Source organism: Strix uralensis, unplaced genomic scaffold (genome assembly GCF_047716275.1).
Source record: "Strix uralensis isolate ZFMK-TIS-50842 unplaced genomic scaffold, bStrUra1 scaffold_35, whole genome shotgun sequence".
NCBI lineage: Eukaryota > Metazoa > Chordata > Aves > Strigiformes > Strigidae > Strix > Strix uralensis.
Window position 1 is genome coordinate 2,627,500 of NW_027436710.1, and position 70,392 is coordinate 2,697,891.

General features: G+C 49.5%; 1 protein-coding gene and 2 pseudogenes across 1 annotated transcript; all 3 read right to left on the reverse strand.

The window, feature by feature from the left end:
- Window positions 1-10,266: 10,266 nt before the first annotated feature.
- LOC141938451 (hydrocephalus-inducing protein-like) lies at window positions 10,267-12,807 on the reverse strand (annotated as a pseudogene).
- Window positions 12,808-13,128: 321 nt separating this feature from the next.
- On the reverse strand, window positions 13,129-23,111 carry LOC141938452 (hydrocephalus-inducing protein-like; annotated as a pseudogene).
- Window position 23,112: 1 nt separating this feature from the next.
- Window positions 23,113-27,681, reverse strand: LOC141938450 (hydrocephalus-inducing protein homolog; the record flags this gene model as incomplete). Its single annotated transcript, XM_074857327.1, has 4 exons — window positions 27,431-27,681; window positions 24,584-24,830; window positions 23,846-24,058; window positions 23,113-23,164 (listed from the first exon to the last, which is right to left on the reverse strand). Coding segments are annotated over exons 2-4 (318 nt in total), but the record flags the coding sequence as incomplete, so codon positions are not given.
- Window positions 27,682-70,392: the final 42,711 nt, after the last annotated feature.

The window sequence follows — 70,392 nt, forward strand, 5'->3', positions numbered from 1 at the left end:
AGGGGTGACCTCATTGTTCTCTAGAGCTTCCTGAGGAGGGGGAAGGGGAGGGGGAGGTGCTGATCTCTTCTCCCTGGTATCCAGGGCGAGGGTGTGTGGGAAAGGTTCAAAGCTGCGCCAGGGGAGGTTTAGGGCGGACATTAGGAAGCATTTGTTTGCCAAGAGGGAGGTCAAACACTGGAACAAAATTCCTGCAGAGGTGGTTGATGCCCCAAGCCTGTCAGTGTTTAAGAGGGCTCTGGACAATGCCCTTAACAACAGGCTTTAACTTTTGGTCAGCACTGAAGTGGTCACGCAGTGGGACTGGACAATCCTAGTAGGTTTCTTCCAGCTGAACTATACATTCCCTTCCCCATTTCCCATTTCCCTTCCCCACTTCCACTTCCCTCCCAGTGAGACGAACAGCAAGGAGACTGTCGCTTGCCTGAAATGTCAGGGCTTTTTGAGCTCCAAAACCACTTTCAAGGACACGCATCACAAAGGTTACAAGGGCTAACAGGATTTTATTGTCTTTTTCTCAAGCTGTTTCAGAGCAGATGCTCACAAGCATTAACATGGTGCAGATGCGTAGCCAGGAGCAGGCTGATGCAATCCTCGGTTTAGCTTGAAAAAAACATCACTTGAAGCCTGGCAAAGGCAAGTGAGAGCCACAGAAAGTCACAAATGTCCTGCGTCGTGTGGAGGGACAGATGCGTGGATATTATGGTTAAGAAAATATTAATCTTTGCTGGAAAAAGGAAAGCAGATAACTGACTGATGCACAGAGAAGGTGCTCTTGAGAGCAAACTGAAAAGTTTTAAGAATGTGACCTTTCTCCCTTTTTTTGGGAATGAACTATTTTCACATGAATTTCCATCCTGGCATCCAAAAACCACCTAAACATTCCTGCACCTAGTTTATAATTATTTTTATATTTTTATAATTACATTTTAATAATATTTATATTTTTATAATTTTATTTTTTATTATTATATTTTTTTGCTCTTTACTTTTTATTCTTTTGATTGGGCTTTTAAAATTATTTTTATCCTTAGTTTTGCTCTCGCGTTTCTACATCCTTTCTTTCAGACTGTAAGAAAGGACGATCATCAATGCCACATTTGATTTATATAATTTTTAGAATTATATTTGTATAATTCGATGTTTTAACTGTTTATATTTGTTTTAAAAGCTATTCCTATAACTATTTTATAACTATTTGAATGGCTATTTTTATTATTAATTTTCCTCTTTACCTTTTATTCTTTTAATTGGGCTTTTTAAATTATTTTTATCCTTAGTTTTGCTCTCATGTTTCTAAATTCTTTGTTTCAGACTCTAAGAAAGGACTATCATCAATGCCACGTTTGATTTATATAATTTTTTAGAATTCTATTAAGGTAATTCGATTTTATAGCTTTTTACATTTGTTTTTATAGCTTTTCCTATAACTATTTTATAACTATTTGGCTATTTGTATTGTTAATTTTGCTCTTTAATTTTATTCTTGTAATTGGGCTTTTAAAATTATTTTTATCCTTAGTTTTGCTCTCATGTTTCTAAATCCTTTGTTGCAGACTCTAAGAAAGGACTATCATCAATGCCACGTTTGATTTATATAATTTTTAGAATTATATTTGTATAATTCGATGTTTTAACTGTTTATATTTGTTTTAAAAGCTATTCCTATAACTATTTTATAACTATTTGAATGGCTATTTTTATTATTAATTTTGCTATTTACTTTTTATTCTTTTAATTGGGCTTTTAAAAATTATTTTTATCCTTAGTTTTGCTGTCGTGTTTCTAAATCCTTTGTTGCAGACTCTAAGAAAGGACGATCATCAATGCCACATTTGACTTAAATAATTTCTAGAATTCTATTTTGATATTTCGATTTTATAGCTTTTTATATTTGTTTTTATAGCTATTCCTATAACTATTTTTATAACTATTTGAATGGCTATTTTTATTATCATTTTTGCTCTTTACTTTTTATTCTTTTAATTGGGCTTTTTAAATTATTTTTATCCTTAGTTTTGCTCTCGTGTTTCTAAATCCTTTGTTTCAGACTGTAAGAAAGGACGATCATCAATGCCACGTTTGATTTATATAATTTTTAGAATTCTATTTTTATAATTCGATTTCATAACTGTTTATATTTGTTTTTATAGGTATTCCTATAACGATTTTATAACTATTTGAATGGCTATTTTTATTATTAATTTTCCTCTTTACTTTTATTCTTTTAATTGGGCTTTTAAAATTATTTTTATCCTTAGTTTTGCTCTCATGTTTCTAAATCCTTTGTTTCAGACTGTAAGAAAGGACGATCATCAATGCCACGTTTGACTTAAATAATTTCTAGAATTCTATTGTGATAATTTGCTTTTATAGCTTTTTATATTTGTTTTTATAGCCATTCCTATAATTATTTTATAACTATTTGAATGGCTAATTTTATTATTAATTTTGCTCTTTACTTTTATTCTTTTAATTGGGCTTTTAAAATTATGTTTATCCTTAGTTTTGCTCTCATGTTTCTAAATCCTTTGTTTCAGTCAGTAAGAAAGGACTATCATCAATGCCACGTTTGACTTAAATAATTTCTAGAATTCTATTGTGATAATTTGATTTTATAACTGTTTATATTTGTTTTTATAGCTATTCCTATAATTGTGTTTATAACTATTTGAATGGCTATTTTTATTATTAATTTTGCTCTTTACTTTTATTCTTTTAATTGGGCTTTTAAAATTATTTTTATCCTTAGTTTTGCTCTTGTGTTTCTAAATTCTTTGTTTCAGACTGTAAGAAAGGACGATCATCAATGCCACGTTTGATTTATATAATTTTTAGAATTCTATTTTGATAATTCGATTTTATAGCTTTTTATATTTGTTTTTATAGGTATTCCTATAACTATTTTATAACTATTTGAATGACTATTTTTATTATTAATTTTCCTCTTTACTTTTATTCTTTCAATTGGGCTTTTAAAATTATTTTTATCCTTAGTTTTGCTCTTGTGTTTCTAAATTCTTTGTTTCAGACTCTAAGAAAGGTTGATCATCAATGCCACGTTTGATTTACATAATTTTTTAGAATTCTATTAAGGTAATTCGATTTTATAGCTTTTTACATTTGTTTTTATAGCTTTTCCTATAACTATTTTATAACTATTTGAATGGCTATTTTTATTATCATTTTTGCTCTTTACTTTTTATTCTTTTATTTGGGCTTTTTAAATTATTTTTAGCCTTTGTTTTGCTCTCGTGTTTCTAAATTCTGTTTCAGACTCTAAGAAAGGATGATCATCAATGCCACGTTTGATTTACATAATTTTTTAGAATTCTATTAAGGTAATTCTATTTTATAGCTTTTTAGATTTGTTTTTATAGCTTTTCCTATAACTATTTTATAACTATTTGGCTGTTTGTATTGTTAATTTTGCTCTTTACTTTTATTCTTTTAATTGGGCTTTTAAAATTATTTTTATCCTTAGTTTGGCTCTCGTGTTTCTAAATTCTTTGTTTCAGAATCTAAGAAAGGACTATCATCAATGCCACGTATGATTTATATAATTTTTAGAATTCTGATAATTCGAATTCATAACTGTTTATATTTGTTTTTATAGCTATTCCTATAATTATTTTTATAACTATTTGAATGGCTATTTTTATTATTAATTTTGGTCTATACTTTTTATTCTTTTAATTGGGCTTTTTAAATTATTTTTATGCTTGGTTTTGCTCTCATGTTTCTAAATTCTTTGTTTCAGACTGTAAGAAAGGACTATCATCAATGCCACGTTTGATTTACATAATTTTTTAGAATTCTATTAAGGTAATTCGATTTTATATCTTCTTATATTTGTTTCTATAGCTATTCCTATAACTATTTTTATAACTCTTTGAATGGTTATTTTTAATATTATTACTCTTTACTTTATATTCTTTTAATTGGGCTATTTTTATTATTTTTATCCTTAGTTTTGCTCTCGTGTTTCTAAATCCTTTGTTTCACACTCTAAGAAAGGACTATCATCGACATCTTTGACTTAAATAATTTCTAGAATTCTATTTTGATAATTCGATTTTATAGCTTTTTACATTTGTTTTTATAGCTTTTCCTATAACTATTTTATAACTATTTGAATGGCTATTTTTATTATTAATTTTGCTCTTTACTTTTATTCTTTAATTGGGCTTTTTTTTATTATTTTTAGCCTTAGTTTTGCTCTCGTGTTTCTAAATTCTTTGTTTCAGTCAGTAAGAAAGGACGATCATCAATGCCACGTTTGATTTATGTAATGTTTAGAATTCTATTTTGATAATTCGATTTTATAGCTTTTTAGATTTGCTTTTATAGCTATTCCTATAACTATTTTATAACTATTTGAATGGCTATTTTTATTATTAATTTTCCTCTTTACTTTTATTCTTTTAATTGGGCATTTAAAATTTTTAGCCTTAGTTTTGCTCTCATGTTTCTAAATCTTTGTTTCACACTCTAAGAAAGGACTATCATCAATGCCATCTTTGACTTAAATAATTTCTAGAATTCTATTTTGAAAATTCAATTTTATATCTTTTTATATTTGCTTTATAGCTATCCCTATAACTATTTTTATAACTATTTGAATGGTTATTTTTAATATTATTTTTACTCTACTTTATATTCTTTTAATTGGGCTTTTTTTATTATTTTTATCCTTAGTTTTGCTCTCGTGTTTCTAAATTCTTTGTTTCAGACTCTAAGAAAGGACGATCATCAATGCCACGTTTGATTTATATAATTTTGATATTTCGATTTTATAGCTTTTTACATTTGTTTTTATAGCTTTTCCTATAACTATTTTATAACTATTTGGCTGGCTATTTTTATTGTTAATTTTGCTCTTTACTTTTATTCTTGTAATTGGGCTTTTAAAATTATTTTTATCCTTAGTTTTGCTCTCATGTTTCTAAATCCTTTGTTGCAGACTCTAAGAAAGGTCTATCATCAATGCCACGTATGATTTATATAATTTTTAGAATTCTGATAATTAGAATTCATAACTGTTTATATTTGTTTTTATAGCTATTCCCATAACTATTTTATAACTATTTGAATGACTATTTTTATTATTAATTTTGCTCTTTACTTTTTATTCTTTTAATTGGGCTTTTAAAAATTATTTTTATCCTTAGTTTTGCTCTCATGTTTCTAAATCCTTTGTTTCAGACTGTAAGAAAGGACAATCATCAATGCCACGTTTGACTTAAATAATTTCTAGAATTCTATTTTGATATTTCGATTTTATAGCTTTTTATATTTGTTTTTATAGCTATTCCTATAACTATTTTATAACTATTTGAATGGCTATTTTTATTATTAATTTTCCTCTTTACTTTTATTCTTTCAATTGGGCTTTTAAAATTATTTTTATCCTTAGTTTTGCTCTCATGTTTCTAAATCCTTTGTTTCAGACTGTAAGAAAGGACGATCATCAATGCCACGTTTGATTTATATAATTTTTAGAATTCTATATTTATAATTCGATTTCATAACTGTTTATATTTGTTTTTATAGGTATTCCTATAACTATTTTATAACTATTTGAATGGCTATTTTTATTATTAATTTTGCTCTTTATTTTTTTTTAATTGGGCTTTTTTAATTATTTTTATCCTTAGTTTTGCTCTCGTGTTTCTAAATTCTTTGTTTCAGACTGTAAGAAAGGACGATCATCAATGCCACGTTTGACTTAAATAATTTCTAGAATTCTATTTTGATAATTCGATTTTATATCTTTTTATATTTGTTTCTATAGCTATTCCTATAACTATTTTTATAACTATTTGAATGGCTATTTTTATTATTAATTTTCCTCTTTATATTCTTTTAATTGGGCTATTTTTATTATTTTTATCCTTAGTTTTGCTCTCATGTTTCTAAATTCTTTGTTTCAGACTGTAAGAAAGGACTATCATCAATGCCACCTTTGATTTATATAATTTCTAGAATTCTATTTTGATAATTCGATTTTATAGCTTTTTAGATTTGTTTTTATAGCTATTCCTATAATTATTTTATAACTATTTGAATGGCTATTTTTATTATTAATTTTGCTCTTTACTTTTTATTCTTTAATTGGGCTTTTTTTAATTATTTTTATCCTTAGTTTTGCTCTCGTGTTTCTAAATTCTTTGTTTCAGACTTTAAGAAAGGACGATCATCAATGCCACGTTTGATTTATATAATTTTTAGAATTCTATTTTGAGATTTCGATTTTATAGCTTTTTAGGTTTTTATAGCTATTCCTATAACTATTTTATAACTATTTGAATGGCTATTTTTATTTAATTTTCCTCTTTAATTTTTATTCTTTTAATTGGGCTTTTAAAATTATGTTTATCCTTAGTTTTGCTCTCGTGTTTCTAAATCCTTTGTTTCAGACTGTAAGAAAGGATGATCATCAATGCCACGTTTGACTTAAATAATTTCTAGAATTCTATTTTGATAATTCGATTTTATAGATTTTTATATTTGTTTTTATAGCTATACCTATAACTATTTTATAACTATTTGAATGGCTATTTTTATTATTATTTTTGCTCTTTACTTTTTATTCTTTAATTGGGCTTTTTTTTATTATTTTTATCCTTAGTTTTGCTCTCGTGTTTCTAAATTCTTTGTTTCAGTCTGTAAGAAAGGACTATCATCAATGCTACCTTTGATTTATATAATTTCTAGAATTCTATTTTGATATTTCGATTTTATAGCTTTTTAGATTTGTTTTTATAGCTATTCCTATAACTATTTTATAACTATTTGAGTGGCTATTTTTTTATTAATTTTGCTCTTTACTTTTATTCTTTTAATTGGTCTTTTTAAATTATTTTTATCCGTAGTTTTGCTCTCGTGTTTCTAAATTCTTTGTTTCATTTTGATAATTCGATTTTATAGCTTTTTATATTTGTTTTTATAGCTATTCCTATAACTATTTTATAACTATTTGAATGGCTATTTTTATTATTAATTTTGCTCTTTTTATTCTTTTAATTGGGCTTTTTTTACTATTTTTATCCTTTGTTTTGCTCTCGTGTTTCTAAATCCTTTGTTTCAGACTGTAAGAAAGGGCTATCATCAATGCCACATTTGACTTAGGATGATAAAGTGGCAGCAAGAAAGCAGGCCAGGTATTCCCTGTTTCCTCAAGAGCGAGAATCTGCAGAATGAGGACCAGGACCAATGACACACTTTGAAAAGAGGAGGAGCGAGAAGGAGGTACGTGGTATTTTCCAAAGTATTACACTTGCCAACGCCAGTCGTACTTTCGGCCCTCCAAAACCTGCTCTGCTGTGCTTCTGGGCCAGGCATGGGAAGGAGAGCCAGGGCACGAGGGGTGTTTCTGGCTTGGTGGTGCCAGAGCCGCAGGCAAGGACGGAGCCAAAAGGACTCAGAGGAGCCCTGACAAGGGGCTGTGCTCAGTGCTACAGAGGACAAGCAGCAACCCCCGGGGGCCACCCTCGGGGCGCACCCTGGGAGTCTAGAAAGCTTCCTCCCCCCGGATGCGGGGCACGAGGGCCACCTTCATGGAGCAAGAGCAGCAGGCAACTGGCCAGCATGGCCCAAAGGACCCCTGGCCAGGGGCCGTGCTCAGCGCTGCAGAGGAAGGCAAAAAACCCCAGGGGACACCTGCTAGCGCACCGTGGGGGAAAAAAAGCCTTCCTCCCCCCAGCTGAAGGTCATGAGAGGCCATCTTCGTGGTGCACGAGCAGCAGGCAGTAAGCCAGCCAAAAGGGACCGGAGGACCCCTGGCAAGTGGTCCTGCTCAGTGCTGCAGAGGAAGGCAAAAAACCCCCGGGGACCAGTGCCAATGTGCCCTGGGGGAAAATTCCTTCCTGACCCCAGAGTGCTGGCGATCGGCTATTCCCTGAGCAGGTGAGCAAGACCTGCCTCCTCATCCCACAGGCTGGTCATGCCTCCCAGGAGATGCCCAAGCCCTGTTCTCCCTCACCTTGGAGCCATCTCAGGGGCTTCCGAGAGTGGCCAAATGCCCCTGGTCAGATTGACCTTGGGGGCAAGAATCTTTCCTGTGCCTGTCTAGCGGGTGCTTCAAAGCACTGGGACCCCTGACAACATCCCTGCATCCCATTTCTTACGGCTGCTGCCCCTGGCTCCGCAGGGGTGAGGACGGCGAGTTCTGCAGTGCTCCTCAAGAAGGCATTCATTCCCTTCGGCTGGCCACGGCTCTCCAGCAGAAACGGCCTGATAGCCTAGGGCACATCCAGCGCTTGGTGGCTCTTCTCATCTCCTGAGGGGTTTGCATCTGTTCCCGGAAGGCTTGAAGCAGGATTTCCATCCATCAGATGAGATTTGAAGGTGGCCCTGCCAGGAGCTGGCCTTGCAGCAGAGAACCTCCAGCATCCTCGAGCAGGTTCCAGCCTTCCTCCCTCAGCCCCCTCCCAGTAATCCCACCCTCTCCTCAAGGGCTTCCTCTCAGATGTCTTTGGGCTGCCCCTGGGGCAGCTCTGGCACAGCTGGACACTGGCAGGTGCCCCCTTTTATACTGCCCCGGGGCACTGCGACTGCTGCGTTGCCGGGGGTGACATTGTGACGTGGGGGCGGCATTGTGACGTGGGGGTGACTGACAGTGCCCCCCACGCGCAGCCCCGCCCGCCCCCTCCACCCAGCACCCTTCAGAGGAAGCCTTTGGGGTGCTGACCTCGAGGCAGTCGCTGTGCCCAGGAGGCCCAGGGGCTGTCCCTGCCCTTGGTGGCCATGCGCTGGGCACAGCTGAAACTGCCTGGATTGGTGGGGGGATGAAGTTACTGATGAGGTTATTCAGATGCAAAGGAGCTGCTTTTTTTGGTTTTCTTTTAAATTAATAAAAGCAACGATATAAACCAATCCTCTAGCACATGCCTGGTAATGAATCAGTCTGCAAAACTAGTGAAATGAGGGCGGAAAGCTGCCAGGCTATGTTGACTCAGTTAAAGAATCACAACATTTTGATGCCAGCCAGGTGTGAAGAGACAGGCCCTCGCCCCTGTCCAGACATGGCTCTGATGGAGCAGCAGGCAGAGTGAGGCTAGAGATGAGTTCCCTTGCCAGGAGTGCCCCCTCTGCAGAGGGCTGTTAGGAAGAAGACAGCCTGTCAGGAGCCAGGACTTCAAACCCGATCTACTTTATCAGCTAAAACCTGCACTTTGAGTCACACTTGGAAACGAACCAGTTTCCAAGGCAGTGCATCTTAAGAGCATGCTTTCCTCTTTGCAAGGGCCCTGCAAGGCCAGGAGGTGCTGAAATAGCACATCCTGAAAGAATTTAACTCTGGCAGTACTAACTGCATTCCCAGACAGTGCTCAGTATCAATCGATCACTGCACTGACTGCCACATCCAAAAACACAGGTCGTATCGTTTAGAACAGACTAGAATAGACTGTTTCATGTGGAAGGGACGTACAGCGACCATCCAGTCCAACTGCTTGATCAATTCAGGGCTGACCAAAAGTTAAAACCTGTTGTTAAGGGCGTTGTCCAGATGCCTCTTAAACACTGACAAGCTTGGGGCATCAACCACCTCTCCAGGAATTTTGTTCCAGTGTTTGACCTCCCTCTTGGCAAACAAATGCTTCCTAATAACAGGACGTCTTGGCTCAACCGTTCATCTCCATCGAGGAGGCTGGTCCTAGCAGGGACGAAGGTCCCAGGTGGAGCTCAGTGCCTGCCAAACGCTCTTTCTGCTGGTGAGAAGCCCAGAGGTTGGCTAGGGGTACTTGGAATATCCCAAAGCGCTATCCCTAAAATTTCAGATTCAAACTCCAATTCAGATAAAACTTCAGACCTACCTTACTCCATGTTTTAAGACCTTTTATTTTAATCTTTTTAGCACTTGTCATTTATTCCTTCTTTCCATCTGTCCTGAGAACTGCAGATGATGTGGAGGATGTAGCTGTCGCTGTATTCTTCCACTTTGACAAATGTTGCTTAGTATTGCTGCTGCGGAATGAGAATCCTGGCCGGCTCCTCTGGGTCCAGGCGTTGCGTATGTGGGAATGATTTCTGGCAAGAGCATTTTGAGCACTGGCGCAGTAGCAGCTTTCCTGGTGGGAAAGGTTTCTTCTGCCCCTCCTGAGAGGTGAGCCGTGATTACCAGCAGGGGCTTGAGTTGGTTGACGGGAGGCGTGTTGGTGTCAATGAGTTGTCAGTTTTGGAATAGAGAGGATGCCCATACGATTGACGGTGATCACACCACGCGCCGCCCGCCCCCCCCCCCCCCCCCCCCCCCCCCCCCCGCTAGGATTGACGCTGATCAAGCCACGCAACCAGAAGCCACCTGCAGTGACACAGGTCTGACTCCCTCCCCGCTGTCACACGAGGTCGTCTCGGCAGACACAAGGTCAGACGCTCCTGCGGGGAGCCAGGCTGCCTTGTTCGCAAAGCCCCGTCTCTCTCTCTCTCTGACTTGGTACTTAGAGAAAGACATATTTGACCTTTTTAATTATGCTGAAAACTGTGAATTACTAAACTCTTAGTTTAGACGCATTAAGCGTTCTTTTGGGGCTAGAATGTGGTTTTCTAGATGTGATGCATTCTCATTTTCTCAAATTCTTGCAGAAGCATTTAGCCATGAGTTTTTCAAAATGAATTTTGCAGTTGTTCCAGGCCTTCCTTCACTCGAAAGAATGTATTTATGCGTCACCATTTAAAACTGCATCAGACCATCCTAGTTAAATCTACGTTTTAATAACTTTATTTATTGAAATGTTTTACAGGGTCAAACCTAATTTCTAGTAAGGAGAATTAATGGGTTTCGTTCAGTGAATGATGTCAGCATGCACAATATTATCAGTGTTTTTGAAGAAGGGATTGGTGACATGGTAATGTTAAATCACGCTTGTGACAGCAGAAACTCTGATTTCACAGGGGTGATGCCAGCATCATCCAGCAACTCGAGTCGCTTTAAAGGATCACATACAAGTCATTTGGCAAATGTTCTCTAATTTAACTGTATGTGTTAAAAATATGTTTTACTTTGAAATCCTTAGCCATCATGTTAAAAAACCCCTTCTATATTATCGGCTTCACTGTGTTACACTGAACTCAGGAGGACTGGGAAGAAAGCTTATCACAAATATACTAATGTGGATTCTTATCTCAGAATTTTTTTTGTATTTCCTTCTTAGATGTTTTTGAGACTTGAGAAAGTTTCTAAGTTTTGACATTTCACCCACCTAGTGGTGAAGGGATGGCAGTGGATGTAGTTCTTCTGGATTCTAGTAAAGGTTTTTGATAGTGTCCCTCATAGCATTCTTCTGGACAAGTTGTCCGACTGTGGGATGAGCAGGTTGATGGTGCACTGGGTGAAGAACTGGCTGAAGGGCAGAGCTCAAAGCCTTGTAGTGACTGAGGCTACATCTGGTTGGAGACAAGCCACCATCGGCGTTCCTCAGGATTCAGTCCTAGGGCCAGCTCTGTTCAGTATTTTATCAATGATCTCACTGGAGGAGTTGAATGTACCACTGGCAAGTTTGCCAGTGATACCAAACTGGGAGGTGCTGATGACTCTCTTGAAGGACAGGAGGCCTTGCAGAGGGATCTAGATAGATTGGAGCACTGGGCAATCATTAATGGGGTGAAATTTAAGAAATGAAAATACCGGCTTCTGCACTTGGGAGGGCACTATGGCAGGCACAAGCATAATGGGGAGAGGAGTGGCTGGAGAGCATCCCTGCAGAAAGGGATGCAGGGGCGCTGGCTGACAGCAGGCTCAGTGTGAGCCAGCAGTGTGAGCCGAGCAGCACGGGCCGGCTCCCGCCACCCCCATCCATCTCCTCAGCCTTGTAGGCCACCGCCTTCCACCCCCTGCAGAGCTCATATTTCAGCACCCGACCGCTGCCTCCCGCTCAGCCACCACTGGACCCCTCCGCCATGCTGCAGAGCACCCCTGCGCAGTGTGGAGGACTCCTGCACTTGCCCCAGCCCCGGCGCCACCGGCCCCGCACCCTGGTCTGCTCTGGGTTTACTCCAAAGCAAGCAGGTTTAGTCCAAAACCAACGGTTTAGTCCAAAACTAGCGTGGTTATTGCAAAGGGAAGGGGGTTAGTCCAGAGCAACCGCTGTAGCAGTAACTGCGCCCTCAGGTCACGCCCCAACGGCTGCGGCCTTGAGCCCAAGGGGCTCCTGGGGGGGCACAGCTCACCTGTGAGGGGGAAGGCCCCGGAGGTAGTAGACCCAGGAGACACCCCCCGCCCCAGTGCAGGACACCACCATCTTGCGGGTGACGGGGGCTGTGCCAGGGGTCAGGCCACCCTCGAAGGAGATGGAGAGGGAGGTGGTCTGCTTGGAGCGCAAGCTCTCGGGGGCCCTGAGGGTGAAGGCCAGGTGCTCCACCCGGTACTGGAAGGCCATGGGCTGCAGGAAGATGTTCTTGAAGGGGATGGAGGTGCTGTCATCAGCCTGGATGGGGGAGGGGCCCTGGGACTTGGGGGGAGGGCCAGGCCCAAGAGGGGGATGCTGTATTCCCCACCAAGCAGGGAGGAGAGCTGCAGTGTGGCCCTGGCTTCACCCAGCTGGCAGGGCTCAAAGGTCACATCCATGCTCACCTCCGAGCCTCCCGGGTTGGCAGGGGACACGCCGATGGTTTTCTCCGTCAGGAAGCCGGCGCAGTTGGTCTGCACAGGGGAGAGAAGAGACCATGGAGGGGGCGGGTCACAAAAGCAGATCCAGCACCTCAGGAAGAAACAGAAGGTCCCCACCGTCACATTGTCTAGGGTCCCTGTCCCTTGCCTGTCACTGCGCCTGTCCCCCCCCCCACTTGCCAGTGAGGAATGGCCATCAGGAGTGTCCAAACGTGCCCAGCAGGGACAACCCTGCACCCAAGTTCTGGAGGACCTTAAACCCCAGCCCTGGCAGTAACGGGGAAGTCTTGCATGGGCCACGGAACCTGCAAGAGCAGCTCCAGAAAGGGCAGCAGAGAACATCTGCAAGTGAAGACAGGCCGGCTGGGGACAAGCCCAGCATTGGTGGGGAGACCCGCAGGCTCATGTGGCCACCCCAGCTCAGCCAGGCCAAGCTAGAGGGGTAGGATCCCTTGACAGAGAGGGCTGATGCTGGCCAGACAAGCTGCCTCCCAGCAAGGGCCCAGGGCAGGCTGGGGTCACCTGGAGTGGTAGTTGGTCTTCTGCTGGGCGTAATTCATCATTTTGGTGGTCATGGTCTGACTAGAGCCCAGTGTGGTGCAGAAGTAGAGGGGCTTCCCCGGCCCACTCATGGTGGCTTTCAGGTGCAGATTGTAATAGAAAGAGCCCAAGCTGCTGCTCCGGAGCACCAGGCACCCGGTGCTCTCGCCCACTTTCACAGGCTGATACTCAAAGACAAGATCATCCTGGGAGGAACCAAAGGAAAAGCCACTGAGTCAGGCAGAGATGGGGAAAGCAGGGCCTGCAACAGGGGAAATCGGTCCCTGGTGTGCTCCAGCAGTGCTGGAAGGCAGCCCAGCACCCTCCCTTGCTCCAGGTCCCTCTCTCTGGGGCAGAGCCTTGCTACATCTGGGGGACAGTTCACTCGGGGGACCGTCCCCAACAGCTCAGAGCCCTCCAGCACTATCCCAGAAGCTTCCCACCCTAAAATGCCCCTCTACTCCCCCAGGGCACAAAACACCTATCGATTGAGGCTGCAAACTCCCTGCCAGTGGGGTGAGGCATGCCCTGCAGCCACTCTAAACTGAAAATACCCACACTAAATACAGAGCCTGTGGCACAAGGACCCGCCCTGTGAGGCCTGATGGAAACATCTCAGAAGGGGTAGCATGGCAGACTCCACCAGCGCAGGGCGATTCCCACTAGGCATCTTCTTACACTCTGCTTCCCCTCCAGATTATTAGTAGGTGGGAGCTGTCACCCTTGGGAAGAAGCCCCAGATGGTTCATGCAGGGCGTCACCCCTCAGGACCACCCACTCCCAGAAAGGCTGCAGGAGAGGAGAGCACACTGCATGAGCTTTGCTCCTACCTCCGACTGCGCAGGAACAGTGAAATGTGGGGGAACACTGATGTCGGGCACTTTGCAACGTACAGCAAACGTCACCGGGACAGGCAGAGGGTTGTCCACCTTGACGGTGGCAGACACTCTCTGCCCAACAGCACCGGTCACTTCAAGAGTGCTGATGGGTCCTGAAGCAGTGGCCTTGAAAGTCACCATGTAGAACAAGTACTCCTTGGTCACCTTGTTGAGGAAGGTCACCTGAATCGGAGAAAAAGGGCAGCGCTGGTCATTCTGCACATAAAAATATACCAGCTGTGCTGAAGCCAGCCTCAAGAGCACCAAGCTCAGCACCCTGCTTCCAAGAACGGCTGTAAGCAGCCACCGAGGAAGAGTGCGAGGCTGGGGAAAGCGTGTGAGGTATTTCTACTTGATACTCTCCCGACTGCCCATTGATTCCAGCTCACCAGTGTCCTGGTCCACCTGTGCTTAGCAGCCCCCGGTGGGACCCTCACAGAGACTGACAGGTGAGTGGGGGGTGTGGAGAGATGCCTGCTGTTCAGTACCCACCCAGGACACCTACAGTCCCACCAGTGGGCACGGGGAGGTATGAGAGCAGGCGTGTAGCTTCTCAGGAAGTCAACAGCTCCTTGGAAGGCCCCACAGCCCCATGTCCACACTTACCATTGCGTTAAAGACTGCTTCCTTGTAGGAGAGGAAGGTGAGCTTGTAGTCCTTCTTGGCAGAGCCTGGCACATCAATGTATTCCAGCCCCTGCAGCACAGAACTGCTTTCCAGGTTTTCTGGTTTGAGCATGTCTACCACCACGAGGAACCTGTGGGTGAGAAGAATGCAGTGAAGGTCAACAGGAAGGACTCCCACAGGACACCCCTCATGGTGGGGTACAACCCAGCCCCTCTCTTCCTCAATGCCCCCGAGGGAGCCAGCTCTCATCCGCCTGGGAGGAAAGCCCTCCGGGACGGGTCTGCGTAGGCAGAACATGGCCAGTGTGATCCCAGACACCTACAGGCAGAAATAGCCAAGGAGAGTGAAAAGCTTGCAGGAAGGAGCTTCCAGGCAGTGGGAAGCTCTTCCTTGCACCGCTGCAGGGATTGCTGATGGGATGAGACTTCCTGGGCTAGAGTCACCACTGTGTGGCCTGTTCGGCCAGTTGGAGACAGGGATGAGCTCAGTGTAGGAAGTCCTACATGGCACCTGCTGGAAATGGTCTCTGAACACTTTGGGGTCTCAGCAGTCCCTTGAAGGAGATAGTACAAGCCTGTCCCATCTGGCAATGGGAAATAGAGGGAGCCCTAGAGACAAGAAATAGGGTAAGTGAGCTCGCCTGCTCTCTGCCTGGACCAGTTACTGGCTCTTCAGCACACCTGGACAGTCCCATGTCTCAGGCTGCCACCTGAGCAGCTTTGGGCAGGTCCAGCTGGCAGAGCTGTGACCGCAGCCCCGTGTCTTGCGCCGGTGGAGATGGCATCGTCGTACCCACTGGGGCTGGCGCAGTGACAGGACACGGGCAGCATGTCTGGGCAGAGCAAGCTCACAGCGGCCCTGCAGCAGAGCTGCTCTGACCATCCTAACACCCCTTTCCCTGGGCACATCAGCTGCCAGCCCTGTGCTCGTGCAGGGACAGCTGTGCTAAGGGGGTGGCAGTCCCTGCTAAGCTCAACTGCCCCAGCATTACTGCCTGTCAGCTGGCACGGCAGGGTCCCACCAGCCAGGGTGAGCCATGGAAAGTTCATATCCAGTCCTCATCTGGGGTGCCAGTGGATCACAGCCACCTACCCTGGGGCATCTCCTCTGCCTCCAGAGCAGCTGAAAACTGCGGGACTCTTCATGCAGGGCTGTATGTTAAAGAGATGCTGAGCATGTCCAACCCCACAGGGCACGGATCTGCTGAGCACCCTGGAGATTGTGCCCACAAGTCTCCAGCCTCCACTCAGGCCTAAATTCTGGTGTGGGAGAAGGTCAGCTGGAGTGGGACAAGGACCCCAGCAGCTCCAGCACCCCAGAGCCCTTCTGCACTGACCCCCTTGATTTAAGAGCTTGCCCCTGGTCTGCCCATGCGACCAGAGGGGCCAGTCACCCCCATCTGCCCAGTCCCAGACCTGCAGGAAGGGCTCTTTCCAAAGCTCCTGAAGGAGATGTCAAGAGAGATCTCAGTGTCATTTCCCACCTGGCTGCTCATGGCCGGGGGGGGCACTGAGAAATGGCAAGGCAGCTTCTCCCCTCTAGTTCCCTGTGTGCTGCAAAAGGGCCCCAGCAGGGCAGTGCAGGCAGAAGTGGTCATGCCCAGGGCGTGGGGAGCCTGTGCAGCCCATAGGGCTGAGCACAGGGGTCTCTGAGCCCCCCTGGGCTGCACAGGCAACGACCAGGAGCTGCACAAAACAAACTTCATTTCCTGGACCATCAGACAGCCTGGCTTTTTAGGTTAGCTGCTCCAGTACGTTTAGTGGTCAGTCCAGACCTCCCACCTGAACTTCCCTTACACCTGGCCTCTAGCCACCAAGAAACCCAGTTTCCAACATAGGATCGCAGGATAATTTCTGTTCATAGGGGACCTCTGAAGGTCATCTCGTCCAACCTCCTGCCCAAAGCAATGAGGGTCATGCTCTGAGGGTCAGCGTGGTGGCACAGCTCACATACCTGATGCTTCTTGTTCTCAGAGCTCATGGTTAGGGGTTTGTAAGTGATCGTGTAGGGCTTGTGGAAAAATTCAGGCCCCTTCCAGTGTTGCCCCTCAATGACGCCTTGCACAGTGCAAGTCCTTATTGTTCGGGTTGGACAGGAGGATGGTCTGACTGTGCTTCTCGCGCACGGCACACGTGAAAGTCAGCGTCTGCAACAGAGGAGCACAGAGGCTGCTTGGTCACAGCGAGGAACCCTTTCCACTCTGACTAGCTTTATGCACAGGGAGAGGCTTTTCCTTGTCGTATACCAAATTTCCATTTGAGCATAGATCTTGGCGTAAATCAAATTGTTGGTTCTTAGAGAAGGAAGAGGAATGAGTCTTTTGCATGCTGGGTGAAGGGGGCTGCTGCCTCCCTAGGAGGGGAGAAAGAAAACTGAAAGCCCTGGAAGGATCTCTCTCCTGTGCAAGGACAAGTCCTGCAGCCGCGCAGTCCCTTCGTGGGCAGGCTGACGAGCAGTTCCTGATTCTCTCTTGGGAGCAAGAGCCAACACCTCCCAGCTGCATGCTCCTGCAAGGCCTGTAAGGGCCAGGAGTCCTTCACGTGGCATCCCTGTTCCCCAGGAGCTGGATGCAGATGCCTTGTCCGCTCCTAGTGCTGAATGCCCTCCCCCACCCCGACAGGGAGGAAAAATGTGGGTGCCGGTGCCATATTGTGGCTATAGATGGGTGGCTCTGGGGGACGTGGGGGGGGTCTCAGAAAAGCCCTGCAGGGTGTCCCCACGGCAAAGGTGCTGCAGGGCAGAGCCAGGACAGCTGAGGTACTCGCTGGAGGAACAGCACCTTTAATAGGGGAGGAACGCAACTACAGGGCTCACAGATTTTGGGAACCCTGCCCAGGGGTTTTCTCAGCTCTCTGGGACACCCAGGCAGGATGACAGGCAGGAGTGACTCTATGCCTGTAAGATTCCTCTAGTTCCTGCCCTGGGAGAGATGTGGTGCAAATGGTGGGGTAAGGGGGCACCTGTCCTGTCTCTGTTCCAGTTACCTCTTTGGACACAGGGGTCTCCATGCAGCATCCTGCCAGCGTAAGCTGGAGCGGCTCACTGCCCTCGATGAAGCACTGCAGGCCCTCGCACTGGATAGCACAGCTCAGCTTAGAGGGGCAGAAGGTCACAACGAAGGGAACGTCCATTCCTGGGAAGATGTAACCCTTTGTGGCGCTGATGCAGAAATCTGGCTTGAAGCTCTTGATGTCCCACTTAAACCTTGCCAAGGAAAGCACAAGGACAGAAAGGAACGATTAACAACCGGGAGGCTGCGAACACAACGTGCCATTTCTAATTCTCTTGTGGGCTTTTCCACAGCATCTCAGGCAGGGTGCTGAGCCACCTGGCACTAAGGCTTCAGGTTGGGCAGGACTCAGCTGCACCCATCCGTAAACAAGCTTTTGGTTGTACCCCTTGCTAAGTTCCAGGGCCTGACTGCACAGCCTTGGCTGCACAACTCCCCACTGGAATGGAAAAGCAGATGACAACTCTCTGGGCAAGCTACAGCTCCATCCAACCCTCACCCAAGCTCTCGGCCACCAGAGAGGACAGGGTTTTGCATTACTTGACTCCTATGTCGCCCGTGTTCTGCATGGTGAGGTGCCAGGATGTGTAGCTCTGCTGCACCACCACTCCGAAGCTGAGGTGTTCCTGGTCCAAGCTCACGTGGGTGCCCTGGCAGGAGCCCCGCACCATGAAGAGGGAACGCACCAGGCCACTGCACTCCAACATCACTTCTTCGGTGAACGGCTGGATGCAGCACTTTGGGGAGAAGATCACTTCCACTTTACAGGTCTCTCCTTTGGGCTTCAGGCTTAGTTCATTGGTGGGCTTCAAGCAGAGAACCTGCCCAAAGAAATGAGTGGAGACTACTTCATCGGGCAACCGAGCTGTGAATCCTCCATAGAGTCTTCCCATTCCTGTTCTGTTCCCATCAACATTGCCCCAGTCCTACTCATTCCCAGGTACACATCCTCAGCTACCAAAGGAATTTTCCTGTGATGTGTGCATCCAGCCACGGTGAGCTGGACTACGTCTTCCAAAGTAATTTCACTTGAGCTCCAGGAGAGCCATAACTCTTGGTCTTTAAAGATTACATTTCCATACCTAATACATCCTAACATATGTGTCTGAAACAGGTGAGGAATGGTACCTTCTTCTCACTTCTGGCTATGAGGGGAGTCCTGACACCTGGCTCAGATGAGGCACTCACACTGCCCAGCAGGGAGGACAGGACAGCACACAACTGTAATTAGCTACTAGCTCCCCCCAGAGCAGCTCACAGCTACCTGCAGGCATCCCTGGAGGCACAGCAAAGCGCTCTCCAGTGAAGGAAGGGGCCTTCCTGCAGCTCTGGCATGGTTGACTTGAGACTGAGCTTAAAAGTGAGAGGAGCAGCACTGTTGTTGGCTATGATGACAATCTTCTTCACCGTCTGTCCGATGGAGAGGGCTCCCAGCTTCACCACCTTTCCTTGTGGTTCCACATGAAGTGCTAAGGCTTGGACCATAGGCCCAAGCCAGAGTTGACCTATAGATGAATCCTGTATATTTTATAACCATTGTGCTAACAGGTATTATACTAAGTTATAACAAACCACCTATTCTGATATAAAGGGTGGAAGTGTTGAAGCCTGAGCAACAGGCCCTGAACCAAAACTGTTAACTCAGTATGTAATCATTAATGAAATATGCATGGAGGATGGAGCTATCTTGGATGTATCTTTCCCTTCCTTTGTATATGAATAGAATAACAGAGTCATGGAGGCAGATGCCTGTCCTCGAGGCCTGATGTGAGACCTTGTGCATAATCCGATCCGATAAGCAGAGAAATTCCCTTAGTTTCTTCCTTGAGCCCTGGCCAGGCTCTGGGGGGAACCTAATGTGAAATTTAAACCAGATATTTCCACTTAAAACAAAGGTGCCAGCTATTCTGGCTTGCTGATTTTTAGGTATATAAGGCTGGACCCGCTCACAGTGACTTTGGGTCCCTCACCTATGGGTGGACGCACTGCGTAGGATTTCCCACTCGCCGGGACAGGCTCAACAAATCCTCGCTGCACCCGGGGCTGCCCAGCGCCTGCAGGTCTGGATGGTGGGAACGGGTACAAGTGGTGATGGATCTTTCTTAATCACTATTCTCTCTCTCAGGTAGTAATGATTTCATGCATTACCCTGTATTTTCCTATTTGTTTAAGTGCACTATTCTGTCTTTTCTTACTGTATGTTTTCTGTATTATTCTGTTATATTATTTAGTTATTTCTAGTAAAATATGCCTGCTCTTTTCACTCTGGTGTCTGAGTTTAATTGATATCCCTAATCAGCAAAACACCACAACGTCAACCTAAGGCAGGAGAAATTAATATAAAGCAAAAGGAAAGAAGGAGAAAAGGTTTTCTGACACCCTTGTGGCAGAAAACTAAAACATGGTAGGCTGGGGAAGAGACGAGGAAAATGAGCGAGAAAGCTGTGCCCGCGGCCTGTGCCACCTGGGGTTTTAAGATTTGGATTTCATCTCACCTTCATTTCCGTGCCCCTTCCTCGGACCTCAATAGTTTGCTGGCAAAGACCGTTGATTTCAAAAGGGATAAGCTCATGGTAAGACGCAATCTCTCTGGGATAGAAAGTGATGGGCACCGCCACTGTCCCTCCTGGGCGTAGGACGTACCCTGGGAAGTCCACATGGAGGTGTGAGGTGCTGGTGAACAAGCAGCTCAGACTGGCAGAAAGCACAGCTGAGAGGAGCAGAGGTGTCACAAGGCTGTGTGTGCAACATCAGGGCTACTTAGGGCTCTCCTGTCTCCTCTCCCTGCGTCCTCAGGATGTCACCCACAGTGCTCATGAGGACATGGAGCAGGCACATGCTAAGCAAGGGCCGAAGGAGTGTGTGGAGAAGGCCTACCTCACATCCTTATCTGGCTGGTTCGTGATGATGAGGCTCTGATGGGAAGGTGCCATTCCAGCATAGTAGATGAAGCAGGTTCCAAAGTTGAGTCTGGTAGTGGAGAAGTGGACAGTGGGCACTACCACAGTGGCCAGGAACACGCAGGTAAACCCTTGTTGATCTGGCGAGGAGAAAGACAGCATAAGCCCACTGAAGAGATGGGAACTACAACTGCAAACACCGAGGAAGAGGATGGGGGGCAGCTGGCTGCACTGACAATAAGGAAAAGCAAGTGCCAAAAGGCTCCAGAATGGCAATAGAAGGTAGAAGGCTTGGTCCAAGAGGGAATGGGTTTTTGGAGAGTCGTGGCCCTGCTTTGTGCAGCCACATGCTGAGCTGTGCGGCCACATGCTGGCAGGACCTTTCTGCACAGTGGGACCAGTGCAGCAGAGGCCTGGCAAGGAGAAACAGCTCCATCTCCACACACATCTAGGACCCCCCCAGATTAGGGGCAGAGGGGGCCTGGGGGATATGCCCTGCCACAAAAGTGCTTCCCAAAGTCATCCTGGGTAAGCACTTATTAAAATACTCCATTCAGAAGCTGTCAGGCTCTTTATTTCTGCAACAGGAGCCTCTTTGCCTCGTTCAGGCTCTTCAGTGACAGAGCTCACCCCTAGCTCTGGGCTCCTGCTGCCAAGCTGCTGCGTAGGAGGTGAAGGTCCCGTATTAAACCCTGGTGCCTCACCTGAAGCGTCAGCTCTACGTCTTTTAAAGAGCACATCCTCTGTGGGTGAAAAGCCAGCTGGGTCTCTGCTTTCCCCTTCGCCTGCAAGACTGTCTGAGGGGTGACAGTAAGGACCTGCTTACAGGCTGCGGGGCCACTCAGTTCCCACGAGAAGGTGAAGCTGAACTTGCTGTTATTGTGGATGCTAAAGAGATGCTGGACATTCTTGTTCAGCTGTACCTGCAGGGAAAAGCAGTGAGGACTGGGGGTTAGAGCACATGCAAAGTGTCAGCTGGCCCAGCAAGTGCTCCTCCCTAATGTGCTCCTGCATTTTTCATATTCAGCTAATGACCTGTATGAAAGATCAATCTCCCTCCCTCCAGAGACCCATAAATGAAGAAAAACATTCCCTTGTGTTCAAACATCTCTGTGAAGCTCCTGGTTCAGGCCCAACATTGCAGGCCTTTGTGGGGCAAATGGTTCAGGGAAGCAGTGCTGCTCACCTCCTTGAAATCAATGACGTTGATCTCCTGTGCACTGAGCTCCATGACACAGCCGTCGCTGTCCTCACACCTGACAGACGTGTGCACGCTATAGCCGGTGGCCTTGATATTCAAGGAGAGGGGCTGGGTCTTCCTCTTGACATCGCACTTGAGGCTGAAGACCGCCTCTCCTTCTAGTGTTGGTGTGAAGAAGACTGTAATGGGAAACCTGGCGAGAGAAGACCCTTTTTGCTCCATTTGCCATCTCTTGGCTTTCCTGGCCACACGTTGCCTGCTCTATGGGAGAGCAGCTGTGCAATGGCCCTGGTGAGGCCCCAGGCCTGGGAGAAAGCAGGAGCAGCACTCTGCCTTTCCAGGGCCTTCCACTATGGAGCAAGCCCTGGTCAGCCCTGCTTAGGGTACGATGATCCCATGCAATGAAATGCCAGAGGATACAACAACAAGGCATCAAACCCTGAGCTAACGCTGACCTTACTGCCCTGTCCACGTGCTACAGGGCACCACCGGGTCAAGACCCCGCTTCTGTCCCAGACACAAAGGAGGGCACTCGTGGAGACCCCCAGTCTCTCTGATCTATATGACAAGGGTAAGTAACATCCTCTTTGCCAAGAGGAGTCGTCCAGCTCCCGTGACAGCAGCACAACGTGGGTGCCACCAAACTGCCTCTTTGTAATTTTTGTGGGTAATTTCTGGGTATGTGATCAAAACCAAACAAACTACAGAGATTTAAGGAATTACCACTTCTCAGGTGAGCCACAGTAACTGATGCAGGATGCTTTCTTGCACTCTGTGGCAAGCCAAAATTCAGCATCTTTTAAGACACAGCAAAGCTGCCTGGAGCTAATGTGTTCTCCTTACACCCTGGCAGGCTGGGAGTGGGCACAGGGACATCCATGATGGATCAGCAAATGAGTTGGTGACTGCTTATACCGCTTGAACTCACGATCACGTCTGAGCACAAATCATGGCTGCAGTTTACAAGAAAAGAGCATCTGCTTTCTGACAGGTGATCCTGCAAAACACAGCTAGTCGCCTAAGCCTGTTGCTGTCCCCCATGACGGGCTCAAATGCTGCCTGCAGTGCTGCTTCTGTGCTTTGTTGCTTTTGGCCCTGCACCGACCACGCATGGTGGGCTTTCTTGCTAAAGGAACACAGGGAAGAGAGGAGACCTTGCCCACTTAGAGCTGCTGGCTCAGGGGTCACAGGGGTAATACCCCCAAACATGCTTTTGTCACCAAAACTAGAAGATCCAAAGCCTGAATTTCTGCACCCACCTCTGCTTGCTTCCCTGGCTGGATGCGACCTCTCTCTGTGTGGCAGAAGGCGGCCACCTGTTCTGGTGGGGCTTCAGGGTCTTGGCAAGTCCACTGGAAGGAATACGTGGAACTGGATGGGTTCATAACCATGAAGGTCCTGGGAACACAAAGCAAAAAGGACTACTAAGGTGGTGCTGGGACATTAGTGACTCTGTCCTGCAGCAGACATCAGGCACTGCCCGTCCTCGACACTACCCGGAAGGAGTTATTTGGTACAGTGGAACAAGATTGGGAGCACAAACATTTCATCTGCTTTATAAGGGCCCTGTCTGTTTCCCGGGTGGCTACAGATTAACGTCTATTGACAAAGAAATTCGCAAGGATATAGCCAAAGTCTTGCATGCTAAAACGATAAGATCAAGCGAAAATGGTAAAATCAAGTCCAGTCAGACTCCTTTGGAAGATGGTACTCTTGGTTGTGGTTGCAGCCTTCATTGACCATGTCTGACTGGTATCTCAAAAGAGCAAGAATGTCCCAAGGATGCTCTTCAAAGGGACGAAGGTTGTACTGGCCCTATTGCACAAGCTGGGGTTACGTGGTCGTCCCAGACTGACCCATACCTTATTGAAGAAAGGGACAAAGAGAACAAAAAATGGGCCAGTTGGACTTCAGTGACCACCTTGTGCCAGGTCCAAAACAGACTCGTGGCCAAGGGTCAGCAGATCAGAGACAAGGCACAAATGTGCCCTGAGGCTTGGAAGAGCAGCTGGAGAGGTCTCTGGTTAAGAAGGGTGACCAGGAGACGGTCATCAGGAGAAGCCATGTCCACACACTTACCTGCTGTGCCTGCCACGCACTCCAATTGCCTCAAACTCAATCACTCTTGTGTTGAGATCTAACGTTGCCCCCTTTGGTCCCTGCAACTCTGGTACACGCCTTTTTGCAGTGATGTAGTCAGAGTCTTCCAGCTCAAAGTGGCAAAGTGACATCAGGCTTCTCCCCTTCACAGCCACCTCTGGGCCCTTCTGATTTGGCCTCAGGTTAGGAATACTAGAAAGAAAGGGACCAGTATTAGCCAGACTAACATTTCCAGCCAGCCAGCTGCTTGTTTATCTCCTTGTGCAGCACAGTGTTGCATCCTCTCTCCATGCAAGCACCGATCAGCAAATCAAACAGAACTGCACTCCCCACCAGAGGCAGTGGAGGTGAAATGGCAGAAACACAGAGACTGACTGCAGCACACAGGTTTCTAGGTAGATAAGGTGGCCATGCTTGTCTGATAAGAAAGCATAGCTAGGGACTAGCTGGCCCCTTGACAGCCTTTCTGGATCTCTCGTTCCAGATTTTGGAACCCTCCAGAAGCTTAGTATTTCATAGTGTCTTGTCCCAGTGTCTCCATACCTGCTTCTACCAAGGCTGGATGATAATTTGCCTTTGCTCCTGTATGTTGGTTGTTTCTGCTGCCTCACTGGGGCTGGCTGTCCCCAGGTCTGCACTCCCACCCACCCCAATCACAGGCAATACCACAACTATCCAGCAGTAGCACGAGTTGAAAAGTGCCTGGATGCTTCCTACCTGCAGAGCATACGGCTCTCAAAGTCCCCCACGTACACCGGAGAGAACTTCATCTACAAGAGCTGCTCCTGTCCTGCAGGGATGGTGCTGCTGCGGGGCTTGACAGAGAACAGTGAGGAGGCACTGACGGTGTTCAGAGACGAGCTCAGGGAGGAAGAGACCTGCTCCAGAGCGCGGCCCAGCTGGCTCGAACAGCGGCTAGACTGGAGCTTCACAGAGGCACCAGAAGTGGAGGCGAGGAAACCCCCTGCAGTAAAGGAAGAGGTTATAGCATGACATCTTCTTTCAAGGAGAAAATCCTTTGTTCCCAGCAACTCTGCCTCCTGCTGCAGGTGGACAGAAGGGAGCTGGGATGCACTCGGAGCACCTCTGGCCAAGGGTTTTCAGCAGGACTCCCAGTGAAGCAAAGGGAAAGTGCACGGTTTGCTTTTTGCTTCTGTGTAACTGCTCACTAAATCATAATCCCAGAAAGTCCTGGGGACAGGTGGGAAAGTGAGGACAGGTGGAGAACAGGGTGCAGGGCAGCAAATACCATGACAAGGCCCAGCAGAGACCCAGAGAGCTGCCTGAATCAAAACACACCACTGAACATCACTCCATAAAGATACTGAGATGACGGACAGGAGACTATGTGTATGTTAGCAAATTCAACAGGCCCAGGACTGAAGCCAACTGCTTCACTCCAGTCTGTTAAACTCTCTCCATCTCCAGGACTGGGGACCTAAATGCGAACTTCTGCAGAATGGTTTCTGGCCAGCTTTCATTCCCAAATCATGTCCAGGAACTAACAGTAGAGATGTGTGTGTGTTACAGCACCTGGATAAATTTCTGGGCATCATTTCATGTCCCAGTACAGCCAGCCTCAGAATCACAGAATCATCTAGATTGGAAAAGACCTTGAAGATCATCCAGTCCAACCGTTAACCTAGCACTGACAGTTCCCAACTACATCATATTCCTAAGCGCTATGTCGACTCTACTCTTAAACACCTCCAGGGATGGGGACTCCACCACCTCCCTGGCAGCCCATTCCAACGCCCAACAACCCCTTCTGGAAAGAAATACTTCCTAATATCTAGTCTAAACCTTCCCTGGTGCAACTTGAGGCCATTCCCTCTTGTCCTATTGCCTATGACTTGGTTAAAGAGACTCATCCCCAGTTCTCTGCAACCTTCTTTCAGGGAGTTGTAGAGGGTGATGAGGTCTCCCCTCAGCCTCCTCTTCTCCAGACTAAACAACCCCAGTTCCCTCAGCCGCTCCTCGTACGACATGTGCCCCAGACCCTTCACCAGCTTCGTTGCCCTTCTCTGGACACACTCTGCTGACGTGGAAGTCCCGGACACAACTTATACGACCAATTTGATCAAGTTGATGCCACTTTATTACAGGATACACATCAATTTATACACTATCAGAAGCTTCACGCAGCACTATCTTCTTGTTAATAGGCTAAAGCTACTTGTTCACTCGCCCTTCTGCCCTCTATGATTGGTCCCGGTGTGGTGTCCATGCGCTGCTCTCCCCCCAGGTAGACCCCCTGTTTTCGACATTCCAACATCTTTATCTCTTGGCCAGGAATGTAGTTTCTCAGGCCATCTCGGCCTTGTTTATGTCCTTGAACACAGCTGCAGCTTGCTGTTACAGTGAGGCCCCTTGGTCTGGATCGCTCACAACATGTCCGTTGTTCTCCAGCAATGCCACAATGCTCGAGTAATTCAATGTCCTTTTTGTAGTGAGGGGCCCAAAACTGAACACAGTAATCGAGGTGCGGCCTCACAAGTGCCGAGCACAGGGGGAAGATCACTTCCCTGTCCCTGCTGGCCACGCTACTGCCGATACAAGCCTCAGTGCTTAGCATTAAGGATATGTTCATTAAGGACAGCATTAAGTCCTGCTCCCCTGTCGCCTGCAGAATTGAGTTTTGTTTGTTACATGTGGTGGAGAGAAGGCTTTGGGGAACAGCGCTGCTCTGACCTTCACACCCTTTCCTCCCTTCCTCTTTGTCGGGCTTTCATAACCAATGACCAGAGAGCTGATGGCACAGCCCAGCAGACTGGTTTCAGCACAAGTGTGCCCTGTGCCGGGGAAGAGCCAATGCCAGGACGCACAGAGGAGGGAGATAAGCATGTTCAGGGCATCAAGGACTTGGGCTGAGTTGTCCCATCTTGACCATCAGGCAAGCTGCCTGTGCTAGGAAACACATGGGTTGCCAGCTCTCCTCACTCCTGTTTCTGATGAGACCTCTTGGACACACAGCCCTGTTTCCCTGTAGAACCACGCTGCTCCCAAGCAGACTGTGCGCTCAGACACAACCGCGTTACTGCGGGTTGGTGAGTCACGGCCCCGCCATTGAGCTCCAATGGCTGCTGCGAGCAGGGGCTCTGCCTGCAGCAAACACTCCCCTGCCCGAGTTAAGAGGGTTAGTTTTCGACAGTGACGTCGCATTTTCCCTGGATCAGGGAATTGCACACGGACAGTGACTGCAGGTCAGCTAACTCGTCATTACACCATCAATTTTCCCCAGTCTCAGAGACTTCCCAAAGAGGTGCCCGAATCTCCCCCTTCCCAGACCTGACCCACCACGTGGCTCTCCCCCGAGCCAGGCTCAGCTCCCGTGCAGAGCACAAGTGTCAGAGCACTCACAGGAGGCTCTGAAAGGTAGAGAAGGGGCAGGGAAAAAGTCTCCAGCTGCAGCTGGGAAGATGCTGATGAAAGTGGACAACCAGACAGGGACAAAAAAGAAATTCATGTTTTGGGGGGAAGCGGCATGGTCATCTCCCCAAGCCCTCAGCTGCCAGCCAAAATGCCCTGGGCACCCTGAGCTGTCACACAGAGCCAGTCCCTTACCATCCAGACTGGGTGGGAGCGGCTCCCCAGCATGGCTCACTGCACTTTCATCCTCCACGGCCGCCATCCAGGTGTATTCCAGGGCCACATTCCCTGTATTGGACAGCTGGAAACTGGAAAGCAAGGAGGAGTTTAAAAAAGAAAAAAAAGAAAAAGCCTAATAAATACAAAGTGCGTAGAGAAGTAACACTGCGTGGTGGGCTCCTGACACCCCTTTCTTTATGCTGAGTAGCATCTTCTTTCCCAGACAACTCTGCCACATCTAGATTGCTGCCCTGGGCTGCCCCAGAAGTATTTCCGAGTTTGGAAGTTACAGAGGAAAGGGCAGACATGGTGCCCAGGAGACTTATTCTGGTCTTACGTCTCCGTTTCACATTATTTTGACTGCAAACCCGTCCTTGAGCAGATAAGGACAAGCACCATGCAATGAAAGCAAAACCACGGCTGTTCTCAGCAGAAAGGCACAGCAGAATTGAACCTCTGCTGGCACGCCTTGGTGCGATGGCAGCCACCATCTCCTGCTTGGCTTTCTGTGCATATATATGGGCCCCAGCACCCAGCCAGGACTTGGAAAGGATGAAACAATAAAGGATTTGTTTAAAAGGATGAACAGCAGGTGAGACTGAATGTAAAGCCCTAGAAGGGACTCAGGTCCACATGTGGGAGATCTCCAGGCCCTGGGATGTGCCAGATTATGTGTGGAAGCTGAAACCTCAGACTCAGCAGGCAGGAGCACCCCCCTCCAAGGCTGATCAGCCTGTTAGATATCAGAAGAGGTTTATTAAGTGGCCGAGCAATAAACATGTCAGTGTAACTTTAGCGGGCACAGGACCATGAGTAGAAGGAAAAGCAGTGGCCACCGGAGAGCACAGCGCAGCTCTGGGGAAGCAGACATGGGTCAGCCCTGGGCAAAGGCAGTCCCCACTTGTAGGTCCCTGTCTGGCACTCATGTGAACATCCTCGTCTGGAAGAGCAAGGTCTCCTTGAACTCAATCATGTCCGTCTTCAGCTTGAACTTGGCATAGTCAACGACAGCACTGAGGCGAAGTTCCACCTCACGGATGCTCTTCTCCAGGACAGTGTGAGCTGGTTCTGGGTCAGTCTCGATCACCTCCAAACAGGAGAGGGAAGAATCACTGACCAGAGCCCAGAAAGCCAGGCTGAGCAGGGAATCTTTTGGCCTCTAAAATCAGCCACATATAAGGGCTAGAAAGGACCATTCCCATTTATTTCCCTCGAAAGATAACCAAATTTGACCCTTCCGCTATAGTATTTGTTTCTACCTACTGATCACAGCAGTCACCACGACTGTGAATACACCCATGGGGACTATGACCGGGTATCAGCCTCTGTGTTTCAACCCTGTAGTGTCTGACCTTTTTCCTGGCCTCCTACAAGTCCAGCAGGCTTCCAAATCAGGATTAAGTTCCCCTGCTGGAGCTCTGTGGATGGAGAACCCCAAGACTGAACAAACCTAGAAAGCACCTTTTCCTTCTTGTCTCAGGAGAAAGTGCTTTCCAGATGTCATGTGCGGGGCAACAGCCACACTGGTGGTGGCTGGGGATGGGCATTTTGGGATGGGAGTGAACTCACTAGGAAAGTCTCCGACTGCTGATGCTCTGATGGGGAAGAAGTTCGGTTTACAGGTCTTAAAATGGTTCAGAAACTGGGGAAGAACCATCACCCAAGATAAATGTGTCTGGCAACAACAATAGTAAAAGCAAGAGTTTCTGGAGATGACACTTCTCCAGACTCCTGCGTGACTGCCATACAGTACCTGGGCTGCTCCATAATGAGACATCCTACACCATACAGAGACCACAACCAGAACCTCTGGTACCAGTGTAGGCAGAGCTCAGAGCTCGCCCACAGCGTGCTGGTGGGCTAGCCAGCACACACAGAAGAGCACTAGTGTTGCTCTCCACTTCAGAACAAGAGACAGAGCACAGTGGATTTAACTCCTTGTTGGTGAAAAGGTACTGAATCAGGTGAAGAGATTTTAACACCATAAAATGTATTATCATAAAATGTGGCATTCAACACAGGCTGCAACACTTCTGCTTTTGGCAGAGACCAATAGTTTGCAAGTGGCAAAATGTCTCTTGTCAAAAAGACTTCCCCATCTTGTGGGGGTGTATCAGGCCACCGTGCATCCACCTCTCCTGAAATGCACTGCTGGTTAACCGCACAGGTGGATTAAATGTCAGGAGGAGGCACGAGCTGCTTAGCCAGCAGAGATGGCAGCCTGCTGCCGTTGGCTGTTCTTCTTGTGGATGCTCAGTTAGCTTTTGCTATTGTGCTTCTTACCTTCTTCTTGACAGGCCATGTGGCTGCTGGGCCCCTCATGGCATCCACCCACTTGACGGTGTGCAGGCAGTCGTCCCAGTCGGGAACCTGCTCTGGCAGCAGCTGCAAAGCGATCCGAGCCACCTTACACCTCACAGGGTGCTTTTTGAAGGCGACTGCAATGTCCGGTCTCAGGGTCACTGTGATGTTCTTAGCACAGCCAGCATGGAGGTGTCCCACCTAGGCAGAACCAGAGACCGAAGACCAAACTGGAATCCTTGGCAAGGGCAGGACTGACAGCAAAGGGACTGACGTGCTGAGCAGCTGTGCCAGGAATCTGCGTCTTACTGTGTATCTATCTGAAGTTTGATAAAGTACAAACAAAAGATGCCACCTCCCGTAACATGGAGCCTTTTCTGTGGGGCAGACAGCCCTGCCCCAGCAAAGCCAGGGATCGCAGCTCCTACATGGCTCTGAGCCGGGCTCTCACCGGTCTGTGGGGACTCCCTGCGAGGTCCCGGGAACCCGCCGGGCACTGCTTGAGCAGCGGGGAAAGGCAGAGCTGTCCAAGCTCACCTGGGGGGAGAAGTGAAACAGGGCGCCTGCCAGCCACTCAAACCACATCGCCTCCGTCCTGCTGCGATTGGTGATTGTGAAGCTCACGGTGTAGGGTGTCCCGATGTGACAGTCCCCGAACTGGATGTGATCCACCTCTGGCAGCTGTTAACAATGAGAGCAAGGGATCTCAGTGTGTGGTGAGGTCCATCTGCCCCCCCCCATCTACAGACACGTTATGTCCAACTCTTCCTTGCTCCAAACCTTCCTCCCCCTGGGAGATGCAGCTGCTCCCCATCCTACCACTTTCAGGGAAACGCCCTGACACATCCCTAAACATGTGGTTGCAGCTGTGCAGAGACATGCAGTACAGCCTGCACTGCCTCTGTGCACACGGCTGGCACGCTCACAGACCGCCAGCTCCGCTGGGTGACAGCACAGGCCTGCTCATATAGAGGACACAGATTATCATACACGGTCTTCATCTCCACAGTATCCCACGGGCGAGCAGACCTCCTTTTAGAGATACTCAGCTGAATGCTGGTATCTCTGACCCCACCCTACTAGCCTGTAAGCTTCTCCCTTGACAGAGGATCTTCCCTTTGTTCTCAAGTGTGGCTGCTCTCCAGGCTACAAAAGGCAACAGGATCTGTCTCCTAAGGTTGGACCACACCTGCACCAGCACAAGGTGAGCAGAAATGTGGATTTTCCTATTCCTTGCTCCATCTTGTCAGTCTCTCCTCTCTTACCCTCAATTATGTCTTCCTCCATATTGCCCTCAGTGTTCTCCTCGCTGTTTGCCATTAGTTCATGGATGTTATCTAGCATGAAGTCATCCTCGTAGCCTTCACCCACCAGCTGAATGTTGGTTTCTTCGTAGGGGTTGTCCACCACTGATAGGTGGATCCTCCCTTCCACACATTGGGCCAGGGTGGGTTTGAAAAGCACATCAAACTCTGCTGATTCCCCGTGATGCAGGACCAAGGAAGCGGTGTGAGGCCTCCTCTCTGCACAACAATGGAAATCAGAGAAAAGTGATACAGCTGTAGAGAGAAAAATATTTCCATGGGGTATAGGAGGAATAAGAGGTTGAAACCCAGCTGTCTCTAAGCACAGGTTCTCCCACCGATGGTTCCAGACCCTCCTCCTATGGTCACAAGACTATGACACCACTGTGCATATCACTGCTAAAGTGTCTTAACCTCAGGGTAACACCCAGCTCTCACTCAAACTGCACCCAGCCAGCTCCTGCTATACATAAAGCTGAGTCAAAGGGTGGTTTTGATTTCTGTTGGCTGGCTGTGGGCTCAAGGGCTGCCTCCATTCAGGCTGGTAACTTCCCAAATGCAGCGAAGACCTCACTGAAGTGGTGATAGTCCCCCACAACTCAACCCCACCATGCCCAGAAGAACAGAAAAACTTCCTACAACTTGTTAGGAGGAAACCCTACAAAGCATCCACATGAAAAACTAGGGGTACAGAGAGCCCCAGGAAAGAAACTGTGTCTAACATCTGGCTGCTGCTTGGCCAAGCCAAGAGCAGGGCACACATCTTCCCAATAACTGACCACACTTGATGGTTATTGAATTTACCTTCTCCAGGAGCGTCCTCCTCCATGCCTGCAGCTTGGTAGATGCAGTGTGTGGCGGGCCTGGCTTTCAAGAAGAAAACTCCCCCTTCATCCAACAGGTCTATCATCAACTAAGAAAAGGGAACACAGAACACAACCCCACTGGTGTGGGTACAGGATGGCATGTGGATTGACACCGCACTGCTGCTGGTCCAGCATGGAGAATCCAGCATGCTACCCTGCTTCAAACACAGCTGTTAGCACAAAGTTTAAGTAAAATCAGACAGGAAAAAAAACTGTTCAGAGGCATTGGAATGTAATTAAAATACAACCAAACAGGACAGAAAATACTAAAAGGAGCAGAATGTAATTAAACTACAATAGAGTTTAATTCAAATGTAGTAAAATGGGAGTACTGGAGTACTTTGACCCCAGCTTTAAGGCAAGCCTAATCCTGGGTTGCAACCCCAGACTCCTCCAAGGAAGATACCCAGGATTTTTTTTCTCCTGTAAAGCAAGAGGTTTGCTCCAGAACCCACCCAAGACTCCTCTCAGGCATGTCCTGCAGTGCTTTGACCCCAGCTTTAAGGCAGGCCTAATCCTGGGTTGCAACCCCAGACTCCTCCAAGGAAGATACCCAGGATATTTTTTCTCCTGTAAAGCAAGAGTTTTGCTCCAGAACCCACCCAAGACTCCTCTCAGGCATGTCCTGAAGTGCTTTGACCCCAGCTTTAAGGCAGGCCTAATCCTGGGTTGCAACCCCAGACTCCTCCAAGGAAGATACCCAGGATTTTTTTTCTCCTGTAAAGCAAGAGTTTTGCTCCAGAACCCACCCAAGACTCCTCTCAGGCATGTCCTGCAGTGCTTTGACCCCAGCTTTAAGGCAGGCCTAATCCTGGGTTGCAACCCCAGACTCCTCCAAGGAAGATACCCAGGATTTTTTTTCTCCTGTAAAGCAAGAGGTTTGCTCCAGAACCCACCCAAGACTCCTCTCAGGCATGTCCTGCAGTGCTTTGACCCCAGCTTTAAGGCAGGCCTAATCCTGGGTTGCAACCCCAGACTCCTCCAAGGAAGATACCCAGGATATTTTTTCTCCTGTAAAGCAAGAGTTTTGCTCCAGAACCCACCCAAGACTCCTCTCAGGCATGTCCTGAAGTGCTTTGACCCCAGCTTTAAGGCAGGCCTAATCCTGGGTTGCAACCCCAGACTCCTCCAAGGAAGATACCCAGGATTTTTTTTCTCCTGTAAAGCAAGAGTTTTGCTCCAGAACCCACCCAAGACTCCTCTCAGGCATGTCCTGCAGTGCTTTGACCCCAGCTTTAAGGCAGGCCTAATCCTGGGTTGCAACCCCAGACTCCTCCAAGGAAGATACCCAGGATTTTTTTTCTCCTGTAAAGCAAGAGGTTTGCTCCAGAACCCACCCAAGACTCCTCTCAGGCATGTCCTGCAGTGCTTTGACCCCAGCTTTAAGGCAGGCCTAATCCTGGGTTGCAACCCCAGACTCCTCCAAGGAAGATACCCAGGATTTTTTTTCTCCTGTAAAGCAAGAGGTTTGCTCCAGAACCCACCCAAGACTCCTCTCAGGCATGTCCTGCAGTGCTTTGACCCCAGCTTTAAGGCAGGCCTAATCCTGGGTTGCAACCCCAGACTCCTCCAAGGAAGATACCCAGGATTTTTTTTCTCCTGTAAAGCAAGAGGTTTGCTCCAGAACCCACCCAAGACTCCTCTCAGGCATGTCCTGCAGTGCTTTGACCCCAGCTTTAAGGCAGGCCTAATCCTGGGTTGCAACCCCAGACTCCTCCAAGGAAGATACCCAGGATTTTTTTTCTCCTGTAAAGCAAGAGGTTTGCTCCAGAACCCACCCAAGACTCCTCTCAGGCATGTCCTGCAGTGCTTTGACCCCAGCTTTAAGGCAGGCCTAATCCTGGGTTGCAATCCCAGACTCCTCCAAGGAAGATACCCAGGATTTTTTTTCTCCTGTAAAGCAAGAGTTTTGCTCCAGAACCCACCCAAGACTCCTCTCAGGCATGTCCTGCAGTGCTTTGACCCCAGCTTTAAGGCAGGCCTAATCCTGGGTTGCAACCCCAGACTCCTCCAAGGAAGATACCCAGGATTTTTTTTCTCCTGTAAAGCAAGAGTTTTGCTCCAGAACCCACCCAAGACTCCTCTCAGGCATGTCCTGCAGTGCTTTGACCCCAGCTTTAAGGCAGGCCTAATCCTGGGTTGCAACCCCAGACTCCTCCAAGGAAGATACCCAGGATTTTTTTTCTCCTGTAAAGCAAGAGTTTTGCTCCAGAACCCACCCAAGACTCCTCTCAGGCATGTCCTGCAGTGCTTTGACCCCAGCTTTAAGGCAGGCCTAATCCTGGGTTGCAACCCCAGACTCCTCCAAGGAAGATACCCAGGATTTTTTTTCTCCTGTAAAGCAAGAGGTTTGCTCCAGAACCCACCCAAGACTCCTCTCAGGCATGTCCTGCAGTGCTTTGACCCCAGCTTTAAGGCAGGCCTAATCCTGGGTTGCAACCCCAGACTCCTCCAAGGAAGATACCCAGGATTTTTTTTCTCCTGTAAAGCAAGAGGTTTGCTCCAGAACCCACCCAAGACTCCTCTCAGGCATGTCCTGCAGTGCTTTGACCCCAGCTTTAAGGCAGGCCTAATCCTGGGTTGCAACCCCAGACTCCTCCAAGGAAGATACCCAGGATTTTTTTTCTCCTGTAAAGCAAGAGGTTTGCTCCAGAACCCACCCAAGACTCCTCTCAGGCATGTCCTGCAGTGCTTTGACCCCAGCTTTAAGGCAGGCCTAATCCTGGGTTGCAACCCCAGACTCCTCCAAGGAAGATACCCGGGATTTTTTTTCTCCTGTAAAGCAAGAGGTTTGCTCCAGAACCCACCCAACACTCCTCTCAGGCATGTCCTGCAGTGCTTTGACCCCAGCTTTAAGGCAGGCCTAATCCTGGGTTGCAACCCCAGACTCCTCCAAGGAAGATACCCGGGATTTTTTTTCTCCTGTAAAGCAAGAGTTTTGCTCCAGAACCCACCCAAGACTCCTCTCAGGCATGTCCTGCAGTGCTTTGACCCCAGCTTTAAGGCAGGCCCAATCCTGGGTTGCAACCCCAGACTCCTCCAAGGAAGATACCCGGGATTTTTTTTCTCCTGTCAAGCAAGAGGTTTGCTCCAGAACCCACCCAAGACTCCTCTCAGGCATGTCCTGCAGTGCTTTGACCCCAGCTTTAAGGCAGGCCTAATCCTGGGTTGCAACCCCAGACTCCTCCAAGGAAGATACCCAGGATTTTTTTTCTCCTGTAAAGCAAGAGGTTTGCTCCAGAACCCACCCAAGACTCCTCTCAGGCATGTCCTGCAGTGCTTTGACCCCAGCTTTAAGGCAGGCCTAATCCTGGGTTGCAACCCCAGACTCCTCCAAGGAAGATACCCAGGATTTTTTTTCTCCTGTAAAGCAAGAGGTTTGCTCCAGAACCCACCCAAGACTCCTCTCAGGCATGTCCTGCAGTGCTTTGACCCCAGCTTTAAGGCAGGCCTAATCCTGGGTTGCAATCCCAGACTCCTCCAAGGAAGATACCCAGGATTTTTTTTCTCCTGTAAAGCAAGAGTTTTGCTCCAGAACCCACCCAAGACTCCTCTCAGGCATGTCCTGCAGTGCTTTGACCCCAGCTTTAAGGCAGGCCTAATCCTGGGTTGCAACCCCAGACTCCTCCAAGGAAGATACCCAGGATTTTTTTTCTCCTGTAAAGCAAGAGTTTTGCTCCAGAACCCACCCAAGACTCCTCTCAGGCATGTCCTGCAGTGCTTTGACCCCAGCTTTAAGGCAGGCCTAATCCTGGGTTGCAACCCCAGACTCCTCCAAGGAAGATACCCAGGATTTTTTTTCTCCTGTAAAGCAAGAGTTTTGCTCCAGAACCCACCCAAGACTCCTCTCAGGCATGTCCTGCAGTGCTTTGACCCCAGCTTTAAGGCAGGCCTAATCCTGGGTTGCAACCCCAGACTCCTCCAAGGAAGATACCCAGGATTTTTTTTCTCCTGTAAAGCAAGAGGTTTGCTCCAGAACCCACCCAAGACTCCTCTCAGGCATGTCCTGCAGTGCTTTGACCCCAGCTTTAAGGCAGGCCTAATCCTGGGTTGCAACCCCAGACTCCTCCAAGGAAGATACCCAGGATTTTTTTTTTCCTGTAAAGCAAGAGGTTTGCTCCAGAACCCACCCAAGACTCCTCTCAGGCATGTCCTGCAGTGCTTTGACCCCAGCTTTAAGGCAGGCCTAATCCTGGGTTGCAACCCCAGACTCCTCCAAGGAAGATACCCAGGATTTTTTTTCTCCTGTAAAGCAAGAGGTTTGCTCCAGAACCCACCCAAGACTCCTCTCAGGCATGTCCTGCAGTGCTTTGACCCCAGCTTTAAGGCAGGCCTAATCCTGGGTTGCAACCCCAGACTCCTCCAAGGAAGATACCCGGGATTTTTTTTCTCCTGTAAAGCAAGAGTTTTGCTCCAGAACCCACCCAACACTCCTCTCAGGCATGTCCTGCAGTGCTTTGACCCCAGCTTTAAGGCAGGCCTAATCCTGGGTTGCAACCCCAGACTCCTCCAAGGAAGATACCCGGGATTTTTTTTCTCCTGTAAAGCAAGAGTTTTGCTCCAGAACCCACCCAAGACTCCTCTCAGGCATGTCCTGCAGTGCTTTGACCCCAGCTTTAAGGCAGGCCCAATCCTGGGTTGCAACCCCAGACTCCTCCAAGGAAGATACCCGGGATTTTTTTTCTCCTGTCAAGCAAGAGGTTTGCTCCAGAACCCACCCAAGACTCCTCTCAGGCATGTCCTGCAGTGCTTTGACCCCAGCTTTAAGGCAGGCCTAATCCTGGGTTGCAACCCCAGACTCCTCCAAGGAAGATACCCAGGATTTTTTTTCTCCTGTAAAGCAAGAGGTTTGCTCCAGAACCCACCCAAGACTCCTCTCAGGCATGTCCTGCAGTGCTTTGACCCCAGCTTTAAGGCAGGCCTAATCCTGGGTTGCAACCCCAGACTCCTCCAAGGAAGATACCCAGGATTTTTTTTCTCCTGTAAAGCAAGAGGTTTGCTCCAGAACCCACCCAAGACTCCTCTCAGGCATGTCCTGCAGTGCTTTGACCCCAGCTTTAAGGCAGGCCCAATCCTGGGTTGCAACCCCAGACTCCTCCAAGGAAGATACCCGGGATTTTTTTTCTCCTGTCAAGCAAGAGGTTTGCTCCAGAACCCACCCAAGACTCCTCTCAGGCATGTCCTGCAGTGCTTTGACCCCAGCTTTAAGGCAGGCCTAATCCTGGGTTGCAACCCCAGACTCCTCCAAGGAAGATACCCAGGATTTTTTTTCTCCTGTAAAGCAAGAGGTTTGCTCCAGAACCCACCCAAGACTCCTCTCAGGCATGTCCTGCAGTGCTTTGACCCCAGCTTTAAGGCAGGCCTAATCCTGGGTTGCAACCCCAGACTCCTCCAAGGAAGATACCCAGGATTTTTTTTCTCCTGTAAAGCAAGAGGTTTGCTCCAGAACCCACCCAAGACTCCTCTCAGGCATGTCCTGCAGTGCTTTGACCCCAGCTTTAAGGCAGGCCTAATCCTGGGTTGCAACCCCAGACTCCTCCAAGGAAGATACCCAGGATTTTTTTTCTCCTGTAAAGCAAGAGGTTTGCTCCAGAACCCACCCAAGACTCCTCTCAGGCATGTCCTGCAGTGCTTTGACCCCAGCTTTAAGGCAGGCCCAATCCTGGGTTGCAACCCCAGACTCCTCCAAGGAAGATACCCAGGATTTTTTTTCTCCTGTCAAGCAAGAGTTTTGCTCCAGAACCCACCCAAGACTCCTCTCAGGCATGTCCTGCAGTGCTTTGACCCCAGCTTTAAGGCAGGCCCAATCCTGGGTTGCAACCCCAGACTCCTCCAAGGAAGATACCCGGGATTTTTTTTCTCCTGTCAAGCAAGAGGTTTGCTCCAGAACCCACCCAAGACTCCTCTCAGGCATGTCCTGCAGTGCTTTGACCCCAGCTTTAAGGCAGGCCTAATCCTGGGTTGCAACCCCAGACTCCTCCAAGGAATATACCCAGGATTTTTTTTCTCCTGTAAAGCAAGAGGTTTGCTCCAGAACCCACCCAAGACTCCTCTCAGGCATGTCCTGCAGTGCTTTGACCCCAGCTTTAAGGCAGGCCTAATCCTGGGTTGCAACCCCAGACTCCTCCAAGGAAGATACCCAGGATTTTTTTTCTCCTGTAAAGCAAGAGGTTTGCTCCAGAACCCACCCAACACTCCTCTCAGGCATGTCCTGCAGTGCTTTGACCCCAGCTTTAAGGCAGGCCTAATCCTGGGTTGCAACCCCAGACTCCTCCAAGGAAGATACCCAGGATTTTTTTTCTCCTGTAAAGCAAGAGGTTTGCTCCAGAACCCACCCAAGACTCCTCTCAGGCATGTCCTGCAGTGCTTTGACCCCAGCTTTAAGGCAGGCCTAATCCTGGGTTGCAACCCCAGACTCCTCCAAGGAAGATACCCAGGATTTTTTTTCTCCTGTAAAGCAAGAGGTTTGCTCCAGAACCCACCCAAGACTCCTCTCAGGCATGTCCTGCAGTGCTTTGACCCCAGCTTTAAGGCAGGCCTAATCCTGGGTTGCAACCCCAGACTCCTCCAAGGAAGATACCCAGGATTTTTTTTCTCCTGTAAAGCAAGAGGTTTGCTCCAGAACCCACCCAAGACTCCTCTCAGGCATGTCCTGCAGTGCTTTGACCCCAGCTTTAAGGCAGGCCTAATCCTGGGCTGCAACCCCAGACTCCTCCAAGGAAGATACCCAGGATTTTTTTTCTCCTGTAAAGCAAGAGGTTTGCTCCAGAACCCACCCAAGACTCCTCTCAGGCATGTCCTGCAGTGCTTTGACCCCAGCTTTAAGGCAGGCCTAATCCTGGGTTGCAACCCCAGACTCCTCCAAGGAAGATACCCAGGATTTTTTTTCTCCTGTAAAGCAAGAGGTTTGCTCCAGAACCCACCCAAGACTCCTCTCAGGCATGTCCTGCAGTGCTTTGACCCCAGCTTTAAGGCAGGCCTAATCCTGGGTTGCAACCCCAGACTCCTCCAAGGAAGATACCCAGGATTTTTTTTCTCCTGTAAAGCAAGAGTTTTGCTCCAGAACCCACCCAAGACTCCTCTCAGGCATGTCCTGCAGTGCTTTGACCCCAGCTTTAAGGCAGGCCTAATCCTGGGTTGCAACCCCAGACTCCTCCAAGGAAGATACCCAGGATTTTTTTTCTCCTGTAAATCAAGAGGTTTGCTCCAGAACCCACCCAAGACTCCTCTCAGGCATGTCCTGCAGTGCTTTGACCCCAGCTTTAAGGCAGGCCTAATCCTGGGTTGCAACCCCAGACTCCTCCAAGGAAGATACCCAGGATTTTTTTTCTCCTGTAAAGCAAGAGGTTTGCTCCAGAACCCACCCAAGACTCCTCTCAGGCATGTCCTGCAGTGCTTTGACCCCAGCTTTAAGGCAGGCCTAATCCTGGGTTGCAACCCCAGACTCCTCCAAGGAAGATACCCAGGATTTTTTTTCTCCTGTAAAGCAAGAGGTTTGCTCCAGAACCCACCCAAGACTCCTCTCAGGCATGTCCTGCAGTGCTTTGACCCCAGCTTTAAGGCAGGCCTAATCCTGGGTTGCAACCCCAGACTCCTCCAAGGAAGATACCCAGGATTTTTTTTCTCCTGTAAAGCAAGAGTTTTGCTCCAGAACCCACCCAACACTCCTCTCAGGCATGTCCTGCAGTGCTTTGACCCCAGCTTTAAGGCAGGCCTAATCCTGGGTTGCAATCCCAGACTCCTCCAAGGAAGATACCCAGGATTTTTTTTCTCATGTAAAGCAAGAGTTTTGCTCCAGAACCCACCCAAGACTCCTCTCAGGCATGTCCTGCAGTGCTTTGACCCCAGCTTTAAGGCAGTCCTAATCCTGGGTTGCAACCCCAGACTCCTCCAAGGAAGATACCCAGGATTTTTTTTTTCCTGTAAAGCAAGAGGTTTGCTCCAGAACCCACCCAAGACTCCTCTCAGGCATGTCCTGCAGTGCTTTGACCCCAGCTTTAAGGCAGGCCTAATCCTGGGTTGCAACCCCAGACTCCTCCAAGGAAGATACCCAGGATTTTTTTTCTCCTGTAAAGCAAGAGGTTTGCTCCAGAACCCACCCAAGACTCCTCTCAGGCATGTCCTGCAGTGCTTTGACCCCAGCTTTAAGGCAGGCCTAATCCTGGGTTGCAACCCCAGACTCCTCCAAGGAAGATACCCAGGATTTTTTTTCTCCTGTAAAGCAAGAGGTTTGCTCCAGAACCCACCCAAGACTCCTCTCAGGCATGTCCTGCAGTGCTTTGACCCCAGCTTTAAGGCAGGCCTAATCCTGGGTTGCAACCCCAGACTCCTCCAAGGAAGATACCCAGGATTTTTTTTCTCCTGTAAAGCAAGAGGTTTGCTCCAGAACCCACCCAAGACTCCTCTCAGGCATGTCCTGCAGTGCTTTGACCCCAGCTTTAAGGCAGGCCTAATCCTGGGTTGCAACCCCAGACTCCTCCAAGGAAGATACCCAGGATTTTTTTTCTCCTGTAAAGCAAGAGGTTTGCTCCAGAACCCACCCAAGACTCCTCTCAGGCATGTCCTGCAGTGCTTTGACCCCAGCTTTAAGGCAGGCCTAATCCTGGGTTGCAACCCCAGACTCCTCCAAGGAAGATACCCAGGATTTTTTTTCTCCTGTAAAGCAAGAGTTTTGCTCCAGAACCCACCCAAGACTCCTCTCAGGCATGTCCTGCAGTGCTTTGACCCCAGCTTTAAGGCAGGCCCAATCCTGGGTTGCAACCCCAGACTCCTCCAAGGAAGATACCCAGGATTTTTTTTCTCCTGTAAAGCAAGAGGTTTGCTCCAGAACCCACCCAAGACTCCTCTCAGGCATGTCCTGCAGTGCTTTGACCCCAGCTTTAAGGCAGGCCCAATCCTGGGTTGCAACCCCAGACTCCTCCAAGGAAGATACCCAGGATTTTTTTTCTCCTGTAAAGCAAGAGGTTTGCTCCAGAACCCACCCAAGACTCCTCTCAGGCATGTCCTGCAGTGCTTTGACCCCAGCTTTAAGGCAGGCCTAATCCTGGGTTGCAACCCCAGTCTCCTCCAAGGAAGATACCCAGGACTTTTTTTTCTCCTGTAAAGCAAGAGGTTTGCTCCAGAACCCACCCAACACTCCTCTCAGGCATGTCCTGCAGTGCTTTGACCCCAGCTTTAAGGCAGGCCTAATCCTGGGTTGCAACCCCAGACTCCTCCAAGGAAGATACCCAGGATTTTTTTTCTCCTGTAAAGCAAGAGGTTTGCTCCAGAACCCACCCAAGACTCCTCTCAGGCATGTCCTGCAGTGCTTTGACCCCAGCTTTAAGGCAGGCCTAATCCTGGGTTGCAACCCCAGACTCCTCCAAGGAAGATACCCAGGATTTTTTTTCTCCTGTAAAGCAAGAGGTTTGCTCCAGAACCCACCCAAGACTCCTCTCAGGCATGTCCTGCAGTGCTTTGACCCCAGCTTTAAGGCAGGCCTAATCCTGGGTTGCAACCCCAGACTCCTCCAAGGAAGATACCCAGGATTTTTTTTCTCCTGTAAAGCAAGAGGTTTGCTCCAGAACCCACCCAAGACTCCTCTCAGGCATGTCCTGCAGTGCTTTGACCCCAGCTTTAAGGCAGGCCTAATCCTGGGTTGCAACCCCAGACTCCTCCAAGGAAGATACCCAGGATTTTTTTTCTCCTGTAAAGCAAGAGGTTTGCTCCAGAACCCACCCAAGACTCCTCTCAGGCATCTCCTGCAGTGCTTTGACCCCAGCTTTAAGGCAGGCCTAATCCTGGGTTGCAACCCCAGACTCCTCCAAGGAAGATACCCAGGATTTTTTTTCTCCTGTAAAGCAAGAGTTTTGCTCCAGAACCCACCCAAGACTCCTCTCAGGCATGTCCTGCAGTGCTTTGACCCCAGCTTTAAGGCAGGCCCAATCCTGGGTTGCAACCCCAGACTCCTCCAAGGAAGATACCCAGGATTTTTTTTCTCCTGTAAAGCAAGAGGTTTGCTCCAGAACCCACCCAAGACTCCTCTCAGGCATGTCCTGCAGTGCTTTGACCCCAGCTTTAAGGCAGGCCCAATCCTGGGTTGCAACCCCAGACTCCTCCAAGGAAGATACCCAGGATTTTTTTTCTCCTGTAAAGCAAGAGGTTTGCTCCAGAACCCACCCAAGACTCCTCTCAGGCTTGTCCTGCAGTGCTTTGACCCCAGCTTTAAGGCAGGCCTAATCCTGGGTTGCAACCCCAGACTCCTCCAAGGAAGATACCCAGGATTTTTTTTCTCCTGTAAAGCAAGAGGTTTGCTCCAGAACCCACCCAAGACTCCTCTCAGGCATGTCCTGCAGTGCTTTGACCCCAGCTTTAAGGCAGGCCTAATCCTGGGTTGCAACCCCAGACTCCTCCAAGGAAGATACCCAGGATTTTTTTTCTCCTGTAAAGCAAGAGGTTTGCTCCAGAACCCACCCAAGACTCCTCTCAGGCATGTCCTGCAGTGCTTTGACCCCAGCTTTAAGGCAGGCCTAATCCTGGGTTGCAACCCCAGACTCCTCCAAGGAAGATACCCAAAAGGATTTTTTCCCTCAAAGGACGCTCTCTTCTCTGGCATCTGCCCAAGATTCCTCACAGACATGTCCCACACTGTCTTGAGCCCTGCTTCAGGGACCTGAGATCCCAGGTAAAACTCTTAGACTCCTCCAAGGAAGACACATGGAATATTTTTTAGTATTGGGGAAAGCTCTTACCTCCAAGATCCACACCACACTCCTCCCAGGCAGCTCCCAGTATCTTCCGACTCTGCTTTAGGGACCTGAGATCTCAGGTAGCAGCACTAGACTCCCCCAAGGAAGCTTCCTGGGTTGTCTTTTCTCCTGTAAAGGAAAAGGTTTGCTCCAGGACTCACCCAAGACTCCTCTCAGGCATGTCCTGGAGTATTTTGACCCCAGCTTTAAGGCAGGCCTAATCCTGGGTTGCAACCCCAGACTCCTCCAAGGAAGATACCCAGGATTTTTTTTCTCCTGTAAAGCAAGAGGTTTGCTCCAGAACCCACCCAAGACTCCTCTCAGGCATGTCCTGCAGTGCTTTGACCCCAGCTTTAAGGCAGGCCTAATCCTGGGTTGCAACCCCAGACTCCTCCAAGGAAGATACCCAGGATTTTTTTTCTCCTGTAAAGCAAGAGGTTTGCTCCAGAACCCACCCAAGACTCCTCTCAGGCATGTCCTGCAGTGCTTTGACCCCAGCTTTAAGGCAGGCCTAATCCTGGGTTGCAACCCCAGACTCCTCCAAGGAAGATACCCGGGATTTTTTTTCTCCTGTAAAGCAAGAGTTTTGCTCCAGAACCCACCCAAGACTCCTCTCAGGCATGTCCTGCAGTGCTTTGACCCCAGCTTTAAGGCAGGCCCAATCCTGGGTTGCAACCCCAGACTCCTCCAAGGAAGATACCCAGGATTTTTTTTCTCCTGTAAAGCAAGAGGTTTGCTCCAGAACCCACCCAAGACTCCTCTCAGGCATGTCCTGCAGTGCTTTGACCCCAGCTTTAAGGCAGGCCTAATCCTGGGTTGCAACCCCAGACTCCTCCAAGGAAGATACCCAGGATTTTTTTTCTCCTGTAAAGCAAGGAGGTTTGCTCCAGAACCCACCCAACACTCCTCTCAGGCATGTCCTGCAGTGCTTTGACCCCAGCTTTAAGGCAGGCCTAATCCTGGGTTGCAACCCCAGACTCCTCCAAGGAAGATACCCAGGATTTTTTTTCTCCTGTAAAGCAAGAGTTTTGCTCCAGAACCCACCCAAGACTCCTCTCAGGCATGTCCTGCAGTGCTTTGACCCCAGCTTTAAGGCAGGCCTAATCCTGGGTTGCAACCCCAGACTCCTCCAAGGAAGATACCCAGGATTTTTTTTCTCCTGTAAAGCAAGGAGGTTTGCTCCAGAACCCACCCAAGACTCCTCTCAGGCATGTCCTGCAGTGCTTTGACCCCAGCTTTAAGGCAGGCCTAATCCTGGGTTGCAACCCCAGACTCCTCCAAGGAAGATACCCAGGATTTTTTTTCTCCTGTAAAGCAAGAGTTTTGCTCCAGAACCCACCCAAGACTCCTCTCAGGCATGTCCTGCAGTGCTTTGACCCCAGCTTTAAGGCAGGCCCAATCCTGGGTTGCAACCCCAGACTCCTCCAAGGAAGATACCCAGGATTTTTTTTCTCCTGTAAAGCAAGAGGTTTGCTCCAGAACCCACCCAACACTCCTCTCAGGCATGTCCTGCAGTGCTTTGACCCCAGCTTTAAGGCAGGCCTAATCCTGGGTTGCAACCCCAGACTCCTCCAAGGAAGATACCCAGGATTTTTTTTCTCCTGTAAAGCAAGAGGTTTGCTCCAGAACCCACCCAAGACTCCTCTCAGGCATGTCCTGCAGTGCTTTGACCCCAGCTTTAAGGCAGGCCTAATCCTGGGTTGCAACCCCAGACTCCTCCAAGGAAGATACCCAGGATTTTTTTTCTCCTGTAAAGCAAGAGGTTTGCTCCAGAACCCACCCAAGACTCCTCTCAGGCATGTCCTGCAGTGCTTTGACCCCAGCTTTAAGGCAGGCCTAATCCTGGGTTGCAACCCCAGACTCCTCCAAGGAAGATACCCAGGATTTTTTTTCTCCTGTAAAGCAAGAGGTTTGCTCCAGAACCCACCCAAGACTCCTCTCAGGCATGTCCTGCAGTGCTTTGACCCCAGCTTTAAGGCAGGCCCAATCCTGGGTTGCAACCCCAGACTCCTCCAAGGAAGATACCCAGGATTTTTTTTCTCCTGTAAAGCAAGAGGTTTGCTCCAGAACCCACCCAAGACTCCTCTCAGGCATGTCCTGCAGTGCTTTGACCCCAGCTTTAAGGCAGGCCTAATCCTGGGTTGCAACCCCAGACTCCTCCAAGGAAGATACCCAGGATTTTTTTTCTCCTGTAAAGCAAGAGGTTTGCTCCAGAACCCACCCAAGACTCCTCTCAGGCATGTCCTGCAGTGCTTTGACCCCAGCTTTAAGGCAGGCCTAATCCTGGGTTGCAACCCCAGACTCCTCCAAGGAAGATACCCAGGATTTTTTTTCTCCTGTAAAGCAAGAGGTTTGCTCCAGAACCCACCCAAGACTCCTCTCAGGCATGTCCTGCAGTGCTTTGACCCCAGCTTTAAGGCAGGCCTAATCCTGGGTTGCAACCCCAGACTCCTCCAAGGAAGATACCCAGGATTTTTTTTCTCCTGTAAAGCAAGAGTTTTGCTCCAGAACCCACCCAAGACTCCTCTCAGGCATGTCCTGCAGTGCTTTGACCCCAGCTTTAAGGCAGGCCTAATCCTGGGTTGCAACCCCAGACTCCTCCAAGGAAGATACCCAGGATTTTTTTTCTCCTGTAAAGCAAGAGGTTTGCTCCAGAACCCACCCAAGACTCCTCTCAGGCATGTCCTGCAGTGCTTTGACCCCAGCTTTAAGGCAGGCCCAATCCTGGGTTGCAACCCCAGACTCCTCCAAGGAAGATACCCAGGATTTTTTTTCTCCTGTAAAGCAAGAGGTTTGCTCCAGAACCCACCCAAGACTCCTCTCAGGCATGTCCTGCAGTGCTTTGACCCCAGCTTTAAGGCAGGCCTAATCCTGGGTTGCAACCCCAGTCTCCTCCAAGGAAGATACCCAGGACTTTTTTTTCTCCTGTAAAGCAAGAGGTTTGCTCCAGAACCCACCCAACACTCCTCTCAGGCATGTCCTGCAGTGCTTTGACCCCAGCTTTAAGGCAGGCCTAATCCTGGGTTGCAACCCCAGTCTCCTCCAAGGAAGATACCCAGGACTTTTTTTTCTCCTGTAAAGCAAGAGGTTTGCTCCAGAACCCACCCAACACTCCTCTCAGGCATGTCCTGCAGTGCTTTGACCCCAGCTTTAAGGCAGGCCTAATCCTGGGTTGCAACCCCAGACTCCTCCAAGGAAGATACCCAGGATTTTTTTTCTCCTGTAAAGCAAGAGGTTTGCTCCAGAACCCACCCAAGACTCCTCTCAGGCATGTCCTGCAGTGCTTTGACCCCAGCTTTAAGGCAGGCCTAATCCTGGGTTGCAACCCCAGACTCCTCCAAGGAAGATACCCAGGATTTTTTTTCTCCTGTAAAGCAAGAGGTTTGCTCCAGAACCCACCCAAGACTCCTCTCAGGCATGTCCTGCAGTGCTTTGACCCCAGCTTTAAGGCAGGCCTAATCCTGGGTTGCAACCCCAGACTCCTCCAAGGAAGATACCCAGGATTTTTTTTCTCCTGTAAAGCAAGAGGTTTGCTCCAGAACCCACCCAAGACTCCTCTCAGGCATGTCCTGCAGTGCTTTGACCCCAGCTTTAAGGCAGGCCTAATCCTGGGTTGCAACCCCAGACTCCTCCAAGGAAGATACCCAAAAGGATTTTTTCCCTCAAAGGACGCTCTCTTCTCTGGCATCTGCCCAAGATTCCTCACAGACATGTCCCACACTGTCTTGAGCCCTGCTTCAGGGACCTGAGATCCCAGGTAAAACTCTTAGACTCCTCCAAGGAAGACACATGGAATATTTTTTAGTATTGGGGAAAGCTCTTACCTCCAAGATCCACACCACACTCCTCCCAGGCAGCTCCCAGTATCTTCCGACTCTGCTTTAGGGACCTGAGATCTCAGGTAGCAGCACTAGACTCCCCCAAGGAAGCTTCCTGGGTTGTCTTTTCTCCTGTAAAGGAAAAGGTTTGCTCCAGGACTCACCCAAGACTCCTCTCAGGCATGTCCTGGAGTATTTTGACCCCAGCTTTAAGGCAGGCCTAATCCTGGGTTGCAACCCCAGACTCCTCCAAGGAAGATACCCAGGATTTTTTTTCTCCTGTAAAGCAAGAGGTTTGCTCCAGAACCCACCCAAGACTCCTCTCAGGCATGTCCTGCAGTGCTTTGACCCCAGCTTTAAGGCAGGCCTAATCCTGGGTTGCAACCCCAGACTCCTCCAAGGAAGATACCCAGGATTTTTTTTCTCCTGTAAAGCAAGAGGTTTGCTCCAGAACCCACCCAAGACTCCTCTCAGGCATGTCCTGCAGTGCTTTGACCCCAGCTTTAAGGCAGGCCTAATCCTGGGTTGCAACCCCAGACTCCTCCAAGGAAGATACCCGGGATTTTTTTTCTCCTGTAAAGCAAGAGTTTTGCTCCAGAACCCACCCAAGACTCCTCTCAGGCATGTCCTGCAGTGCTTTGACCCCAGCTTTAAGGCAGGCCCAATCCTGGGTTGCAACCCCAGACTCCTCCAAGGAAGATACCCAGGATTTTTTTTCTCCTGTAAAGCAAGAGGTTTGCTCCAGAACCCACCCAAGACTCCTCTCAGGCATGTCCTGCAGTGCTTTGACCCCAGCTTTAAGGCAGGCCTAATCCTGGGTTGCAACCCCAGACTCCTCCAAGGAAGATACCCAGGATTTTTTTTCTCCTGTAAAGCAAGAGGTTTGCTCCAGAACCCACCCAACACTCCTCTCAGGCATGTCCTGCAGTGCTTTGACCCCAGCTTTAAGGCAGGCCTAATCCTGGGTTGCAACCCCAGACTCCTCCAAGGAAGATACCCAGGATTTTTTTTCTCCTGTAAAGCAAGGAGGTTTGCTCCAGAACCCACCCAACACTCCTCTCAGGCATGTCCTGCAGTGCTTTGACCCCAGCTTTAAGGCAGGCCTAATCCTGGGTTGCAACCCCAGACTCCTCCAAGGAAGATACCCAGGATTTTTTTTCTCCTGTAAAGCAAGAGTTTTGCTCCAGAACCCACCCAAGACTCCTCTCAGGCATGTCCTGCAGTGCTTTGACCCCAGCTTTAAGGCAGGCCTAATCCTGGGTTGCAACCCCAGACTCCTCCAAGGAAGATACCCAGGATTTTTTTTCTCCTGTAAAGCAAGGAGGTTTGCTCCAGAACCCACCCAAGACTCCTCTCAGGCATGTCCTGCAGTGCTTTGACCCCAGCTTTAAGGCAGGCCTAATCCTGGGTTGCAACCCCAGACTCCTCCAAGGAAGATACCCAGGATTTTTTTTCTCCTGTAAAGCAAGAGTTTTGCTCCAGAACCCACCCAAGACTCCTCTCAGGCATGTCCTGCAGTGCTTTGACCCCAGCTTTAAGGCAGGCCCAATCCTGGGTTGCAACCCCAGACTCCTCCAAGGAAGATACCCAGGATTTTTTTTCTCCTGTAAAGCAAGAGGTTTGCTCCAGAACCCACCCAAGACTCCTCTCAGGCATGTCCTGCAGTGCTTTGACCCCAGCTTTAAGGCAGGCCTAATCCTGGGTTGCAACCCCAGACTCCTCCAAGGAAGATACCCAGGATTTTTTTTCTCCTGTAAAGCAAGAGGTTTGCTCCAGAACCCACCCAAGACTCCTCTCAGGCATGTCCTGCAGTGCTTTGACCCCAGCTTTAAGGCAGGCCTAATCCTGGGTTGCAACCCCAGACTCCTCCAAGGAAGATACCCAGGATTTTTTTTCTCCTGTAAAGCAAGAGGTTTGCTCCAGAACCCACCCAAGACTCCTCTCAGGCATGTCCTGCAGTGCTTTGACCCCAGCTTTAAGGCAGGCCTAATCCTGGGTTGCAACCCCAGACTCCTCCAAGGAAGATACCCAGGATTTTTTTTTTCCTGTAAAGCAAGAGGTTTGCTCCAGAACCCACCCAAGACTCCTCTCAGGCATGTCCTGCAGTGCTTTGACCCCAGCTTTAAGGCAGGCCCAATCCTGGGTTGCAACCCCAGACTCCTCCAAGGAAGATACCCAGGATTTTTTTTCTCCTGTAAAGCAAGAGGTTTGCTCCAGAACCCACCCAAGACTCCTCTCAGGCATGTCCTGCAGTGCTTTGACCCCAGCTTTAAGGCAGGCCTAATCCTGGGTTGCAACCCCAGACTCCTCCAAGGAAGATACCCAGGATTTTTTTTCTCCTGTAAAGCAAGAGGTTTGCTCCAGAACCCACCCAAGACTCCTCTCAGGCATGTCCTGCAGTGCTTTGACCCCAGCTTTAAGGCAGGCCTAATCCTGGGTTGCAACCCCAGACTCCTCCAAGGAAGATACCCAGGATTTTTTTTCTCCTGTAAAGCAAGAGGTTTGCTCCAGAACCCACCCAAGACTCCTCTCAGGCATGTCCTGCAGTGCTTTGACCCCAGCTTTAAGGCAGGCCTAATCCTGGGTTGCAACCCCAGACTCCTCCAAGGAAGATACCCAGGATTTTTTTTCTCCTGTAAAGCAAGAGTTTTGCTCCAGAACCCACCCAAGACTCCTCTCAGGCATGTCCTGCAGTGCTTTGACCCCAGCTTTAAGGCAGGCCTAATCCTGGGTTGCAACCCCAGACTCCTCCAAGGAAGATACCCAGGATTTTTTTTCTCCTGTAAAGCAAGAGGTTTGCTCCAGAACCCACCCAAGACTCCTCTCAGGCATCTCCTGCAGTGCTTTGACCCCAGCTTTAAGGCAGGCCTAATCCTGGGTTGCAACCCCAGTCTCCTCCAAGGAAGATACCCAGGACTTTTTTTTCTCCTGTAAAGCAAGAGGTTTGCTCCAGAACCCACCCAACACTCCTCTCAGGCATGTCCTGCAGTGCTTTGACCCCAGCTTTAAGGCAGGCCTAATCCTGGGTTGCAACCCCAGACTCCTCCAAGGAAGATACCCAGGATTTTTTTTCTCCTGTAAAGCAAGAGGTTTGCTCCAGAACCCACCCAAGACTCCTCTCAGGCATGTCCTGCAGTGCTTTGACCCCAGCTTTAAGGCAGGCCTAATCCTGGGTTGCAACCCCAGACTCCTCCAAGGAAGATACCCAGGATTTTTTTTCTCCTGTAAAGCAAGAGGTTTGCTCCAGAACCCACCCAAGACTCCTCTCAGGCATGTCCTGCAGTGCTTTGACCCCAGCTTTAAGGCAGGCCTAATCCTGGGTTGCAACCCCAGACTCCTCCAAGGAAGATACCCAAAAGGATTTTTTCCCTCAAAGGACGCTCTCTTCTCTGGCATCTGCCCAAGATTCCTCACAGACATGTCCCACACTGTCTTGAGCCCTGCTTCAGGGACCTGAGATCCCAGGTAAAACTCTTAGACTCCTCCAAGGAAGACACATGGAATATTTTTTAGTATTGGGGAAAGCTCTTACCTCCAAGATCCACACCACACTCCTCCCAGGCAGCTCCCAGTATCTTCCGACTCTGCTTTAGGGACCTGAGATCTCAGGTAGCAGCACTAGACTCCCCCAAGGAAGCTTCCTGGGTTGTCTTTTCTCCTGTAAAGGAAAAGGTTTGCTCCAGAACCCACCCAAGACTCCTCTCAGGCATGTCCTGCAGTGCTTTGACCCCAGCTTTAAGGCAGGCCCAATCCTGGGTTGCAACCCCAGACTCCTCCAAGGAAGATACCCAGGATTTTTTTTCTCCTGTAAAGCAAGAGGTTTGCTCCAGAACCCACCCAACACTCCTCTCAGGCATGTCCTGCAGTGCTTTGACCCCAGCTTTAAGGCAGGCCTAATCCTGGGTTGCAACCCCAGACTCCTCCAAGGAAGATACCCAGGATTTTTTTTCTCCTGTAAAGCAAGGAGGTTTGCTCCAGAACCCACCCAACACTCCTCTCAGGCATGTCCTGCAGTGCTTTGACCCCAGCTTTAAGGCAGGCCTAATCCTGGGTTGCAACCCCAGACTCCTCCAAGGAAGATACCCAGGATTTTTTTTCTCCTGTAAAGCAAGAGTTTTGCTCCAGAACCCACCCAAGACTCCTCTCAGGCATGTCCTGCAGTGCTTTGACCCCAGCTTTAAGGCAGGCCTAATCCTGGGTTGCAACCCCAGACTCCTCCAAGGAAGATACCCAGGATTTTTTTTCTCCTGTAAAGCAAGGAGGTTTGCTCCAGAACCCACCCAAGACTCCTCTCAGGCATGTCCTGCAGTGCTTTGACCCCAGCTTTAAGGCAGGCCTAATCCTGGGTTGCAACCCCAGACTCCTCCAAGGAAGATACCCAGGATTTTTTTTCTCCTGTAAAGCAAGAGTTTTGCTCCAGAACCCACCCAAGACTCCTCTCAGGCATGTCCTGCAGTGCTTTGACCCCAGCTTTAAGGCAGGCCCAATCCTGGGTTGCAACCCCAGACTCCTCCAAGGAAGATACCCAGGATTTTTTTTCTCCTGTAAAGCAAGAGGTTTGCTCCAGAACCCACCCAAGACTCCTCTCAGGCATGTCCTGCAGTGCTTTGACCCCAGCTTTAAGGCAGGCCTAATCCTGGGTTGCAACCCCAGACTCCTCCAAGGAAGATACCCAGGATTTTTTTTCTCCTGTAAAGCAAGAGGTTTGCTCCAGAACCCACCCAAGACTCCTCTCAGGCATGTCCTGCAGTGCTTTGACCCCAGCTTTAAGGCAGGCCTAATCCTGGGTTGCAACCCCAGACTCCTCCAAGGAAGATACCCAGGATTTTTTTTCTCCTGTAAAGCAAGAGGTTTGCTCCAGAACCCACCCAAGACTCCTCTCAGGCATGTCCTGCAGTGCTTTGACCCCAGCTTTAAGGCAGGCCTAATCCTGGGTTGCAACCCCAGACTCCTCCAAGGAAGATACCCAGGATTTTTTTTCTCCTGTAAAGCAAGAGGTTTGCTCCAGAACCCACCCAAGACTCCTCTCAGGCATGTCCTGCAGTGCTTTGACCCCAGCTTTAAGGCAGGCCTAATCCTGGGTTGCAACCCCAGACTCCTCCAAGGAAGATACCCAAAAGGATTTTTTCCCTCAAAGGACGCTCTCTTCTCTGGCATCTGCCCAAGATTCCTCACAGACATGTCCCACACTGTCTTGAGCCCTGCTTCAGGGACCTGAGATCCCAGGTAAAACTCTTAGACTCCTCCAAGGAAGACACATGGAATATTTTTTAGTATTGGGGAAAGCTCTTACCTCCAAGATCCACACCACACTCCTCCCAGGCAGCTCCCAGTATCTTCCGACTCTGCTTTAGGGACCTGAGATCTCAGGTAGCAGCACTAGACTCCCCCAAGGAAGCTTCCTGGGTTGTCTTTTCTCCTGTAAAGGAAAAGGTTTGCTCCAGAACCCACCCAAGACTCCTCTCAGGCATGTCCTGCAGTGCTTTGACCCCAGCTTTAAGGCAGGCCCAATCCTGGGTTGCAACCCCAGACTCCTCCAAGGAAGATACCCAGGATTTTTTTTCTCCTGTAAAGCAAGAGGTTTGCTCCAGAACCCACCCAACACTCCTCTCAGGCATGTCCTGCAGTGCTTTGACCCCAGCTTTAAGGCAGGCCTAATCCTGGGTTGCAACCCCAGACTCCTCCAAGGAAGATACCCAGGATTTTTTTTCTCCTGTAAAGCAAGGAGGTTTGCTCCAGAACCCACCCAACACTCCTCTCAGGCATGTCCTGCAGTGCTTTGACCCCAGCTTTAAGGCAGGCCTAATCCTGGGTTGCAACCCCAGACTCCTCCAAGGAAGATACCCAGGATTTTTTTTCTCCTGTAAAGCAAGAGTTTTGCTCCAGAACCCACCCAAGACTCCTCTCAGGCATGTCCTGCAGTGCTTTGACCCCAGCTTTAAGGCAGGCCTAATCCTGGGTTGCAACCCCAGACTCCTCCAAGGAAGATACCCAGGATTTTTTTTCTCCTGTAAAGCAAGGAGGTTTGCTCCAGAACCCACCCAAGACTCCTCTCAGGCATGTCCTGCAGTGCTTTGACCCCAGCTTTAAGGCAGGCCTAATCCTGGGTTGCAACCCCAGACTCCTCCAAGGAAGATACCCAGGATTTTTTTTCTCCTGTAAAGCAAGAGTTTTGCTCCAGAACCCACCCAAGACTCCTCTCAGGCATGTCCTGCAGTGCTTTGACCCCAGCTTTAAGGCAGGCCCAATCCTGGGTTGCAACCCCAGACTCCTCCAAGGAAGATACCCAGGATTTTTTTTCTCCTGTAAAGCAAGAGGTTTGCTCCAGAACCCACCCAAGACTCCTCTCAGGCATGTCCTGCAGTGCTTTGACCCCAGCTTTAAGGCAGGCCTAATCCTGGGTTGCAACCCCAGACTCCTCCAAGGAAGATACCCAGGATTTTTTTTCTCCTGTAAAGCAAGAGGTTTGCTCCAGAACCCACCCAAGACTCCTCTCAGGCATGTCCTGCAGTGCTTTGACCCCAGCTTTAAGGCAGGCCTAATCCTGGGTTGCAACCCCAGACTCCTCCAAGGAAGATACCCAGGATTTTTTTTCTCCTGTAAAGCAAGAGGTTTGCTCCAGAACCCACCCAAGACTCCTCTCAGGCATGTCCTGCAGTGCTTTGACCCCAGCTTTAAGGCAGGCCTAATCCTGGGTTGCAACCCCAGACTCCTCCAAGGAAGATACCCAGGATTTTTTTTCTCCTGTAAATCAAGAGGTTTGCTCCAGAACCCACCCAAGACTCCTCTCAGGCATGTCCTGCAGTGCTTTGACCCCAGCTTTAAGGCAGGCCTAATCCTGGGTTGCAACCCCAGACTCCTCCAAGGAAGATACCCAGGATTTTTTTTCTCCTGTAAAGCAAGAGGTTTGCTCCAGAACCCACCCAAGACTCCTCTCAGGCATGTCCTGCAGTGCTTTGACCCCAGCTTTAAGGCAGGCCTAATCCTGGGTTGCAACCCCAGACTCCTCCAAGGAAGATACCCAGGATTTTTTTTCTCCTGTAAAGCAAGAGGTTTGCTCCAGAACCCACCCAAGACTCCTCTCAGGCATGTCCTGCAGTGCTTTGACCCCAGCTTTAAGGCAGGCCTAATCCTGGGTTGCAACCCCAGACTCCTCCAAGGAAGATACCCAGGATTTTTTTTCTCCTGTAAAGCAAGAGGTTTGCTCCAGAACCCACCCAAGACTCCTCTCAGGCATGTCCTGCAGTGCTTTGACCCCAGCTTTAAGGCAGGCCTAATCCTGGGTTGCAACCCCAGACTCCTCCAAGGAAGATACCCAGGATTTTTTTTCTCCTGTAAAGCAAGAGGTTTGCTCCAGAACCCACCCAAGACTCCTCTCAGGCATGTCCTGCAGTGCTTTGACCCCAGCTTTAAGGCAGGCCTAATCCTGGGTTGCAACCCCAGACTCCTCCAAGGAAGATACCCAGGATTTTTTTTCTCCTGTAAAGCAAGAGTTTTGCTCCAGAACCCACCCAACACTCCTCTCAGGCATGTCCTGCAGTGCTTTGACCCCAGCTTTAAGGCAGGCCTAATCCTGGGTTGCAATCCCAGACTCCTCCAAGGAAGATACCCAGGATTTTTTTTCTCATGTAAAGCAAGAGTTTTGCTCCAGAACCCACCCAAGACTCCTCTCAGGCATGTCCTGCAGTGCTTTGACCCCAGCTTTAAGGCAGGCCTAATCCTGGGTTGCAACCCCAGACTCCTCCAAGGAAGATACCCAGGATTTTTTTTCTCCTGTAAAGCAAGAGGTTTGCTCCAGAACCCACCCAAGACTCCTCTCAGGCATGTCCTGCAGTGCTTTGACCCCAGCTTTAAGGCAGGCCTAATCCTGGGTTGCAACCCCAGACTCCTCCAAGGAAGATACCCAGGATTTTTTTTCTCCTGTAAAGCAAGAGGTTTGCTCCAGAACCCACCCAACACTCCTCTCAGGCATGTCCTGCAGTGCTTTGACCCCAGCTTTAAGGCAGGCCTAATCCTGGGTTGCAACCCCAGACTCCTCCAAGGAAGATACCCAGGATTTTTTTTCTCCTGTAAAGCAAGAGGTTTGCTCCAGAACCCACCCAAGACTCCTCTCAGGCATGTCCTGCAGTGCTTTGACCCCAGCTTTAAGGCAGGCCTAATCCTGGGTTGCAACCCCAGACTCCTCCAAGGAAGATACCCAGGATTTTTTTTCTCCTGTAAAGCAAGAGGTTTGCTCCAGAACCCACCCAAGACTCCTCTCAGGCATGTCCTGCAGTGCTTTGACCCCAGCTTTAAGGCAGGCCTAATCCTGGGTTGCAACCCCAGACTCCTCCAAGGAAGATACCCAGGATTTTTTTTCTCCTGTAAATCAAGAGGTTTGCTCCAGAACCCACCCAAGACTCCTCTCAGGCATGTCCTGCAGTGCTTTGACCCCAGCTTTAAGGCAGGCCTAATCCTGGGTTGCAACCCCAGACTCCTCCAAGGAAGATACCCAGGATTTTTTTTCTCCTGTAAAGCAAGAGGTTTGCTCCAGAACCCACCCAAGACTCCTCTCAGGCATGTCCTGCAGTGCTTTGACCCCAGCTTTAAGGCAGGCCTAATCCTGGGTTGCAACCCCAGACTCCTCCAAGGAAGATACCCAGGATTTTTTTTCTCCTGTAAAGCAAGAGGTTTGCTCCAGAACCCACCCAACACTCCTCTCAGGCATGTCCTGCAGTGCTTTGACCCCAGCTTTAAGGCAGGCCTAATCCTGGGTTGCAATCCCAGACTCCTCCAAGGAAGATACCCAGGATTTTTTTTCTCATGTAAAGCAAGAGTTTTGCTCCAGAACCCACCCAAGACTCCTCTCAGGCATGTCCTGCAGTGCTTTGACCCCAGCTTTAAGGCAGGCCTAATCCTGGGTTGCAACCCCAGACTCCTCCAAGGAAGATACCCAGGATTTTTTTTCTCCTGTAAAGCAAGAGGTTTGCTCCAGAACCCACCCAAGACTCCTCTCAGGCATGTCCTGCAGTGCTTTGACCCCAGCTTTAAGGCAGGCCTAATCCTGGGTTGCAACCCCAGACTCCTCCAAGGAAGATACCCAGGATTTTTTTTCTCCTGTAAAGCAAGAGTTTTGCTCCAGAACCCACCCAACACTCCTCTCAGGCATGTCCTGCAGTGCTTTGACCCCAGCTTTAAGGCAGGCCTAATCCTGGGTTGCAACCCCAGACTCCTCCAAGGAAGATACCCAGGATTTTTTTTCTCCTGTAAAGCAAGAGGTTTGCTCCAGAACCCACCCAACACTCCTCTCAGGCATGTCCTGCAGTGCTTTGACCCCAGCTTTAAGGCAGGCCTAATCCTGGGTTGCAACCCCAGACTCCTCCAAGGAAGATACCCAGGATTTTTTTTCTCCTGTAAAGCAAGAGGTTTGCTCCAGAACCCACCCAAGACTCCTCTCAGGCATGTCCTGCAGTGCTTTGACCCCAGCTTTAAGGCAGGCCTAATCCTGGGTTGCAACCCCAGACTCCTCCAAGGAAGATACCCAGGATTTTTTTTCTCCTGCAAAGCAAGAGGTTTGCTCCAGAACCCACCCAAGACTCCTCTCAGGCATGTCCTGCAGTGCTTTGACCCCAGCTTTAAGGCAGGCCTAATCCTGGGTTGCAACCCCAGACTCCTCCAAGGAAGATACCCAGGATTTTTTTTCTCCTGTAAAGCAAGAGGTTTGCTCCAGAACCCACCCAACACTCCTCTCAGGCATGTCCTGCAGTGCTTTGACCCCAGCTTTAAGGCAGGCCTAATCCTGGGTTGCAACCCCAGACTCCTCCAAGGAAGATACCCAGGATTTTTTTTCTCCTGTAAAGCAAGAGGTTTGCTCCAGAACCCACCCAAGACTCCTCTCAGGCATGTCCTGCAGTGCTTTGACCCCAGCTTTAAGGCAGGCCTAATCCTGGGTTGCAACCCCAGACTCCTCCAAGGAAGATACCCAGGATTTTTTTTCTCCTGTAAAGCAAGAGGTTTGCTCCAGAACCCACCCAAGACTCCTCTCAGGCATGTCCTGCAGTGCTTTGACCCCAGCTTTAAGGCAGGCCTAATCCTGGGTTGCAACCCCAGACTCCTCCAAGGAAGATACCCAGGATTTTTTTTCTCCTGTAAATCAAGAGGTTTGCTCCAGAACCCACCCAACACTCCTCTCAGGCATGTCCTGCAGTGCTTTGACCCCAGCTTTAAGGCAGGCCTAATCCTGGGTTGCAACCCCAGACTCCTCCAAGGAAGATACCCAGGATTTTTTTTCTCCTGTAAAGCAAGAGGTTTGCTCCAGAACCCACCCAAGACTCCTCTCAGGCATGTCCTGCAGTGCTTTGACCCCAGCTTTAAGGCAGGCCTAATCCTGGGTTGCAACCCCAGACTCCTCCAAGGAAGATACCCAGGATTTTTTTTCTCCTGTAAAGCAAGAGGTTTGCTCCAGAACCCACCCAAGACTCCTCTCAGGCATGTCCTGCAGTGCTTTGACCCCAGCTTTAAGGCAGGCCTAATCCTGGGTTGCAACCCCAGACTCCTCCAAGGAAGATACCCAGGATTTTTTTTCTCCTGTAAAGCAAGAGTTTTGCTCCAGAACCCACCCAAGACTCCTCTCAGGCATGTCCTGCAGTGCTTTGACCCCAGCTTTAAGGCAGGCCTAATCCTGGGTTGCAACCCCAGGCTCCTCCAAGGAAGATACCCGGGATTTTTTTTCTCCTGTAAAGCAAGAGGTTTGCTCCAGAACCCACCCAAGACTCCTCTCAGGCATGTCCTGCAGTGCTTTGACCCCAGCTTTAAGGCAGGCCTAATCCTGGGTTGCAACCCCAGACTCCTCCAAGGAAGATACCCAGGATTTTTTTTCTCCTGTAAATCAAGAGGTTTGCTCCAGAACCCACCCAACACTCCTCTCAGGCATGTCCTGCAGTGCTTTGACCCCAGCTTTAAGGCAGGCCTAATCCTGGGTTGCAACCCCAGACTCCTCCAAGGAAGATACCCAGGATTTTTTTTCTCCTGTAAAGCAAGAGGTTTGCTCCAGAACCCACCCAAGACTCCTCTCAGGCATGTCCTGCAGTGCTTTGACCCCAGCTTTAAGGCAGGCCTAATCCTGGGTTGCAACACCAGACTCCTCCAAGGAAGATACCCAGGATTTTTTTTCTCCTGTAAAGCAAGAGGTTTGCTCCAGAACCCACCCAACACTCCTCTCAGGCATGTCCTGCAGTGCTTTGACCCCAGCTTTAAGGCAGGCCTAATCCTGGGTTGCAACCCCACACTCCTCCAAGGAAGATACCCGGGATTTTTTTTCTCCTGTAAAGCAAGAGGTTTTCTCCAGAACCCACCCAAGACTCCTCTCAGGCATGTCCTGCAGTGCTTTGACCCCAGCTTTAAGGCAGGCCTAATCCTGGGTTGCAACCCCAGACTCCTCCAAGGAAGATACCCAGGATTTTTTTTCTCCTGTAAAGCAAGAGGTTTGCTCCAGAACCCACCCAAGACTCCTCTCAGGCATGTCCTGCAGTGCTTTGACCCCAGCTTTAAGGCAGGCCTAATCCTGGGTTGCAACCCCAGACTACTCCAAGGAAGATACCCAGGATTTTTTTTCTCCTGTAAAGCAAGAAGTTTGCTCCAGAACCCACCCAAGACTCCTCTCAGGCATGTCCTGCAGTGCTTTGACCCCAGCTTTAAGGCAGGCCTAATCCTGGGTTGCAACCCCAGACTCCTCCAAGGAAGATACCCAGGATTTTTTTTCTCCTGTAAAGCAAGAGGTTTGCTCCAGAACCCACCCAAGACTCCTCTCAGGCATGTCCTGCAGTGCTTTGACCCCAGCTTTAAGGCAGGCCTAATCCTGGGTTGCAACCCCAGACTCCTCCAAGGAAGATACCCAGGATTTTTTTTCTCCTGTAAAGCAAGAGTTTTGCTCCAGAACCCACCCAAGACTCCTCTCAGGCATGTCCTGCAGTGCTTTGACCCCAGCTTTAAGGCAGGCCTAATCCTGGGTTGCAACCCCAGACTCCTCCAAGGAAGATACCCAGGATTTTTTTTCTCCTGTAAAGCAAGAGGTTTGCTCCAGAACCCACCCAACACTCCTCTCAGGCATGTCCTGCAGTGCTTTGACCCCAGCTTTAAGGCAGGCCCAATCCTGGGTTGCAACCCCAGACTCCTCCAAGGAAGATACCCAGGATTTTTTTTCTCCTGTAAAGCAAGAGGTTTGCTCCAGAACCCACCCAAGACTCCTCTCAGGCATGTCCTGCAGTGTTTTGAACCCAGCTTTAAGGCAGGCCTAATCCTGGGTTGCAACCCCAGACTCCTCCAAGGAAGATACCCAGGATTTTTTTTCTCCTGTAAAGCAAGAGGTTTGCTCCAGAACCCACCCAAGACTCCTCTCAGGCATGTCCTGCAGTGCTTTGACCCCAGCTTTAAGGCAGGCCTAATCCTGGGTTGCAACCCCAGACTCCTCCAAGGAAGATACCCAGGATTTTTTTTCTCCTGTAAAGCAAGAGTTTTGCTCCAGAACCCACCCAAGACTCCTCTCAGGCATGTCCTGCAGTGCTTTGACCCCAGCTTTAAGGCAGGCCTAATCCTGGGTTGCAACCCCAGACTCCTCCAAGGAAGATACCCAGGATTTTTTTTCTCCTGTAAAGCAAGAGGTTTGCTCCAGAACCCACCCAAGACTCCTCTCAGGCATGTCCTGCAGTGCTTTGACCCCAGCTTTAAGGCAGGCCTAATCCTGGGTTGCAACCCCAGACTCCTCCAAGGAAGATACCCGGGATTTTTTTTCTCCTGTAAAGCAAGAGTTTTGCTCCAGAACCCACCCAAGACTCCTCTCAGGCATGTCCTGCAGTGCTTTGACCCCAGCTTTAAGGCAGGCCTAATCCTGGGTTGCAACCCCAGACTCCTCCAAGGAAGATACCCAAAAGGATTTTTTCCCTCAAAGGACGCTCTCTTCTCTGGCATCTGCCCAAGATTCCTCACAGACATGTCCCACACTGTCTTGAGCCCTGCTTCAGGGACCTGAGATCCCAGGTAAAACTCTTAGACTCCTCCAAGGAAGACACATGGAATATTTTTTAGTATTGGGGAAAGCTCTTACCTCCAAGATCCACACCACACTCCTCCCAGGCAGCTCCCAGTATCTTCCGACTCTGCTTTAGGGACCTGAGATCTCAGGTAGCAGCACTAGACTCCCCCAAGGAAGCTTCCTGGGTTGTCTTTTCTCCTGTAAAGAAAAAGGTTTGCTCCAGGACTCACCCAAGACTCCTCTCAGGCATGTCCTGGAGTACTTTGACCCCAGCTTTAAGGCAGGCCTAATCCTGGGTTGCAACCCCAGACTCCTCCAAGGAAGATACCCAGGATTTTTTTTCTCCTGTAAAGCAAGAGGTTTGCTCCAGAACCCACCCAAGACTCCTCTCAGGCATGTCCTGCAGTGCTTTGACCCCAGCTTTAAGGCAGGCCTAATCCTGGGTTGCAACCCCAGACTCCTCCAAGGAAGATACCCGGGATTTTTTTTCTCCTGTAAAGCAAGAGTTTTCCTCCAGAACCCACCCAAGACTCCTCTCAGGCATGTCCTGCAGTGCTTTGACCCCAGCTTTAAGGCAGGCCTAATCCTGGGTTGCAACCCCAGACTCCTCCAAGGAAGATACCCGGGATTTTTTTTCTCCTGTAAAGCAAGAGGTTTGCTCCAGAACCCACCCAAGACTCCTCTCAGGCATGTCCTGCAGTGCTTTGACCCCAGCCTTTAAGGCAGGCCTAATCCTGGGTTGCAACCCCAGACTCCTCCAAGGAAGAAACCCAGGATTTTTTTTCTCCTGTAAATCAAGAGGTTTGCTCCAGAACCCACCCAAGACTCCTCTCAGGCATGTCCTGCAGTGTTTTGACCCCAGCTTTAAGGCAGGCCTAATCCTGGGTTGCAACCCCAGACTCCTCCAAGGAAGATACCCAGGATTTTTTTTCTCCTGTAAAGCAAGAGGTTTGCTCCAGAACCCACCCAAGACTCCTCTCAGGCATGTCCTGCAGTGCTTTGACCTCAGCTTTAAGGCAGGCCTAATCCTGGGTTGCAACCCCAGACTCCTCCAAGGAAGATACCCAGGATTTTTTTTCTCCTGTAAAGCAAGAGGTTTGCTCCAGAACCCACCCAAGACTCCTCTCAGGCATGTCCTGCAGTGCTTTGACCCCAGCTTTAAGGCAGGCCTAATCCTGGGTTGCAACCCCAGACTCCTCCAAGGAAGATACCCAGGATTTTTTTTCTCCTGTAAAGCAAGAGGTTTGCTCCAGAACCCACCCAAGACTCCTCTCAGGCATGTCCTGCAGTGCTTTGACCCCAGCTTTAAGGCAGGCCTAATCCTGGGTTGCAACCCCAGACTCCTCCAAGGAAGATACCCAGGATTTTTTTTCTCCTGTAAAGCAAGAGTTTTGCTCCAGAACCCACCCAAGACTCCTCTCAGGCATGTCCTGCAGTGCTTTGACCCCAGCTTTAAGGCAGGCCTAATCCTGGGTTGCAACCCCAGACTCCTCCAAGGAAGATACCCAGGATTTTTTTTCTCCTGTAAAGCAAGAGGTTTGCTCCAGAACCCACCCAAGACTCCTCTCAGGCATGTCCTGCAGTGCTTTGACCCCAGCTTTAAGGCAGGCCTAATCCTGGGTTGCAACCCCAGACTCCTCCAAGGAAGATACCCAGGATTTTTTTTCTCCTGTAAAGCAAGAGGTTTGCTCCAGAACCCACCCAAGACTCCTCTCAGGCATGTCCTGCAGTGCTTTGACCCCAGCTTTAAGGCAGGCCTAATCCTGGGTTGCAACCCCAGACTCCTCCAAGGAAGATACCCGGGATTTTTTTTCTCCTGTAAAGCAAGAGTTTTGCTCCAGAACCCACCCAAGACTCCTCTCAGGCATGTCCTGCAGTGCTTTGACCCCAGCTTTAAGGCAGGCCTAATCCTGGGTTGCAACCCCAGACTCCTCCAAGGAAGATACCCAAAAGGATTTTTTCCCTCAAAGGACGCTCTCTTCTCTGGCATCTGCCCAAGATTCCTCACAGACATGTCCCACACTGTCTTGAGCCCTGCTTCAGGGACCTGAGATCCCAGGTAAAACTCTTAGACTCCTCCAAGGAAGACACATGGAATATTTTTTAGTATTGGGGAAAGCTCTTACCTCCAAGATCCACACCACACTCCTCCCAGGCAGCTCCCAGTATCTTCCGACTCTGCTTTAGGGACCTGAGATCTCAGGTAGCAGCACTAGACTCCCCCAAGGAAGCTTCCTGGGTTGTCTTTTCTCCTGTAAAGGAAAAGGTTTGCTCCAGGACTCACCCAAGAGTCCTCTCAGGCATGTCCTGCAGTGCTTTGACCCCAGCTTTAAGGCAGGCCTAATCCTGGGTTGCAACCCCAGACTCCTCCAAGGAAGATACCCAGGATTTTTTTTCTCCTGTAAAGCAAGAGTTTTGCTCCAGAACCCACCCAACACTCCTCTCAGGCATGTCCTGCAGTGCTTTGACCCCAGCTTTAAGGCAGGCCCAATCCTGGGTTGCAACCCCAGACTCCTCCAAGGAAGATACCCAGGATTTTTTTTCTCCTGTAAAGCAAGAGGTTTGCTCCAGAACCCACCCAAGACTCCTCTCAGGCATGTCCTGCAGTGCTTTGACCCCAGCTTTAAGGCAGGCCTAATCCTGGGTTGCAACCCCAGACTCCTCCAAGGAAGATACCCGGGATTTTTTTTCTCCTGTAAAGCAAGAGGTTTGCTCCAGAACCCACCCAAGACTCCTCTCAGGCATGTCCTGCAGTGCTTTGACCCCAGCTTTAAGGCAGGCCTAATCCTGGGTTGCAACCCCAGACTCCTCCAAGGAAGATACCCAGGATTTTTTTTCTCCTGTAAAGCAAGAGGTTTGCTCCAGAACCCACCCAAGACTCCTCTCAGGCATGTCCTGCAGTGCTTTGACCCCAGCTTTAAGGCAGGCCTAATCCTGGGTTGCAACCCCAGACTCCTCCAAGGAAGATACCCAGGATTTTTTTTCTCCTGTAAAGCAAGAGGTTTGCTCCAGAACCCACCCAAGACTCCTCTCAGGCATGTCCTGCAGTGCTTTGACCCCAGCTTTAAGGCAGGCCTAATCCTGGGTTGCAACCCCAGACTCCTCCAAGGAAGATACCCAGGATTTTTTTTCTCCTGTAAAGCAAGAGGTTTGCTCCAGAACCCACCCAAGACTCCTCTCAGGCATGTCCTGCAGTGCTTTGACCCCAGCTTTAAGGCAGGCCTAATCCTGGGTTGCAACCCCAGACTCCTCCAAGGAAGATACCCAGGATTTTTTTTCTCCTGTAAAGCAAGAGGTTTGCTCCAGAACCCACCCAAGACTCCTCTCAGGCATGTCCTGCAGTGCTTTGACCCCAGCTTTAAGGCAGGCCTAATCCTGGGTTGCAACCCCAGACTACTCCAAGGAAGATACCCAGGATTTTTTTTCTCCTGTAAAGCAAGAAGTTTGCTCCAGAACCCACCCAAGACTCCTCTCAGGCATGTCCTGCAGTGCTTTGACCCCAGCTTTAAGGCAGGCCTAATCCTGGGTTGCAACCCCAGACTCCTCCAAGGAAGATACCCAGGATTTTTTTTCTCCTGTAAAGCAAGAGGTTTGCTCCAGAACCCACCCAAGACTCCTCTCAGGCATGTCCTGCAGTGCTTTGACCCCAGCTTTAAGGCAGGCCTAATCCTGGGTTGCAACCCCAGACTCCTCCAAGGAAGATACCCAGGATTTTTTTTCTCCTGTAAAGCAAGAGTTTTGCTCCAGAACCCACCCAAGACTCCTCTCAGGCATGTCCTGCAGTGCTTTGACCCCAGCTTTAAGGCAGGCCTAATCCTGGGTTGCAACCCCAGACTCCTCCAAGGAAGATACCCAGGATTTTTTTTCTCCTGTAAAGCAAGAGGTTTGCTCCAGAACCCACCCAACACTCCTCTCAGGCATGTCCTGCAGTGCTTTGACCCCAGCTTTAAGGCAGGCCCAATCCTGGGTTGCAACCCCAGACTCCTCCAAGGAAGATACCCAGGATTTTTTTTCTCCTGTAAAGCAAGAGGTTTGCTCCAGAACCCACCCAAGACTCCTCTCAGGCATGTCCTGCAGTGTTTTGACCCCAGCTTTAAGGCAGGCCTAATCCTGGGTTGCAACCCCAGACTCCTCCAAGGAAGATACCCAGGATTTTTTTTCTCCTGTAAAGCAAGAGGTTTGCTCCAGAACCCACCCAAGACTCCTCTCAGGCATGTCCTGCAGTGCTTTGACCCCAGCTTTAAGGCAGGCCTAATCCTGGGTTGCAACCCCAGACTCCTCCAAGGAAGATACCCAGGATTTTTTTTCTCCTGTAAAGCAAGAGGTTTGCTCCAGAACCCACCCAAGACTCCTCTCAGGCATGTCCTGCAGTGCTTTGACCCCAGCTTTAAGGCAGGCCTAATCCTGGGTTGCAACCCCAGACTCCTCCAAGGAAGATACCCAGGATTTTTTTTCTCCTGTAAAGCAAGAGGTTTGCTCCAGAACCCACCCAAGACTCCTCTCAGGCATGTCCTGCAGTGCTTTGACCCCAGCTTTAAGGCAGGCCTAATCCTGGGTTGCAACCCCAGACTCCTCCAAGGAAGATACCCGGGATTTTTTTTCTCCTGTAAAGCAAGAGTTTTGCTCCAGAACCCACCCAAGACTCCTCTCAGGCATGTCCTGCAGTGCTTTGACCCCAGCTTTAAGGCAGGCCTAATCCTGGGTTGCAACCCCAGACTCCTCCAAGGAAGATACCCAAAAGGATTTTTTCCCTCAAAGGACGCTCTCTTCTCTGGCATCTGCCCAAGATTCCTCACAGACATGTCCCACACTGTCTTGAGCCCTGCTTCAGGGACCTGAGATCCCAGGTAAAACTCTTAGACTCCTCCAAGGAAGACACATGGAATATTTTTTAGTATTGGGGAAAGCTCTTACCTCCAAGATCCACACCACACTCCTCCCAGGCAGCTCCCAGTATCTTCCGACTCTGCTTTAGGGACCTGAGATCTCAGGTAGCAGCACTAGACTCCCCCAAGGAAGCTTCCTGGGTTGTCTTTTCTCCTGTAAAGAAAAAGGTTTGCTCCAGGACTCACCCAAGACTCCTCTCAGGCATGTCCTGGAGTACTTTGACCCCAGCTTTAAGGCAGGCCTAATCCTGGGTTGCAACCCCAGACTCCTCCAAGGAAGATACCCAGGATTTTTTTTCTCCTGTAAAGCAAGAGGTTTGCTCCAGAACCCACCCAAGACTCCTCTCAGGCATGTCCTGCAGTGCTTTGACCCCAGCTTTAAGGCAGGCCTAATCCTGGGTTGCAACCCCAGACTCCTCCAAGGAAGATACCCAGGATTTTTTTTCTCCTGTAAAGCAAGAGGTTTGCTCCAGAACCCACCCAAGACTCCTCTCAGGCATGTCCTGCAGTGCTTTGACCCCAGCTTTAAGGCAGGCCTAATCCTGAGTTGCAACCCCAGACTCCTCCAAGGAAGATACCCAGGATTTTTTTTCTCCTGTAAAGCAAGAGGTTTGCTCCAGAACTCACCCAAGACTCCTCTCAGGCATGTCCTGCAGTGCTTTGACCCCAGCCTTTAAGGCAGGCCTAATCCTGGGTTGCAACCCCAGACCCCTCGGGGGAAGATACCCAGGATTTTTTTTCTCCTGTAAAGCAAGAGGTTTGCTCCAGAACCCACCCAAGACTCCTCTCAGGCATGTCCTGCAGTGCTTTGACCCCAGCTTTAAGGCAGGCCTAATCCTGGGTTGCAACCCCAGACTCCTCCAAGGAAGATACCCAGGATTTTTTTTCTCCTGTAAAGCAAGAGGTTTGCTCCAGAACCCACCCAAGACTCCTCTCAGGCATGTCCTGCAGTGCTTTGACCCCAGCTTTAAGGCAGGCCTAATCCTGGGTTGCAACCCCAGACTCCTCCAAGGAAGATACCCAGGATTTTTTTTCTCCTGTAAAGCAAGAGGTTTGCTCCAGAACCCACCCAAGACTCCTCTCAGGCATGTCCTGCAGTGCTTTGACCCCAGCTTTAAGGCAGGCCTAATCCTGGGTTGCAACCCCAGACTCCTCCAAGGAAGATACCCGGGATTTTTTTTCTCCTGTAAAGCAAGAGGTTTGCTCCAGAACCCACCCAAGACTCCTCTCAGGCATGTCCTGCAGTGCTTTGACCCCAGCTTTAAGGCAGGCCTAATCCTGGGTTGCAACCCCAGACTCCTCCAAGGAAGATACCCAGGATTTTTTTTCTCCTGTAAAGCAAGAGGTTTGCTCCAGAACCCACCCAAGACTCCTCTCAGGCATGTCCTGCAGTGCTTTGACCCCAGCTTTAAGGCAGGCCTAATCCTGGGTTGCAAGCCCAGACTCCTCCAAGGAAGATACCCAGGATTTTTTTTCTCCTGTAAAGCAAGAGGTTTGCTCCAGAACCCACCCAAGACTCCTCTCAGGCATGTCCTGCAGTGCTTTGACCCCAGCTTTAAGGCAGGCCTAATCCTGGGTTGCAACCCCAGACTCCTCCAAGGAAGATACCCAGGATTTTTTTTCTCCTGTAAAGCAAGAGTTTTGCTCCAGAACCCACCCAACACTCCTCTCAGGCATGTCCTGCAGTGCTTTGACCCCAGCTTTAAGGCAGGCCTAATCCTGGGTTGCAACCCCAGACTCCTCCAAGGAAGAAACCCAGGATTTTTTTTCTCCTGTAAATCAAGAGGTTTGCTCCAGAACCCACCCAAGACTCCTCTCAGGCATGTCCTGCAGTGTTTTGACCCCAGCTTTAAGGCAGGCCTAATCCTGGGTTGCAACCCCAGACTCCTCCAAGGAAGATACCCAGGATTTTTTTTCTCCTGTAAAGCAAGAGGTTTGCTCCAGAACCCACCCAAGACTCCTCTCAGGCATGTCCTGCAGTGCTTTGACCCCAGCTTTAAGGCAGGCCTAATCCTGGGTTGCAACCCCAGACTCCTCCAAGGAAGATACCCAGGATTTTTTTTCTCCTGTAAAGCAAGAGGTTTGCTCCAGAACCCACCCAAGACTCCTCTCAGGCATGTCCTGCAGTGCTTTGACCCCAGCTTTAAGGCAGGCCTAATCCTGGGTTGCAACCCCAGACTCCTCCAAGGAAGATACCCAGGATTTTTTTTCTCCTGTAAAGCAAGAGGTTTGCTCCAGAACCCACCCAAGACTCCTCTCAGGCATGTCCTGCAGTGCTTTGACCCCAGCTTTAAGGCAGGCCTAATCCTGGGTTGCAACCCCAGACTCCTCCAAGGAAGATACCCGGGATTTTTTTTCTCCTGTAAAGCAAGAGGTTTGCTCCAGAACCCACCCAAGACTCCTCTCAGGCATGTCCTGCAGTGCTTTGACCCCAGCTTTAAGGCAGGCCTAATCCTGGGTTGCAACCCCAGACTCCTCCAAGGAAGATACCCAGGATTTTTTTTCTCCTGTAAAGCAAGAGGTTTGCTCCAGAACCCACCCAAGACTCCTCTCAGGCATGTCCTGCAGTGCTTTGACCCCAGCTTTAAGGCAGGCCTAATCCTGGGTTGCAAGCCCAGACTCCTCCAAGGAAGATACCCAGGATTTTTTTTCTCCTGTAAAGCAAGAGGTTTGCTCCAGAACCCACCCAAGACTCCTCTCAGGCATGTCCTGCAGTGCTTTGACCCCAGCTTTAAGGCAGGCCTAATCCTGGGTTGCAACCCCAGACTCCTCCAAGGAAGATACCCAGGATTTTTTTTCTCCTGTAAAGCAAGAGTTTTGCTCCAGAACCCACCCAACACTCCTCTCAGGCATGTCCTGCAGTGCTTTGACCCCAGCTTTAAGGCAGGCCTAATCCTGGGTTGCAACCCCAGACTCCTCCAAGGAAGAAACCCAGGATTTTTTTTCTCCTGTAAATCAAGAGGTTTGCTCCAGAACCCACCCAAGACTCCTCTCAGGCATGTCCTGCAGTGTTTTGACCCCAGCTTTAAGGCAGGCCTAATCCTGGGTTGCAACCCCAGACTCCTCCAAGGAAGATACCCAGGATTTTTTTTCTCCTGTAAAGCAAGAGGTTTGCTCCAGAACCCACCCAAGACTCCTCTCAGGCATGTCCTGCAGTGCTTTGACCCCAGCTTTAAGGCAGGCCTAATCCTGGGTTGCAACCCCAGACTCCTCCAAGGAAGATACCCAGGATTTTTTTTCTCCTGTAAAGCAAGAGGTTTGCTCCAGAACCCACCGAAGACTCCTCTCAGGCATGTCCTGCAGTGCTTTGACCCCAGCTTTAAGGCAGGCCTAATCCTGGGTTGCAACCCCAGACTCCTCCAAGGAAGATACCCAGGATTTTTTTTCTCCTGTAAAGCAAGAGGTTTGCTCCAGAACCCACCCAAGACTCCTCTCAGGCATGTCCTGCAGTGCTTTGACCCCAGCTTTAAGGCAGGCCTAATCCTGGGTTGCAACCCCAGACTCCTCCAAGGAAGATACCCAGGATTTTTTTTCTCCTGTAAAGCAAGAGGTTTGCTCCAGAACCCACCCAAGACTCCTCTCAGGCATGTCCTGCAGTGCTTTGACCCCAGCTTTAAGGCAGGCCTAATCCTGGGTTGCAACCCCAGACTCCTCCAAGGAAGATACCCAGGATTTTTTTTCTCCTGTAAAGCAAGAGGTTTGCTCCAGAACCCACCCAAGACTCCTCTCAGGCATGTCCTGCAGTGCTTTGACCCCAGCTTTAAGGCAGGCCTAATCCTGGGTTGCAAGCCCAGACTCCTCCAAGGAAGGTACCCAGGATTTTTTTTCTCCTGTAAAGCAAGAGTTTTGCTCCAGAACCCACCCAAGACTCCTCTCAGGCATGTCCTGCAGTGCTTTGACCCCAGCTTTAAGGCAGGCCTAATCCTGGGTTGCAACCCCAGACTCCTCCAAGGAAGATACCCAGGATTTTTTTTCTCCTGTAAAGCAAGAGGTTTGCTCCAGAACCCACCCAAGACTCCTCTCAGGCATGTCCTGCAGTGCTTTGACCCCAGCTTTAAGGCAGGCCTAATCCTGGGTTGCAACCCCAGACTCCTCCAAGGAAGATACCCAGGATTTTTTTTCTCCTGTAAAGCAAGAGGTTTGCTCCAGAACCCACCGAAGACTCCTCTCAGGCATGTCCTGCAGTGCTTTGACCCCAGCTTTAAGGCAGGCCTAATCCTGGGTTGCAACCCCAGACTCCTCCAAGGAAGATACCCAGGATTTTTTTTCTCCTGTAAAGCAAGAGTTTTGCTCCAGAACCCACCCAAGACTCCTCTCAGGCATGTCCTGCAGTGCTTTGACCCCAGCTTTAAGGCAGGCCTAATCCTGGGTTGCAACCCCAGACTCCTCCAAGGAAGATACCCAGGATTTTTTTTCTCCTGTAAAGCAAGAGGTTTGCTCCAGAACCCACCCAAGACTCCTCTCAGGCATGTCCTGCAGTGCTTTGACCCCAGCTTTAAGGCAGGCCCAATCCTGGGTTGCAACCCCAGACTCCTCCAAGGAAGATACCCAGGATTTTTTTTCTCCTGTAAAGCAAGAGGTTTGCTCCAGAACCCACCCAAGACTCCTCTCAGGCATGTCCTGCAGTGCTTTGACCCCAGCTTTAAGGCAGGCCTAATCCTGGGTTGCAACCCCAGACTCCTCCAAGGAAGATACCCAGGATTTTTTTTCTCCTGTAAAGCAAGAGGTTTGCTCCAGAACCCACCCAACACTCCTCTCAGGCATGTCCTGCAGTGCTTTGACCCCAGCTTTAAGGCAGGCCTAATCCTGGGTTGCAACCCCAGACTCCTCCAAGGAAGATACCCAGGATTTTTTTTCTCCTGTAAAGCAAGAGTTTTGCTCCAGAACCCACCCAACACTCCTCTCAGGCATGTCCTGCAGTGCTTTGACCCCAGCTTTAAGGCAGGCCTAATCCTGGGTTGCAACCCCAGACTCCTCCAAGGAAGATACCCAGGATTTTTTTTCTCCTGTAAAGCAAGAGGTTTGCTCCAGAACCCACCCAAGACTCCTCTCAGGCATGTCCTGCAGTGCTTTGACCCCAGCTTTAAGGCAGGCCTAATCCTGGGTTGCAACCCCAGACTCCTCCAAGGAAGATACCCAGGATTTTTTTTCTCCTGTAAAGCAAGAGGTTTGCTCCAGAACCCACCCAAGACTCCTCTCAGGCATGTCCTGCAGTGCTTTGACCCCAGCTTTAAGGCAGGCCTAATCCTGGGTTGCAACCCCAGACTCCTCCAAGGAAGATACCCGGGATTTTTTTTCTCCTGTAAAGCAAGAGTTTTGCTCCAGAACCCACCCAAGACTCCTCTCAGGCATGTCCTGCAGTGCTTTGACCCCAGCTTTAAGGCAGGCCTAATCCTGGGTTGCAACCCCAGACTCCTCCAAGGAAGATACCCAAAAGGATTTTTTCCCTCAAAGGACGCTCTCTTCTCTGGCATCTGCCCAAGATTCCTCACAGACATGTCCCACACTGTCTTGAGCCCTGCTTCAGGGACCTGAGATCCCAGGTAAAACTCTTAGACTCCTCCAAGGAAGACACATGGAATATTTTTTAGTATTGGGGAAAGCTCTTACCTCCAAGATCCACACCACACTCCTCCCAGGCAGCTCCCAGTATCTTCCGACTCTGCTTTAGGGACCTGAGATCTCAGGTAGCAGCACTAGACTCCCCCAAGGAAGCTTCCTGGGTTGTCTTTTCTCCTGTAAAGGAAAAGGTTTGCTCCAGGACTCACCCAAGAGTCCTCTCAGGCATGTCCTGCAGTGCTTTGACCCCAGCTTTAAGGCAGGCCTAATCCTGGGTTGCAACCCCAGACTCCTCCAAGGAAGATACCCAGGATTTTTTTTCTCCTGTAAAGCAAGAGTTTTGCTCCAGAACCCACCCAACACTCCTCTCAGGCATGTCCTGCAGTGCTTTGACCCCAGCTTTAAGGCAGGCCCAATCCTGGGTTGCAACCCCAGACTCCTCCAAGGAAGATACCCAGGATTTTTTTT